Source organism: Apodemus sylvaticus, chromosome 16, assembly GCF_947179515.1.
Source record: "Apodemus sylvaticus chromosome 16, mApoSyl1.1, whole genome shotgun sequence".
In the NCBI taxonomy this organism is placed as follows: Eukaryota; Metazoa; Chordata; class Mammalia; order Rodentia; family Muridae; genus Apodemus; species Apodemus sylvaticus.
In genome coordinates this window covers 54,661,197-54,733,285 of record NC_067487.1, presented here as the reverse complement: position 1 = coordinate 54,733,285, position 72,089 = coordinate 54,661,197, and positions in this window count along the sequence as shown.

Below are 72,089 nucleotides of genomic sequence, written 5' to 3'. Positions count from 1 at the left end.
AGTAATAACCTCAACATTTCTTTGTTCACATGAAGTAAGATCCTCAACATTTTCATAGGTGATAATATGAATCTTCAGAAAGCCATTACTCTCTCTACTCTCAACCTATGAGCACCAAGTCTTCAAGTCAGTCATCCATTCCAAACTCTCCAAACCTCAGCTTCTTTCAGTACTAAATGTTAAGCCAGCTTTATTAACACAAAATATTTAAATCTAATGATCTAAATATCTTAAGTTACAGATGGGTTAGTCTCTGGCTACACTCAATCCTGGGGGAAAATTCTTTGCATCTTTGGGCCAATAAAACAGTAAAAATGTTATCTATTTCTAAAATTCAAGGGTTATATAGGCTTAAGATAACAGCTATAAAATGGTCCATTCAAAGGACATAGAAATTGAAATATGTAATTTAGAATTTAAAAGGAGGGACCATAGCTTGACAGCAAAATTGTAGTGACTTCTCAAGAAAATCAGGCAGTTTCTGACAAAACTGAACAGCCTCTTTGCATATGATCTAGCAGTCTTGCTCCTTGATATTTACCTAAGAGCTGAAACCATCACACTACAAAATTTCTTCCTGTTTGTTGAAGCTTTAGTTAATAATCATCAAGGTTTGGAAGTGAACAAAATATCCTCTAATAGGTTAGTGAAGAAGTGTGATCTGTGACACACAGGCAAGAGTATAGTGCTTAAACTGAAAGATAATAAACTGTCATGAGATTACTACTGGTAGATGTTGCATGTTAAGAAAAAGCAGCAACCAATGTAAAGGGGCTACGTATTCTATGTGACCATATCTCTGTGACTGTATGGTAAAGATAAGACCATGGGTACAGCAAAAATGCTGGGGTTCTCCAGGGTGTGGGAGAGACCAGTGGGAATATATTGGGCAGAGAGACCCATCAGAGCAGTGAAGTAACTGTAAAACTATGACACTGCACACTATTAGACATTTGTTTGATTTTGCAAAATGTACATTTGAGAGTAAATACTAATATAAACTATTGATTTCTGAGTATAGCACAAATGTCGATAATGGCAGAGGCTATGCATGAATGGGAACAACGGATATATGAAAAAAAATATCTTCTGCTCAATATTGTTACCAAATGTCTACAGAAATAGGGGGAGGGGATTGGGATGGGGGTTTGAAAGGGAAACAAGGAAAGGGGATAACTTTTGAAATATAAATAAAGAAAATATCTAATAAAAATTAACTTCCCAGTCTAAAGCAATTATTAAGTCATCTGGGGACTGCTACAAAGTCTTGGAGCAATCCACATACCACAAGCACCCTTGTGGTTCTGACCTCCATCTTCTGAGCTCAGAACTCTACTCTCTGGATTCAGGTCACACCTTTGTAATTGTCCATTTATTATCAATCTTGGCATGTTTTTGAAGTTGAGTAGTTTAACCAACTTGCATTTTCGGTATAGAATAATGGAAGTATTATAATTAATTTTTTTTAAATTAAGTTTATTTGTTTACTTAAAAATGTTATCCACAGACCCAGAGAAGTTAAGTAATAAGTAGGAATCAAGGAGAGGATTATGAATCTCACTGTGAAGAGGAAATAAAATAGACATTGAGGATGGGTTCCGAGAGGATCTAAATGGTGGTTGGAGATAGGAATGGGAGGGATCAGTTGGGGAGACAGACAGAGAGAGATACAGAGAGACAGAGACAGACAGAGACCGAGAGACAAAGAGACAGGGAGAGAGAGTCAGTCCTTGGAGAGAGAGACAACTTGAATCATGGGCATCTCTGTGATGAGCTAGAAAATTATTGCAATGGAAACTCCCAGGAATCTATGAGCATGAACCTAGCTAAGACTCCTAGAAATGGGGGATACAGAGTCTGAGCTGGCCATCTCCTATAACCAGGCAAGATTTCCAGGGTAGGTGTTTGGACACCAACCCAGACACAAAACCTTCAATCTACAATTTGTCCTGCCTACAGGATATAAGATATGCTGTGGTAAAGGTAGTATAGAAATTGTTGGAATGGCCAACCAATGACTTATCCAGCTTGAGTCACATGCAACAAGAAGGGAGCACACACATGAGAATTCCTGGAGGGTCACATCCCAGAGGCTGAATAGGTTAGAACCAACCATAACTGCCACAAAGAAAGTTAATGAAATGATTCTTAATGATATTCATTTTCACTCATAAATTGTTTCTTAGTCTAATTGTACTCAAAGAGGCTTCACTTAGCAACTGATGAAAACAAACGCAGAGAGCCAGAGCCAAACATTAGGTGGAGTTTAGGGGAATCCTGTGGAAGAGGAAGGAAAGATTGTAGGAAACAGAGATGTCAAGAATACCTCAAGAAAACCTACAAATCAACTCTCCTGGACTAATAGGGACTCATAGAGTCTAAACCACCAACCAGAGAGCCTGCATGGAACTGACATAAGCCCTATGAACAAATGTTACACTTGTGTAGCTTGGTCCTCTTGTGGGACTCCTAGTAGTGTATACAGGAGCTGCCTCTGAATCTTTTGCCTCCTTTAGGGAATCTTTCCTCCTACTGAATTGCCTCATCTAGGAGAAATAGGAAGGAAGGTACCTAGTCTTATTGGAGCTTGTTATGACATGGCTGATTGGTATCTATGGGAAGGCTTCCCTTTTCTGAAGAGAAATGAAGGAAGAGTAGATTGGGGTGGGGAAGAAGGAGGTGAGGGAGAGAGACTGGGAGAAGAGGGAGAAGAAACTGAGGTAAGGATGTAAAAATTAATTAATTTAAAACTTTGTAGTTTCCTAGGTGTGATTCCTTGGTGTGTTTTCTATATAGTTTCCTTAGTGTGATTCATGAAAGAAGACCAAAGTGTGGGTGCTTGGGTACTTCTTAGCAAGGGGAACAAAATACTCATGGGAGCAAATATGGGGACAAAGTGCAGAGACTGAAGGAAAGGACATCCAGAGACTGTCCCACCTGGGGATTCATCCCAGATTCAGCCATCAAACTCCAACACTATTGTGGATGCTCAATAGGAAAGGAGCCTGATATAGTTGTCTCCTGAGAGGGCCTACCAGAGCCTTACAAATACAGAGTCAGATGCTCACAGCCAACCATTGCACTGAGTGTAAGGTCCCCAATGGAGGAGTTAGAGCAATGAGTGAAGGAGCTGAAGGGGTTTGCAACCCCATCGGAAGAACAACATCAACCAACCAGACCACCCAGAGCTCCCAGGGACTAAGCCATCAACCAAAGAGTACACATGTACATGGGCTGCATATGTAGCAGAGGACGGCCTTATCAGACATCAGTGGGAGGGACAGGTCCTTGGTCCTATGAAGGTTTGATAGATGCCCCAGTTTAGAGGAATCGAGGACAGGGAGGCAGGAGTTTTGGGTGGGTGGGTGTTGGAACACTCTCATAGAAGCAGGGTAAGGGATTTTATAGGGGGTTCCTGGGAGAAAAGGAAACTGGGTAAGGGGATAACTGGAAATGTAAATACATTATAAATGAATGAATGAATGAATGAATGAATGAATGAAACAAAATATTCCCATAATGTTTCCTAAGAACTTCTATTTCTAGTTTCTGTTTAGATTGCTAGTAAGGGGAACCATCCATTGTGATTAGTCTCTTCAAAGAGCCCTTTGTTTAGCCACATGCCTGACTTTTTGTGCCATCAGAAGCACTAGTCAAAGGTGTTTCAGCGCTTGTACATTTCTAAGATGTGCTTCTGGTGGTATAAGCATTCCATATAATGTGGGTTCCCTTTTCATGTCCTTCCTGCCACTATTTCCTCAGCCAGTTGCCCATATCAGAACACCTGCTGTCTGTTTAAGGCAATGTAGGCTTTCCTATTATTCTTCTTAAGATGCTTCTACCCTATTACCCACACTAAAACAGTCACACTTTAAGGTATTTGTTATAAAAATACTGTACTCTGCATATTGTATCTATCTTCTTTACTGCTCTAATATAGCACACAAACTTTGGCTTAAAATGTTTAAAATAAGTATTAATGTACTATAGTCATGATATAGAGAGGTCAGTGCTCCTTCTGAATTCTCTGGAAGTCTCCATGACTTTTCCCACTACCAGATAATGCCCACATTTTCCTGGCACTTAGACTTGGAATTATGCTATGTCCTCTGACTATGATCCTTATCCTCAACTTCAACCCCATAGAAGGACCTTCTCAATTGACTGTTTTGGGACTTCCCATCTAAATAAACTCTCTGCATTAGGATCCTTAGCCTAATCATATCTGCAAAATCTCTTCTTATATAAGTTCACATAAGTCCCATGGACTAGGCCACTGATATCTTCAAAGGAAGATTAATATCTTTATTCACAGTGTAAATCAAGAAAATTTGTCTGATCCCTTTATTTTATTTTCCATCCATGCCAATATTCTTCCCAATAATCAAAGATTTCTCATAGTCTACTCTTCTCTTGTTACTTACAAGTATCACACAAATGTTTGCATATGTATTCATATGTATATGTAATAATATATGTTGTATATGAAATTTACCTCAGTGCATAGTGAATCTGTATGTTTTTCTGACATCATTAGTGTTATGTTACCATCTTCCCTCCCTATCCTTCTGTATTGAGTTCCCACTAACTACAGCAATTAAAGTCCCCTCTTGAATTTTCCCTATTTCCTCATTCCAAATCACTGTTTTGTTTTGTTCCATAAAATTCAGTAATATTTAGAAATCACAAGGCAAAATTCCCTTTCTCCTAACAAATAAGATAGCTTAAACATGCCAGGATTGCTACCAACTTTTAAAATGCATTAATTTGCTTGATTCTGTCACTAAACAAATGTATCTTCAAACAATCACAGCTTCAATATTCACCTCTTGCTGAGACAACATGGAAGTTCATCTAAAAACACAAATTTTACTCATATTTATTGTTTGAGTGTTTAGTTGTCTAATCCAGTCTAGATAAAAATTTCAAAACTTCAAATAACTTGAGGCATCTTCACTTCTTGGATAAAGTTCTGTCATTAGGCTTGAAAACCACAGTGGAAAAGGAGGAATATTCTTTACTATTAATTGATGCAACCTTTGACCTTTCCAGAATCAATGTGAGAACAGGATGATTTTTAAGAAAGTTAACATACCCATTTGCTAATTGCTGTGCGCTAAATTTCGATCAGCATACATAATCCAACAAACATTTCATGATGACAATGGATTATTATGAAGAGGTTTTGCAAGTGTTTCAGGATTCTGAGGGTTCCTGCTCACACACTTTACTTCCAAGCATGATGTCACTGTCTAGTCAACTACACAAGTAGTCACATCTCTCAGCTTTTGGGATAGGAAGACTCATGCAAAACTATGTTCTACTCAACCAAATAAACAGCTCCCTTGCATCGAACCCAGCCTAAAATCTTTACCACTGTACTTTTAAGTTGTTTATTGGGTCCATGGAAACTCTTCACCCATGCCTGTCCAAGTGGTAAGTGTACAGCCTGTCCAATTTCTTTTAGCTTTCTCCTCAAACTATAACTTCTGTCTCTTCTGACAAATCTCTTCTCTTTTCCCTCTTTTGAACAAGAAACAAGCAGGAGATTTTTAAGTAGTTGAACACACTCCAACTCAAATAACAACCTTTCGACATGTTATTTCTTCCAAATATTCTCTGGTAACAACATAGTGCTGGCCGGCAAGATTCTGCCATTCAGCTGGAACTGAATGTGCCCATCTGTATCTCTACTAGTATTCCGCTTCATAGAAATGGTATTCTCCAAGACAATTCAGAACAACATTGACTTGACAGATTTCTCTAAAGCAACATTGTACATGATATTCAGACCTTTCACCTGTCCCTTTGGCATGTTACATTTTTTTCTCCCTTGTATAGTAACATTGCTAATAGTAGCATTATTTTTGCTCCCTGAATTTCATTAACATTTTTAGGAAAGTGCATTACTTCTTTTTTATAGATTTTAGGAGAAGATACGATATGCAGAGCTTGTTGCTGAATATTTGGGACTCTTACAAATAATTTAGATCTCTTGGGTTTTCAAAGTATAAATTTTTAATAGAGGAGTATACTTCCCCTTCTTGGAGGCACACATATTGCTGGTCATCCTGTAAATTACTGAAAAGTCAGTGCTCAGACAGATGGCCCATGTTAGTTCTTACCACTGTTTAAAATGCTCTGGCTAAAGCTTGGAGTAGTAAGACATGTCTATATCCTGTGTGTTTTCTCTTCTTGTTCTTGTGTTTGTATCTATTGTGGTTGGTCTTCATGACCCAGTTATCATTTGCATAAAGGGCAAATAAAAATAAGGCCAGCAATTTTCTTTGTTTCTTATTAAAAATAGAGTTTGACATAATGATCTTGAAGATAGGCTTTACATAAGAAACATATCATTCATATTTATAAGATTCTCTTTTAAACTTTATTTGTGGATATCTCTCCCTCTTGTTTTAAAATATGTGACTCCAATTTCACCGCCCAAAGTGACATAGTGATAGAACTGCATGTACAAAGACTGACATGGTACAACAGAATAATATAAAATTGGAATTCTATTTTATGTTTTCTACTGTCCCTAGATTGTGGGAAAATAACTGTCCATCTTCAAATAGCTTAATGTGACTAGTATAGTTTTATTACTAGCTAAACTCATCTAGTATTTGCCAATCATCAACCACCTCAATAGCACTTACTATGTTCAAAAGGACCACTATTGTTTCTATACTTTAAGATTTCCTGTCACACATTGGGCAATAATATACTAGGCTAAATCCAACACTCAGGCATGATTATTTTAGCTAACACGGAATTTTCTTTTTAATTGTGAACTTTAATATCTGTAGGTGGTATTTCATTCTTATGATTCACCAACACTTTCATAACAGAGTTCCACATTCTGACATGTGTCTGTAACTTTGTGTTATTTATGGTTTTAACTTTCTCACTTTCTATGTTTCTCTTCCTCTGTAATTCACAGTGTTCTCTGTGTGAACTTATTCAGTGACATGAAATTGACAGACGACAAGTTTGAGGAATAAGGTGAAAGGTAAAAGAGTCAAGAAGAAAAAATGACAGAGGATGAGTTAGCACGAGCTTTTGATACAAAAAACCAACTAAACAAACAAACAAACAAATAAAACACACACACACACAAAAACCCAAGTAGCAATCACTCACTTAACAACATCAAGCAAGCAACTTGCATATGAAAATACTTATTCTGTATACAGTTATACAATAATAAAGACAGAAACACAAAGATACTGTTTCTACATAGCTTGCAGAATAGTAGAATATTGGAGCAAAACCATAAAAAAAGAAATATAAATTTCCCATTATTGGTGATACTATAAACATTTATTAGCTAGTGATGTTTTCAGTAACTATCATATTTAGTAACCATATAAGGTCTCTATGAGCAGGTGACCTTTGATTGGAAATTTGTGTGAAGTAAGGAAATAAAGAGTTAAAAGTTTAAGATAGGTTTTGAATTTAATTATTTATAACACCCATTGAAGTTAGAAGACACTGAAAGGGTGGGTGTCAGATGTGTTATTGTTGATCAGTACATGAAAAATGAAATGAGAGAAGAATCTATTTTCAAATTAAATAAATTATATATAATATATAAAGTATATGAGTAAATATACATATGATACAGCGTAATATATAACTCTGTACAGGAAGAGATTAATAATCATAACTAAATAACTAATAAAATAGAATAATTCTAAAAAAAGAAGAGTGCACAGTAAAAAATTTAATTCCAAACTCATATCTTTCAAGGAAAGAAGAAAAATATCAGAAGATCTACATCAAGAAAAGTTACAGAAATTGAAATGAGGCAAATGTTAAAGCAGCAAGAAAATATAGCAATATTAATTTTAGCCTAATAGAATGGCAATGACTATCCTATACTGCCTGAACTCATCTTTAATTGTTTTCTCCTAGGCTAAGCACAGCCATCATAATATTTTGTGTACCATTGAATATGAATGGATGTGTTAGTTCAAATACAGCTTGTCTCTTCATAACATGTGCTGAAACTTGACTGCCATTATCACAGTGTGGTCAATTGACTTTTTAGAGGTAGATAGGTTCAGGGTATTTCATACTTCTCTCAGAGAAGGGTAGTTTTCCTAGATGCAGTCACTTCCCATTAGAATGGATGAGATTACCACAAGAGAGCATTTATAAGCAAGACTCTCCTCCTGTTTTGGATTCTCTTCTGCATGCATTTGTGGCAATGTCCCACAGAACCCTCATTAGAAGCCAAAAAGACACCAGCTTATGCTTCCCAGCATACCAAAGTAGAAGCCATTTAACCTGGAGGTCTTACTACTCACACATCCAAAGGGATTTTGTAACAAAAACAAAGCTTTAGACAGGGAGTGATTGCAACATTAACCACTGCCCTCTGAAGGTCTCATAAATAACAGGAATGTCACAGAGGTATCAGAAGTTCCAGTTGTTCTGGCATTCCCTTTTCTCTGTTCTAAGGTTTACTTCCATTCTGATAGTCTTCTCTAAAACCTGTTACTCCAGTCCTACAAAATCTGTTTTCTGTGAATTCGGAGTAGACTCCATGAGGAGTCAACACTTTCTATATATATATACACACCAACTCTCTTGCATATTTTCTTCAACTGGACAGTGAAACATGAAAAGTTTTATATTTATTCAACTATGCCAAGGACAGTTGCTGGACACCTATCCCTACAAGCACTCAATATCATCAGGCTCAAATGCCATTACGTTGTGAGTGGTTCTGCTTTTCTTTCTTAATTTGGATGACACATAAATGTAAGGTACACAAATATTAAAAAATAAAGACTTAGAACAAATAATATTTAAACACACAGAAGAAATAAGACAGCACTAATACCATTGCCAAATGCATACCTAAAAATTTAAAAGTCAAAATAGTTAACCACCTGTTTTAATAATATTGAATTATTTATAATCTGAATTACAATTACAGGAAAGATTATAGTCAACAATTAAAACATAAGAAAATATAAAATAATCATGATGATTTGTTAGAACATTTCAGAATATCTCAACAAGAAAAAATCACTGACTTTAAAGACTTATAGGAACTTTTTTTTCAAGTGATATCAACTTCACTTTTTCCATATTCTTTGTTTCTATTCCAAATGATTTTCCATTTCCCAGTTCCCCCCTTCCCATAAGTCCCATAAGCCCTCATCCATCTGCCCATTCCCCAATCAATCCCCTCCTACTTCTCTGTCCTGGTAATATCCTACAATGCTACATCAAGTCTTTCCAGGACTAGGCCCTCTTTTTCCTTCTTCTTGGGAATCATTTGATATGTGAGTTGTGTCTTGTGTATTCAGAGCTTCGGGGCTAATATCCATGTATTAGTGACTGCATTCCATGTGTGTTCTTTTGTGAATGAGTTATCTCACCTAGGAAGATATTTTCCAGTTCCAACTATTTGCCCATAAATTTCATGAATTCATTGTTTTTAATTGCTGAGTAGTATTCCATTGTGGAAATATACCATATTATCTGTATCCATTCCTCCATTGAGGGACATCTGGGTTCTTTCCAGCTTCTGGATATTATAAATAAGGCTGTTATGAACATAGTGGAGCATGTGTTCTAATTGCATGCCAGGGAATCCTCTGTGTATATGTCTAGGAGTGGTATAGCAGGGTCCTCCAGAAGTGTCATGCCCAGTTTTCTGAGGAACCTTCAGACTGATTTCCAGAGTGGTTGTTCCCACTTGCAATCCCCCAACAGTGGAGTAGTGTTCCTCTTTCTCCACATCCTTGTCAACACCTGCTGTCTCCTGAGTTTTTAATCTTAGCCATCCTGACTGGTGTGAGGTGAAATCTCAGGGCTGTTTTGATTTACATTTCCCTAATGACTAATGATGTTGAACATTTCTTAAGGTGCTTCTCTGCCACTCGAACTTCTTCAGGTGAATATTCTTTGTTTAGCTCTGTACCCCATTTTTAATAGAGTTATTTGGTTCTCTGGAGTCTAACTTCTTGAGTTCTTTGTATATATTGGATATTATTCCTCTGTCAGATGTAGGGTTGGTGAGGATCTTTTCCCAATTTGTTGTTTGCTGTTTTGTCCTTTTGACAGTGTCCTTTGCCTTACAGAATCTTTGTAATTTTATGAGATCCCATTTGTCAATTCTTGATCTTAGAGCATAAGCTATTGGTGTTCTGTTCAGGAAATTTTCCCCTGTGCCCATGTCCTCAAGGGTGCAGAATTCTATCAGACCTTCAAAGAAGACCTAACACAAATACTCTTCAAATTATTCCACAAAAAAGAAACAGAAGGAACACTACCCAACTCTTTCTATGAAGCCATAATTATGCTGATACAAAACCACACAAAGATCCAACAAAGAATGTGTACTACAGGCCAATATGCCTTATGAATGGCGACTCAAAAATACTCAATACAATTCTTGCCAATTGAATCCAAGAACACATCAAAACGATCAATCACCATGATCAAGTAGGCTTCATCCCAGGGATTCAGGGATGGTTCACTATATGGAAATACATCAATGCAATTCACTAGATAAACAAACTCAAAGAAAAAAAGCACATGGTCGTTTCATTAGATGCTGAAAAAGCATTTGACAAAATTCAGCATCCTTTCATGCTAAGTCTTGGAAATAACAGGAATTCAAGGCCCATACCTAAATATAGTAAAAGCAATACACAGCAAACCAGTAGCCAACATAATACTAAATGGAGAGAAATTTGAAGCAATCCCACTAAAATCAGGGACTAGACAAGACTGGCCCCTCTTCATATCTTTTCTTTCTTTCTTTCCTTCTTTCTTTCTTTCCTTCTTTCTTTCTTTCTTTCTTTCTTTCTTTCTTTCTTTCTTTCTTTCTTTCCTTCCTTCTTTCTTTCTTTCTTTGTTCCTTTCTTTCTTTCTTTCTTTTTGGTTTGTTTGTTTTTTTGATTTTCTATACTCTTTGTTTACATTCCAAATCATTTCCCCTTTCCCAGTTCTCCCATCCCCATATGTCCCATAAGTCTTCTTCACTCCACCCATTCTCCAATCACCTCCCTTCTTTTTCTCTGTCCTGGTACTCCCTTACAATGCTAAATCAAGCCTTTCCAGGATCAGGACCCTCTCCTTACTTCTTCATGGGAGTCATTTGTTATGCTAATTGTGCCTTGTGTATTCAGAGCTTCTGGCTAATTAATATCCACTTATCAGAGGGTGCATTGCATGTGTATTCTTTTGTGAGTGGGTTACCTCACTTAGGATGATATTTTCCAGTTCCAAACATTTGCCTAAAAATTTCATGAATTCATTTTTAATTGCTGAGTAGTATTCCATTGTGTATACATACCACATTTTCTGTATCCATTCCTCCACTGAGGGACATCTGGGTTCTTTCCAGCTTCTGGCTATTAAAAATAAGGCTTCTATGTACATAATGGAGCATGTGTCTTTACTGCATGCTGGGGAATCCTTTGGGTATATGCCCAGGAGAGGTATAGCAGGTCCTCCAAAAGTGTCATGTCCAGTTATCTGAGGAACCGCCAGACTGATTTCCATAGTGGTTGTACCCTCATACATTCCTACCAGCAGTGGAGGAGTATTCCTCTTTCTCCACATCCTCGCCAACACCTGCTGTCTTCTGAGTTTTTAACCTTAGCCATTCTGACTGGCGTTATCTTTTCAATATAGTACTTGAAGTTCTAGCTAGAGCAATTAGACAACATAAGGAGGTCAAAGTGATACAAATTTGAAATGAAGAATCAAAGTATCACTATTTGCAGATGATATGATAGTATACTTAAGTGACCCAAAAAACTCCACCAGGAACTTTTTTTAATTAACCATTTTATTTGTTTACACTTCAAATTATATCCTCTTTCTGGTTTACCCCCCAATACTCCTCCCAATTCCATCCCTCCTCTTCCCTCCCCATTGCTTCTATGAGAGTATTCCTACACCCATTCACCTACTCCCACCTTAACCCTCTGGCATTCTCCTACACTGGGGCATCAAGCCTCCCTCGTTTTTTATTTATATCAGATAAGGCCATCTCTGCTACATATGTATCTGGCTCCCTGGGAGCTCTGGGTGGTTTCTTTAGTTGATATTTTTCTTCTTATTGGGTTCAAATACCCTTCAGTTCCTTCAGTTCCTTCAGTTCCTTCAGTCTGTCCCCTAGCTCTTCCATTGTGGTCCCTGGGCTCAATCTGATGGTTGCCTCTAAGAATCTATATCTGTATTGGTCAAGTGCTGGAAGAACCTCTCAGGGAACTAGCACAAAATCTCAGAACACCTATGACACAACCCACAAACCATATGCAGCTTAAGAAGAAGAAAAACCAAAATGTAGTTACTTCAAACCTACACAGAAGGGGAAACAAAATAACCATAGGAGCTAGAGAGAGGAATGGACCTGAGAGGAAGATAGAAGGGGGGAAATGTAAAGGAGACAGAAATAGGTATTATTTCTGTCTAGACAGGAAGGCACAGAAGTGAATTACAGTGGATCAGGAAATTGAATAGAAACATGTATCTGAATAGAAACATGTAGCAGAAAAATTAATTTAAAAAGAGAAACATGTAGCAGAAGAAGATGGAGAACTGAAGTAGCTACTAGAAAGTCCCAGACTCAGGGAAACAAGAGGCTCCCATGATCTAATGGCAATGACTTTTTTAGCAGAAATACCCAGCAAAGGGGAAATGCAACCTGTAGAGTTCACCTCAACTGCACAACCTGCAGTTGAGAGATAGGGCCACCCACTCATCTCAAAATTTAAATTCAGAAATGTTTCTGTCCAAGGGAAAGACAGGGACAAAAAAAATGGAACAGAGACTGAAGAAAGACCATCCAAAAACTGCCCCACCTAGGGCTCCATTTCGTCTGCAGACACCAAACCCCCACACTATTGCTGATGCCAAGGAGTGCTTGCTGACAGGAGCCTGGCTTTTCTCTGAGAGGTTATATGAACTTTTAAATAAAAATGTTCCTGTATTAATTTAATTTAAATTAGGGGAGTACATATACTAGGTTAAAATAAATTTATAGCCATATTCATATAAGCTAAACACTTTAGTTTCATATTTTCTGAGTTAGGGTCTCATTATTCAGTCCAGAATGTACCATGTCACCAGGCTGGCCTTGAAATCACAGAGATACCCCTCTAACTCTCCTGTGCTGAAATTAGCCAGAATGCACAATAACCCTAGGATACAGTAACGGCATGCCTACTTTGATGGTAACCATCAGCTCTCTAATTGGTCTTAAGATCTGCTAAATAAGAGAGAAACCATGGCTGCTACTAAAAATCTAGGCAATTACTTAGGACTAGTGAAGTCATAGATATTGGAGGAGGACCTACAACTAAACCTTACTAAACTAGCATAATCTGTAACTGCATTATAAATATTTGTCCTTAAATCCACACATAAGTGTGGCCTTTAACCCTAGTCAAGGAAATTTCTCTTTACGTTAAAAAAAGACCCTTACAGAAAACCACAAGCAATTAAAATACAGAGTTGTGCAGCTCATTCCCACAGGATACATCTCCTAAACAATTCCTGTATTCAAGGTTCAGAAAACATTGCCTAAAGGGGGAAGAAATAAGGAATACTGTAAGAACCAAAGGTTCTTGGAGTTTTCCCTGAGATTATGTCTCCTAGAAATGCCAAAAACTAAGTTCTTGAAGTCTCACCAGCATGGCTCCATTAACATGATCTGAAAAAGGACACCACCAATAGACATACTAATTTGGAAGGTGGAAAGCTCAAGAGGTCTCACGTCTAGACATGGAACTACAGGCAACTACGAAATAATAAGCATGGGAAATAGTTTCCCCAGGGAAGAGCACACCAATTGGATAATGTCTTGGAGTTTTACTGCTGTGAACAGATACCATGACCAATACAACTCTTATCAGAACAACATTTAATTGGGGCTGGCTTACAGGTTCAGAGGTTCAGTCCATTATCATCAAGGCAGGAGCATGGCAGTGTCCAGGTTGGTGTGGAGCTAAAAGAACTGAAAGTTCAACATCTTCATGTGAAGACGTGTAAGAGAAGACGACTGCTTCCAGGTAGCTAGGATGATGGTCTTAAAGCTCATGCCCACAGAGACACACCTATTCCAACAAGGCAACACCTCTAAATCGTGTCACTACATGGGCCAAACATATACAAACTATCACATTCTGCTCCCTGGCCCCCATAGGCTTATTCAAACATATGAGTCTATGCAGGGCCATACCTAAACATGGCATAATTCAAAATACATTTAATCCAACTTCAAAAGTCACCATAGTCTATAGCAGTCTCAACTACTATAGTTAAAAGTCTGAAGTTCAAAGCCTCTTCTGAGATTTATCCAGTCACCTAACTGAATAAGATTAGAATTTGGTAATTATGTTACTTCTGCAGGAATGGTCAGTGTCTGCCAAAAAGTTAACAAAAGTAGTGACTAAATGGTGATACAAACTGGATAGAACTGTCCTTTAACACACTAGTTGGCTCAGAGTTTTAGTAATAGAAACTGGGAAAAATAGACAGAAATATGAATATATTTTATTTAAGTGAGAGGGAGAGGACTCCCAAACAGTTGAGGACAGGAGCTTAGCTCCCCGAGGCCACCAGTGTCAGGTAGTCCAAAACTTTTAGCTCCAGATCCAGGAACTCATGTGCACATGTATGCACGTGTGTATGTGTGTGTGTGTGTGTGTGTGTGTGTGTGTCTGTATATATGTGACTGGGTGTGATATGAGTTATAAAGTAAGAGTAGAAAATTGCTTTTAAATTTAGTGACTTCACATTTTACCCCTACTTATTATGAAAGAGCTAAAGTGAGAGAATAGAAGAAAAAAAGGTGGCAAATTCATAAGCACTGGTGTAATTGGCAAACTTTTCAGTTTTAAAGTGCATTGGTGTAATACACATGCTATTTAGCTACATTCTAGAAAGAATGTCTCAAATTTATCTTCCTAATCATAAGCTAAACATTACTAATACAATTCAATTAGGAATATATTTCTGAGTGGGGAATAATACAGCTTAGCAAAATTTTGAATTTGATAGTTTTGGGACGGGATATAATTTGATTTAAAAAATTTTCATCTGACAGAGCTCAGAATATTGAATTTCATGTCCTGGTGAGTAAAAGTGCCCGAGGGATCAATATGACTGCTGACATGGAGCTTAGAAACCACACCAAAAAGCACCAACTTTTTACTGCATCTTTGAAAGCACCATCATTCTCCAGAGACATGAAGGATGCTTCTCAATTCAGACTCTCCCTCTTTTGACACTGCCCAGTTAGATGTTGTCCATTTGATAAAGTAACTATGAAAATTCCCAGACCTCTACAGTCATTTAAAAATATCTTAGGACTGGCAGCACTAGAGTAGACACTAGGGATGTCGTGATGAGAGAGATAGGAACAGATTCAAACTATCAAGGAATTTAATAAAAGAAAACATATCTAAGTAAGCAAAGAAGCAACTGTGCTGCCAAATGATGATAAATGCTGAGAATGACCCATGAAAGCAAAGGATGAAACTTCAGGACTTCATCAGGGAAATCACTCCAAGCAGGGCATTCGCTGTCTAACTCCCCGGAAATGCAAGCACGAAGAGCAATTTCAAAAGTTAATGTTGTAGAATTAATATGGGACCACAACTTTGGCATTTTAGAAAGAGCAAGGAATTTGAAATTAAGTTTAGGAATTTTATTTTAGAACCACAGCAAATAACATGTTGAGTCTGCCAATTAACACATATAAGTAATGGCAAAACACTTCATCTTCTTGATTTTTTTTAATATATCTAACTCTAAAACAAAGTAATTAGATAATTAGTTTGGGTAGTGTTTGTAAAATATCTTACACATTATGGAATTAGCACTGTTGCATAAAAATAATGAAGGTGGTATGATCATAACAAAAATAGTGCTAACTTTCCCAAATGACAATGACAATGTGAGGTGCAGTTACAGATTATATGAACCTGAAGGATGTCAGAGAGACAGCATGCACTTGATTCTCAAGAGCTAGTTAGTAAGTAGCTTCTCAATGAAGAAGTGGGCACTATCTCCTTCCTTTTCTTTAAAAATCTGTTTACCATTGTTGGGAATTTTGCCTTAGTCATTGTAATAGTGAGCTTTAATTGTCAACCTGACACAACTTAGAATGACTTGGGTAGAGAGTCACAATGAGAGATTTTCTATGTTGTGTTAGGTTGTGAGAATGTCTGGAGGCATTGTCTTAAGGAAATTGTTATGGGAATATTCAGGTCACAATGATGAGTGAGTCCATAGGCAGGGAGTCTTGGTGGCATAAGAATAGAGAAATCAAATCAAACTGTGCACAAGCAAACAACTGAGAGTGTATGCATTCCTTTATCTATTTTCAACTTTGGGGATGATGTGACTGGGTCTTGAAAATTTCTAGCCCAGCTTCCCTACAATCAATTCTGTATAATTCCTGCAATTCTAGGCTGTAACCTGGAACTGTAAAGTGAAATAAAAGTTGTCCTTTTTCAGGATCTTTTATTATTTCAACAAAAATGAAAGCAAGACAGTCACCAAAATAATCAAAATATATGCTGGTAAACTGTGGTTCAAAGAACCAAATACCTTTCTTCCTTACTGATTTATGTTACTCTCTGCATTGTGAAAGATATTTCTCTAGATTAAGAACATGTGATTAGTTTCTATTGACAGATAGTATATCACACAAAGGCTGGTAAATCTGGAGTATGTGTATAGACCAGCAAACAAGATAAGTTCAATCCTTTGACAAACAGCCAAATGCAGGTTTGTATACAGAAATATCTTTTGTAGCTCCAGCTTTCAGAATCTTGTTTTCTCTCAGAAATCATTATTGTAGGGAAGGCTCCAAAGCTCTTTCACACACATGCCTGAATGACTTGCAAATTATAATCGGTTCAAAATGTACATTTGGATACTCTTCACCTGGATTTGAGATCACTCACCAAACCAACCTTTTTGCTTTTCTAGGTATCTCTTCCTTAGAAGGCACAAACATGTAAAGCTATCTTGGTGACTCCAAAACTGAGCTATTCACAAGAAACCCCTGCAGGGTTTCTGAAAACACAAATGCTAAAACCTCAACTGTGGAGATTATTATTTATTAAAACCAAGGTTGAGCATGAGCCACTTAGATTTAATGTTAAGCTGTGAATTGCTAGACTGGATAAGTGATACTTCAGTCCTCTTTACAGCATGAGAATTACAGGAAACAATATTTAACTTGGAGGACTTCTTCCATTAGTGCAAAGTCAGATTAATTAATTACTTCCTCAAGTATGTATCAGTAAGAACAATACTTAACATTTTTTTAAGAACTCATTCTGTAACTGATACTTTACCAAGTATTTCAATGTGTTTCAATACACTTTCTATTGTAACTCTAGGAAGGAGTGCAAGCTATTAGGATCCTCATTACAGAGTTAAGAAAATTGAAGTACAAAATTATAGAATAAAAAAGACTTACTAATACTTAAAGCCTGGTATTATTCTACATAATAACACTGAATATTCATAGGAAAAATGGTTCAATATTTGAACCTTCTTTCACTAGCACCAAATATTTGAGAAGAATCTGTGACTGGGAGTTTATTAGTACTCACCATTTCAGGGCTTTCAGTCCTGCTAGTGCCACTGCAGTCCACCTGAAGCAGGTCTTCATGGTTGAAAAATACAGCAGAGAAAAACTGCTAGAGTCTTAGCATCTATGGAGCACATGTGTGTGTGTGTGTGTGCGCGCGCGCACACACACACACACACACATACATATACACCATGCCACACACTCAAACACACAGAGGCAGAAAGAAAGAGGGGGGGGGAGAGAAAGAGAAAGAGAAGAGAGGAGAAAGAGAGAGAGGAGAGAGAGGAGAACGAGACACACACACACACACACACACACACACACAGAGAGAGAGAGAGAGAGAGAGAGAGAGAGAGAGAGAGAGAGAGAGAGAGAACAGGAGCCAGAGACAAGACATTTCTTTTAAGAATACAGAGATGATAATGGTAGAATTGTTTACAATAGCTCCTCCCAAAAGAAATAACATAAATGTCCATTAACTTATAGATAAGAATATATGTAATATCTAACATATAGCATTAATTGTTCTTTTTTTTAAATTTATTTATTTATTTTATGCAGGTGAGTACACAATATCTTCTGACACACCAGAAGATAACATCAGCTCTCATTATAGATAGTTATGAGCTACCATATGGTTGCTGGGAATTGAACTCAGGACCTCTGCAAGAGCAGCTGGTGCTCTTAACCACTCGGCCATCTCTCCAGCCTATTACTTGTTCATATAACAGAATACAAACTCTAAGAATGTGAATGAAACTCAAACATTATTTTAAATGAAAGACTCTACTGACTCACCCCTTGTTTCTGTTATCTCTCAATATCATCAAATTTTAAATTAATCAACAAATCACCTTTTGATTAGGTCAAAGCTCCCTTGAGCCAATCATTTACAAAAGGCCCCACTTCTGAATATCATATCACTGACCAGATCACTTGATCTTTCATGTCCAAGTCCCTAAAAATACATACAAGTAGGTACATGTATAAAAATCACAATATGTGGATAGGAATATGCTAATAAAATCATTATGCTCAATTTTACAGATGAGGAATGAAGAAACATGGAGGTTTTATAAGAAATTATTACACATGGAGGGATCCATGGTTCCAGCTGCATATGTATCTTATCTGGCATCAGTAGAAGGGAGGCCCTTGGTCCTATGAAGGCTTGATGCCTCAGCGTAGGGGAATTCTAGGATGGGCAGGTAGTGGAGCACCCATATAGAAGCAGGGGGGAGGGGTGAGATAGGGGGTTTGCAGATGGGAAACTGAGAAGAGAAATAATATTTGAAATGTAAATAAATAAAATAACCAATAAAAATAAGAAAAGAATGTACTAATGGCAAACAATAGGTGTCAGACATGGGAATTTTACACTTCAGTCTGACTCTTGAGTCCAAGTTGTTTATCACTATCTCCATAAAGATAAAAAATGGAGTACAGAGTTAAACAAAGAATTTTCACCTGAAGAACTTCGGATGGCGGAGAAGCATCTTAAAAAATGTTCAACTTCATTAGTCATTAGGGAAATGCAAATCAAAACAACCCTGAGATTTCACCTTATACCAGTCAGAATGGTTAAGATTAAAAATTCCTGAGACAGCAGATGTTGGTGAGGATGTGGAGAAAGAGGAACACTCCTCCACTGCTGGTGGGGTTGCATATTGGTACAACCACTCTGGAAATCAGTCTGGCAGTCCCTCAGAAAACTGGACACACATCACTTCCAGAAGATCCTGCTATACCACTCCTGGGCATATACCCAGAAGATTCCCCAGCATGTAATAAGGATACATGCTCCACTATGTTCATAGCAGCACTATTTTTAATAGCCAGAAGCTGGAAAGAACCCAGGTATTCCTCAACAGAAGAGTGGATGCAAAAAATGTGGTATATATACACAATAGAGTACTATTCAGCCATTAGAAACAATGAAATTCTTAGGCAAATGGATGGAGCTGGAGAACATCATACTAAGTGAGGTAACCTAGACTCAAAAGATGAATCATGGTATGCACTCACTAATAAGTGGATATTAACCTAGAAAACTGGAATACCAAAAACATAATCCACACATCAAATGAGGTACAAGAAGAACAGAGGAGTGGCCCCTGGTTCTGGAAAGACTCAGTGAAGCAGTATAGGGCAAAACCAGAACAGGGAAGTGGGAAGGGTTGGGTGGAAAAACAGGAGGAGGGAAGGGGGCTGATGAGACTTTCGGGAAGTGGTGGTCTAGAAAAGGGGAAATCATTCGAAAAGTAAATAAAAATATATCGAATTAAAAAAAAAGAAAAAATGGCATAAAAAGAAAAAATGGCAAAAAAAAAAAAAGATATACGAGCGATCTCTCAGAAACAGTGCAACAGATGTTCATATAGCTGTCACGCAGGCATCACTAACACTCAGTAATCATATAAGTTATTTCCACAGATGAAATGCTTAGGAGAAAGAGCTTCTTCAGGGTTGGTGAGCACATATAAGAAACTCAGATGAATTATATTAGAAATATCAGCTTAGTAAAGACATTATTGTAGCCCATTATTATATTAGCAAATATAAAAATACCAACACTAGATAGAGAAGTATTGTGAACCCCATTAAGACCCCATGTGCTAATTCTGAAATACTTTACCTCTTCTGTGAATTTTTACTAACTTGGACAGGTTCCAGGAAGAGAGCACATCTGAAAGGATTACTTGGGACGATTTCTTCTGTGCTAGATGGAAGAGGCATTGTATGAAAGGGAAATGAGGCATTTCTGTGTGAGTACTCTGCTCTCCTCACATATATCACTGTTCCTAAAGTCTTTGATGTCAGAACCCTATGAAATACTTTGAAATTATTGGAGACCACATAGAACCATTTTGGGGAGGATCAGTGAAGATTGTATAACAGCAGAATTAACAACATACTACTTCATTTCACAGTAAAATACCCATTACAAAAGCATTTGACAAAATTCAGCATCCTTTCATGCTAAGTCTTGGAAATAACAGGAATTCAAGGCTCATACCTAAATATAGTAAAAGCAATACACAGCAAACCAGTAGCTAACATAAAACTAAATGGAGAGAAATTTGAAGCAATCCCACTGAAATCAGGGACTAGACAAGACTGCCCCCCTCTTCATATCTTTTCAAAAAACACTTTCCACAAATCTTTTTTGAGAAAGGAAACACTTTCTTTTATGCACTTTGGAATGTATAATACTAGGCTTAAGCTGAACTCTAAGGAGTCTCATGTCTGTGTATGCATTTAATTTGTTCTGCTATTATGCATATGTATTATAATAATGGGAAAATTCACTATACGCCTGGAATAATGAAGATAATTCCATCTATTTGATTTCCTGAAGGAAACCCAGAGACCCCAGTGGCCATTTAATCACAGTGTGAGAGTCACCATGAAAGAAGCTGAAATCAATTATTGTACTTGAAGGGATAGTAAAATCATGAAATCAAAAAATAAAGAATCCACAGAATATTTAGAAGATTCTCACAAATAATATATATGGACAATTACTCCAAAAAGTAAAAGCTATTTAAACATATTAGTCATTAAAAAAATGCAATTCAAACCCTGCACTGACATGCACCTGCACACTTATGGAGATGCCTGTCACCAACAAGACAGGGACATTGTCATGCTAGTGAAGATGGGAAGAGATTGGTGGTAGCCTTATACACTGATAAGGCTACCTTGGAAATGATCAATCTCTCAAAGCATTAAACACAGGGCTACACTATGACCCAGCATTGGATTCTTTGGTATACAATCAGTAGCAATGAAAGCATATGTATATACTAAATATTGTACCCCATGGTTATGGCAGTACCATTTATAAAACACCTCAATAGAGATAATACAAACATCTATTAATTCAAGAATGAATAACAATATGTATAACATTTACCAATACAGTATGATTCCTTCACATAAATGAATACATTGCACTCATATATATACATGCTAGATGATGAATGAAATTAGATGTATTATTCTGACTAATTTGAACAGAAAAATCATATGTTGATTTTATTTATATTAAATGTATAGAAATGACAAATTCATAGAAGTAAAAAGTAGATGATTGGTTCTTACAGATTGATAGAAATTACTTGGGGTGAACTTAAGAAGTATCACTCAGGTTTTTTTATTGGATGTTTTATTTATTTATATTTCAAATGTTATCCCCTTTCCTGTACCCCAAATCCCCATCCCATACCCCTTCCCCTGCTTCTATGAGGTTGTCCCCCCACCTACTCACTCCTGCCTCCCTAACCTGGTGTTCCCCTACAATGGGGCATCAAGTCTTCACAGGACCAAGGGCCTCTCCTCCCATTGATGCCCAACAGGCGCTACATACGCAGCTGGAGTCATGGGTTGTTCCATGTGTACTCTTTGGCTGGTGGTTTATTCCCTTGGAGCTCTGAGGTGTCTGGTTGGTCTACACTGCTGTTCTTCCTATGGGGTTGTAAACCCCTTTAGCTCTTTCAGTCACTTCTCCAATTCCTCCATTGGCGACCGCATGCTCAGTCCAACAGTTGGCTGCAAACATCCTCCTCTGTATTCTTCAGGCTCTGCCATAGCCTTTCAGGAGACAGTCATATCAGGCTCCCTTCAGCAAGCACTTCCCTGCCTCAGCAATAGTGTCCAGGTTTGGCGACTGTATATGGGATGCATACCCAGGTGAGGCAGTCTCTGGATGGCCTTTACTTCAGTCTCTGCCCCATCATCATTTCAGTTATATTATAACTGAATTATATTATAAGCAGTCCATTATAACTAGACAGCTATAATTATTTTTGTTGAGTAAAGCTGCTGGGACAGGAATCTTCCAGCCACCATTTGCACAAACTTCAGTTCAAATGGCTTCAGGAGGAGCTTCCAGCAGTGCTTTTATCTCTGAGCACAGAGGTGAGATCTCCACCTTCTCTCTGGAGGGGAACAGCTAGGAGCTCACAGGGGCATACATTAGTGGAGCTGCTGGGACAGGAGTCTTCTGGTCACCATTTGCACCAGGGAGCCAATAGACTCCATGGCCTTCTGTGCACAGACCCTGCCAGAAGAGAGTTGGTCTACCAGGAGTACAGGCTTACAGTCCCACAAGAGGGACAACTTCAGCCAGAGAAAGGAAAATCAACTAACATCAAAGATAACCATATGGCAAAAGGCAAGGAAAATAACACTACCAACAGAAACTAAGGCTACTTGGCAACATCAGAACCCAGTTCTCCCACCACAGCAAGTCCCAGGTACCCCAACACACTGGAAAGCAAGAGTTGGATTTAAAATCATATCTCATGATGCTGATAGAAGGCTTCAAGAAGGACTTAAACAACTCCCTCAAAGAAATAGAGGAGAACATCAGGCAACAATTTAAAAGCGCTTAAAGAGGAAACATAAAATCCCTTAAAGAAATATAGGAGAGGATAGGTCAACAGATAGAAGTCCTTAAAGAAGAAACACAAAAAGCCCATAAAGAATTACAGGAAAATACAAACAAGTGAAGGAACTGAACAAAACTATCTAGGATCTAAAAATGGAAGTAGAAACAATGAAGAAATCACAAGGGGAGACAACTCTGGAGATAGAAAAACTTGGAAACAAACCAGGAGTCATAGATACAAGCATCAACAAGAGAATACAAGAGATAGAAGAAAGAATCTTAGGTGCTGAAGATACCATAGAAAGCATTGACTCTATAGTCAAAGAAAATGCAGAATACAAAAGGCTTGTAACCCAAAACATTCAGGAAATCCAGGACACAAAGAGAAGACCAAATCTAAGGATTATAGGTATAGAAGAAAGTAAAGATTTACAACTTAAAGGGCCAGTAAAAATCTTCAACAAAATTATAGAAGAAAACTTCTCTAATCTAATGAAAGAGATGCCCATGAACGTATAAGAAGCCTACAGTACTCCAAACAGACTGGACCAGAATAGAAAGTCTTTGCAGGACATAATAATCCAAACACCAAATACACTAAATAAAGAAAATATCAACCTATTGATTGTAACCTATCAAAATTACACCAGACTTCTCACCAGAGATGATGAAAGCTGTAATATTCTGGGCAGATCTCATCCAGACCCTAAGAGAACACAAATGTCAGCCCAGACTACTGTACCCAACAAAACTCTCAATCACCATAGATGGAAAAACAAAGATATTCCATGATAAAACCAAATTTACACAATATCTTTCCACAAATCCAGCCCTACAAAGGATAATAGATGGATAATGCCAACACAAGGAGGGAAACTACACCCTAGAAAAAGCAAGAAAGTAATCTTATTCTAACAAACCCAAAAGAAAGTAACCACACAAGCATAAAAATAACACCAAAAATAACAGGAAGCAACAATCAATATTCCTTAATATCTCTTAACATCAATGGACTCAATTCCCCAAAAAACAGCATAGACTAACAGAAGTATTTTTCATGTAAATCTTCAGTTTTATCAAAAAAGATGTGTAATTCCTCTTCCAATTAATTTAGTAATATTTTTATGTCTACTGTTTTATCTGTAGTATTTTTCATTATAATCTTCAATTTTATCAGAGATATTTTCCATGTAAATCTTCAATTTTATCAGAAAACGTTTATAATTCTACTTTCAATCAACTTAGAAATATTTTTATGCCTACCAGTTTATTTGTGTAATTTTCATGATATTCTTCAATTTGAACATGTTATTCTATATTTTTCTCCAATTTTATCAGAAATTTTTCCATGAAAATCTTCAAGTCTATCATATAATGTTTCTACTTCCTTTTTCAATTAATTTAGCAATGTTCTTTATATCTACCATTTTACTCTTTAAATCTCGATGAAAATTGTTAATTTTAATGTGTTCTTCTTTATGTTTTTTCAATTTTGTCAGAAATATTTTCCATGTAAATCTTCAATTTTATCATAAAATGTATTTACTTCCTTTTTCAATAAGAAAGAAAAGAAAAAGAAAAGCCAGTTCTAAAATATTGTTTTATGAATAAAAATTGATTTCTAACTGTTCAAAATAAAAATTATTTTTGTTGCTCTTGAAAGTAGCCCCAACCAGCAATACTGGTGCTATTGGTCAGGCTCCTTCTCTCTTCCTCTCTCCCTCCTCCCCCCCCCCCTCTGTGTGTGTGTGTGTGTGTGTGTGTGTGTGTGTGTGTTTTATTTTGTGCGTTGCTAGTTGAGCCCTGAATATAAACACTGAAGATCCAGGATCCAGAAAGCAGAGAGAAGTTGACAAAGGAAGCATTTGTCTACCTGGATCTGGTGGATGTCAAAACCTATGTAAGTGATTTCTGGTCTTCATGCTTTCAGTACACTGAAGAGCTAAAATGTCTGATGCTTTGGAGTTATATTAGTCTGTGCTGAGAGCTTATAATTCACCTGTCTTTCTAATGTGAGTGTTCTTAAAACAGGGTAATGGGATAAAGTTACTTTAAAAATAAAACACAAATTCAGAGATCAACTGAGCAAGGAGTTCCAGTCCTCAATTAAAATATTTACAACACAACTCCTACTCTTTAAGAAACATTGCAGAAAAGGAGTTAGATTGTTAGAGCAGAGGACTACAGGAAAGCAGTCTTTTCCCAAAAACTAAACTAAATTGCACTAAACTAATCTAAACTAAACTAAACTAAACTAAACTAAACTAAACTAAACTAAACTAGAGCACAAAGTGAGAAGGTATACAATGTGGGTCTAGAAGGACTTTTAGTGAATATAATTAAGAGATATTGAAATTCTCTGAAACAATAAAGTATAATATTAAAAAGACATATGGGAATGTTGATCCCCATGCTCATTCTGTGGTCAACACATTACAGTAGTGAGGTTTAGTGGCACCAGTACACTCATGATGTTGAACTTTCATCCAATAAATCTCAGAGAAGTACACTATCTCCAAAACTGATGGAGTCCAAATCACCTTGAAGGCAGTATCATTAGAAGTAAATACTTTAATGCAATTTTACTAGACTGTAGATGGCATAATCATGCCTTGTCTTAGCAGATGGTAGTAAGAAATGCATGAACTTTGACTTTTCTTAAAATCGTAGAATTACAACTCAACAGAAAACATGATTTCAATTAAAGGAAGGGTAGATCTATTTCCAATTACTGACTTTCTTGATGCCTTTTTGGATAATAGGAAGTAGACTGTAGCATTTGAACAAATGCAATATTTGCCAGGACATATCTCCAGATGCCAAACTTTGCCCTGTTTCATTTTGTTTCCTTCTCTGAACTGTACTGACATAATGATTGACAGGAAAGGCCTCATGTCGACAGCTGGGACTCTATTAGCCATTTCTAAAAAGAATCAGCTTTGCTTGTTCATCATTTCTTACTGGCAAAGTACAGAATCTGGCGCTTTCCTTTTCATGGCTCCAGAGCTGTCATCATTGTAAAGATATCATTTTTTCCCTTTCAACAGAATCATTGCCTTCTGCTCTTTTAAAGGATTCTGATATGACAACTACTTTGTGGCATGTTGTCTTCACCAATATATTATTTAGAGCCTAGTATTTTCTTCTCTATCCAAAGCAATAAAAAATACTGCTCTTGAGGAGTGTGCTTATATTTCAGGTACCTGTATTAAATACTATGTTTCTTTCCAATTATATCCATGGTTTTGAACAGACTCTCAAAAACAGTGTTAAGCTTGATTGTCAAGTTTAACAGTAACATGTAACATATTAATGATAGAATTTCCCTTACTATTTTGTGAAGACCTATCCTATCAAAAGTATATAAACAGCTGACGTTGTCTAAGAGCTCACAGGATGCTAAATAGATATGATATTTCTTGTATTTGGTTGTCTGATCACAAAACTATTTGAAGAAAATGAAATGTAAGAGCAAGACCATTTATTCTAAATATGTATTCATCCATTGTTCACAACATTGAACACCTTTGTTTGACAAAGGACAATCAGTATATGTGCTTATGTATATATATATATATATAAAATCATGTATCAGATATCACATATTATGTATGTATATATAGATAGATATTTTATATAGTGCAAAGTTCATATTATAGCACAACATATTGAAATTTTAAAGGTTAATACGCACATGTAAAAAAAATCTACCACAAGTTATGCATCATTCTAAAGAAAAAGTTTCTTCCAGAGAAATCAGGGCTAATGCACAAATAAATCCACAGATACTGTGCTAGCACACATAAGACCCACACCGATTTAAGCCAGATCAGGTCCCAGCACTGAGAAGTGAAAGGAAAAATATGGGTCCTATCCCTTACCAAGATGCTACATGCAGTATATTCAGTTGCTTTTCTATTATTCTGAAGTAACACTATGACAAGGAAATTTATTGCAAAAAATATTTATTGAGAGCTTAAAGTTACAGAGGATGAGTCCATGAACATCTTGGAGAGGACTATAGTAGAAGGCAGGCAGGAATGGTGTTGAAGCAGTAACTGAGAGCTTACATTTGTATCCACAAAGTGACACAGAGCTACCTGAGAATGATCTGAGTGACTTTTGAAGCCTCAGAGCATACCTACAACTGAATACTTCATGAAAAATGGCCACAGCTTTTTGTCCTTCCCAAACACTTTCACTAAGTAGATACCAAGTATTAAAATATATAAGTCAATGGAGATCTATCTCATTCAAACTCCCACAACTAAAATCAATAGGCATAATGGGAAATTATGTTTTTCATTTGAGTGTCATTGGGTATATGAACCTCATGCCAGGACTATCCTTATGCCAGGAGTAATTGTCTAATGCACAATGCACAATGAGCCCTTTCTTTCCTTTTATGTTTCCTTCTCTCTCTCTCTCTCTCTCTCTCTCTCTCTCTCTCTTTCCTTTCCTTCCTTTGCCTTCCTTCTTTCCTTTCATTTGTTTTTTGTCTTTCTTTATTCATTTCTATTCATCTTTCTTCTTAGAGAGGAAAAAGAATATAAAATTGATTGTAGGAAGATGGGGAGACTCTAGGAGGAATTGGCAAAAGGGGAGCAAAATAACAATATTATATAAAAATTAAGTAAGCAAATAATAAAATTAAAAGATAAATCAAATACATGAATTTAGCATGTATATTCATCTCTAACTTCTCAGTCATATTAGGGAAGTAAGCATATCTATTATTTCTAAAGGTATTGCTTATTTCTTCTATAATACGATTCTTCTTGGACAAGGCACAGTATTACCAACCACAGTTAAGTCACAAAATTATTAATTTGTATTTTTAGAACTTTATGGAATAAAATACTTTTTCCTTGTTTTCCTTTATTCACATCTCTCAATATGAAAATATTCTTACACTATTGTTGGCTAAATGAAGAAGCGTTAAATAGATATGCTTTACAGTATCTGGAGATTTAACTTTATAAACTGTAACAAAGTGCCAAGATTTGACTATGTTCAGTCGCATCAGAAATGTGTTAGAATTAAATTTAATCCATAGTCTCTCAGTGTTTGGTGAGGAGGCTTTGTACATGTAGCTGTTATAGAAATATGGCTTAGTATCTTCACACACATTTATTTTATTTATTTATTTATTGCTGCTTATTTATGATTAGGTTTAAAGAGTTTTGAGATGATGGGGCTTGAGTAGTCTGACACTGTGTATTAGAAATGTTTTCTCTAGTCTGTACCTTGTGTTTGAGAGAGACAGAGAGACAGAGAGACAGAGAGAAAGAAAGAGACAGAGACTGAGACAGAGAGAACAACATATTGTAGAGATAATATTTCTAATTTTAATCTGTTGAAAGTATGCTGATTTTTTTTTTAGATTATGGTTCCAAATCCATAGCTACTAAGATGCTTTCCTGGTGTTCCTTCTCAATGTTTTAGTCTCTAGTACTTCAATCATTCTGAGTAAATCTGTAAAAACATCCAGAAGTGAAAGGTAAAAGTCTTGATTTGCTTTGCCTTTGTGTCCCCCCCCCAGGACAATGTGTATTTGCTTGTGTATGTGTGTATTATATATAATGCACACACACACACACACACACACACACACACACACACACACACATATATATATATATATATATATATATATATATATATATATATATATATACTTTTTATTGATTGTCCTTAGAACTCTGAAAAAGATAAATTGACCATGTATGTATGTGAATAGCTCTCTCTCTTCTATTTACCTGTCATTATGCCAATAGGATTGTGAAATATTAGTTATTGAGGCTTATAAGTAAGCCTTGAAATCAGGTTGTAAAAGCCAATTTTGTTTTAATATATGAAGGTATTCTTAAACATTATAGATTTCAATTTGTATTCTAATATTAGAATTAGCTTATCAATATCTATTACAAAAACATTCTGCCATATGCCTGACTTTATTTTGCATCTAGAAATCAAAGTGGGAAGAATATAAAACATAACAAACAGTCTTGAGTCTTCTAGTTCATGATTATTACATTTCAATTTTCTCTAACTAATGTTTTTGTGGTTTTCAGCAATTAAGTCTTGAAAGTTTTTAATCAAGTTCATTCCTATTTTACACTGGCTAAAATGGTCTATCTTTTTAGGTTATTATTTTCTTTTGTTTTTCTGGTTTTACAAACAGAGTTACTCTCTATGTCTCAAACTAGTCTTGAACTCTTGAATTTCTTAATTTAATCCTTCTACTTAGCCTACAAGAATGGATCTCCAAGAATAGCTTATTTTTAATCTTTAGTCTCTTTCTTCACACATGGAATTATATTGAATACAAACTTGATTTCATATTTGTTCAAAATTTGTTTGGTTTTACATTATGCTTTTATGAATTAACTAAGATTTTCTATGTGCATATAACATTATTTTGATATAATCGAATGTTATGAAGATCATATTTTTTTCTGAATTATATCACCAATACATCCTCTTTTTTTATTTTTTTAAATTTTTTTATTCGATATATTTTTTATTTACATTTCAAATGATTTCCCCTTTTCTAGCCCCCTCACTCCCCAAAAGTCGTGTAAGCCCCCTTCTCTCCCCCTGTCCTCCCACCCACCCCTTCCCACTTCCCCGTTCTGGTTTTGCCGAATACTGCTTCACTGAGTCTTTCCAGAACAAGGGGCCACACCTCCTTTCTTCTTGTACCTCATTTGATATGTGGATTATGTTTTGGGTATTCCAGTTTTCTAGGTTAATATCCACTTATTAGTGAGTGCATACCATGATTCACCTTTTGAGTCTGGGTTACCTCACTTAGTATGATGTTCTCCAGCTCCATCCATTTGCCTGAGAATTTCATGAACTCATTGTTTCTAAAGGCTGAATAGTACTCCATTGTGTAGATATACCACATTTTTTGCATCCACTCTTCTGTTGAGGGATACCTGGGTTCTTTCCAGCATCTGGCAATTATAAATAGGGCTGCTATGAACATAGTAGAGCATGTATCCTTATTACATGGTGGGGAATCCTCTGGGTATATGCCCAGGAGTGGTATAGCAGGATCTTCTGGAAGTGAGGTGCCCAGTTTTCAGAGGAACCGCCAGATTGATTTCCAGAGTGGTTGTACCAATTTGCAACCCCACCAGCAGTGGAGGAGTGTTCCTCTTTCTCCACACCCTCTCCAACACCTGCTGTCTCCTGAATTTTTAATCTTAGCCATTCTGACTGGTGTAAGGTGAAATCTCAGGGTTGTTTTGATTTGCATTTCCCTAATGACTAATGAGGTACTAGCTCAGGTAATTTGACAGCATAAGGAGGTCAAAGGGATACAAATTGGAAAGGAAGAAGTCAAACTATCATTATTTGCAGATGACATGATAGTCTACCTAAATGACCCAAAAAACTCCACTAGAGAACTCCTACAGCTGATAAACAACTTCAGCAAAGTGGCAGGTTATAAAATCAACTCAAGCAAATCAGTGGCCATATTTATTTTTTTAATCTAAAAGTGTGGTAAAAAAGACTTTAAAATTTTAATCAACTCAAATTTTGGTGTGATTAAATTTTCTGGGTTAAAATATGCTACTTGTTACATTACTCCTTTTACATAGTGGTTATTTTTGGTACTTAGTTCATGAACAGAAATAGTTCTAGGTTTTTTTTCTTTTTATTATTCTTTAATATTTTTTTTTACAGTCCAGTCATCATCCCCCTCCCCATCTGTGCTGTGATGTTTCCTCATCCCATACCTCCTCCCTCTGTCTCCCAGAGAATGTCCCCACTTCCTACTCCTACCCCACTTGACCTCCCCACTCCCTAGGGCCTCAAGTCTCTAGAAGGTTAGATGCATCTTCTGCCACTGAGGCCAGACCAGGTAGTCCTCTGCTGTATATGTGTCAGGGGCCTCATATCAGTTAGTGTATGCTGCCTGGCTGGTGTCTCTGTATCTGAAATATCTTGGATAGTTAAGACTACTACTGGTCTTCCTATAAGGCCAACCTCTTCCTCAGCTTCTTCCAGCTTTCACTAATTCAATCAAAGTGTTCCCTGGCTTCCATTGACTGGATGTAAATATCTGCACCTGACTCTTTTAGCTACTTGTTGGGCTTTTCAGAGGGCAGCATTACAAGACTCCTGTCTGTAAGCACACCATAGCATCAGTAATAGTATCAGGCCTTGGAGCCTCTCCTTGAGCTGGATCCCAATTTGGGCCTGTCTCTGGAAAGGAGTTTCCCTAGTTAAAATTGATTTTTCACATCTTTTTATCAAGTGAATTCAGGTTTCGCAAAATTAGTTATTTATTCTATTCTCTTCTGTTTGTCAGAGAGTTCAATGTGATGTAATATTTATTTCCCACCCTATTTCCTTGAATTATTTAGTAATGCCTTGGGTGACAAGAATTTCCATCACAGGCATATTTTGCAATGAAATGCTCTGTATATAATACTGCTCAGTATAGGCAGTTTATGTCATTCAAAGACCTTTCCCATGTGATTTGAGTGTTTAGAGTTTTGTCTGCAAGTTTTAGTAGTAAAATCCCCTCATTACCAACACAATGTCTGTAAGATCTGCAGGAATCCTTTCTCATCTCTATACTGATATCTTTCTTTTTCCCTCATAGTCCTGTATTAGGGATAATCATATTTATAGATCTTTCAAGAGAATCTTTTGGTTTCATCGATCTTCTCTGTTCTTTATCTGTCCTCTTAGCTGCTCCTCATTCCTTTAGAGTAATTTGCTTCTCTTCCTGGTTGCTTTAGATTTAATCTATGCTTCTTTTTCTTGGTAGTTAAATCAAAGTTTTAGGTAATTTCTTCTGAGCATTTCTACTTTTTCAATAGAAAAATTTAACAATTGCCTCAGGCCATCTTCTCTTGTTCTCGCCTTCCTCCCATCTGACCCTTTCCATCCCATTTACTCAATCCCCTTTAAAAAATGTTCCCAACACAATACTTGTATTAACTTTTGGGACTTTTACACAATGCACCATGATCACACTAGCTTCCCATCCCTCCCAGATCCACTCTCCTACCCTTGCACTCATGATCAAATATGACATGTCCAATTTTTGTTGCCTGAATACTCATTGGAGCATAGTTAGATTCCCAGTGGCCATTATCTTAAAGAAAAATGAGTCTTTCGGGAGACCATTTTGATGTCCATGGTTTGTGCTGTCTGCTTTAACTCTAAAGTACACATTTTTCTTTTCATTTCAGCTGTTTCCATTTCTTATCATTTAATTATAGTGGAACATGTTGACTTAGACTTTGAGTGTTTTTAATACAGGCAATCCAGAATTATGTATGATCTTAACATGACCTTGAATTCTGCTTGCCAGATTATTACTGAGATGATATTTTGTATGAGGTAGATTGGGAAAATTGTTTTCTTCTTTTGTGTTGCTTTATCTAGTTTTTGTACTAGATTAATATTGATTTTATATGATAATATTGGTAATGTTCTTTACCTTTCTCTTTCTTATAATGTTTCAAGGGCCATCACAGAGATCACCACAGTAGATTTCCTTCTCCTGTCACTGTCTCAGTCTGATTACTCTCTAATGTCTGACAAATCATCATCTTTATATAGTTCTTTGATAATTCATTTTTCCCAGTTAAAATGGCAAAAGTAGGTTGTTTTTACATCATAGTTGAAAGCAGAGAATCTGCTGTGTTATTATTTTAAATGAATATGTAATTACAGTGCTGGTTGATATCAAATTGTTTAATAACTAAACATTGGAAAAATTATATAGGCTATCATAATGTTTTCCAAATTAAAGTATCATTTAAAATCTCTTCTTTAATCTATGTTACAGAGATATTTAAAGAACATGAATGATGAATTCAACAATGTTTTTTACTTATACAATTCAAAAGTAAACAGTATCAAGTCTCTGATATCAAGTCTATATTCAATATCAAGTCTATAGTCTACCAGTGAGATAGAGGTATCCCATAAATTCAACAATACCTTTTAGTGATATATGCAGTAAAAGAGTAGAAGAGTGCATGATCCGAAAGTGGCATAGATGAAGGAAGGGTACCACTTTATTTAGTATGATGAGTAAAAGTTTCTATAATGAGGGCTTGAGGACTAAAAGATCATCTGAGATTCTATTTAATAGCCAAGGAGAGAAGAATCAAGAAAACATTTTCAAGATGACAATAATACTGGTGCTTTTGTAAAACAGGAAATATGAAGCAGAGTAGAATTAAGTGTAAACAAACATTTAAAATAGTACCATAGAGACAAGCATGTGGTAAACTGTATAAAGCATTTTGTGGTTTATGTCTTTAGAATTGCTGTCTCGATAATATTATATAGAATGAATCCTAAGAGACAAAAATGGGAACTAGTTCACTAGTCATTTAGGAAGCTGATGGAGCTTTCAAGCTGTGACATCCTGGTGGTTTGGCTTTGATGTTAAGTAGCTTAAAGTTATAGTTTGAGGGCATAGCCAACTGAGTAGGTGAATTTGATGGAGCAGGATAATGGTGGTTTGAGGTTCAGAGATGAATTAAGGCTTCTTTATGGAACATGTTACTGAGATAGAGACTCTAAGAGAACTGGTCCAGAAAGAAACTCCAGATAAGTTCAATCTCCAGGTGGAAGCATCAAGTAGCTAAGAGAAAAACTTATGATTGGAAATAAGGCCTCATTCTTTCAGCACCCCATAATTTCATTCTCTATCTTCTGATGACACGGTTCTACTTTGCAAATGTTGATTTGTATGTGTCTGGATTCCAGTTGCCCACCATTTTGAGGTCTAATGGGGCCCTCAGGCATCCAGGCTTAAATCGAGCAGAGGCAGGGATGGAGTGCCCTCTGGTGGGTGAGTGACAGGACATACTACACTGGGGTACAAATATGCTAAATGAGGTATCTGTGATTTCCCGGAAGAGTTAAGACAGAAAGCAGCTAGAAAATAAAACAGCAGAGAGAATGTGTGGAGTGTTTACATTCAGTTCCAGTCTAACATGAAAAAAACAGAGGCCCGGGGTTTGTTGTTGTTGTTTGTTAGTTTATTTTTGAGTTGTTTTTTTTTTTTAAGTTTCAGTCAGAATTCTACACTATTATGCCAAATGTATTCATCTCTAGCTACTATCACTAAGATTTAATTTACTATGTGAGTTAAAATTACATGGTAAAAATAGCTAAAAGTTTCTTCCAACTTTGGCAGTGATATTTTTCTGTCAAGGGTAATTTAGGTTGGCAGAGTTGGCAAAACAAGAACGACAGGAAGGGTCTTGATGGGGAAGTGGGGGGCAGGCGGCAGGACATGGGGAGAAAGGACTGTTGAGGGAAGCTAGAGGATGATTAGAGGAGATCTTTCTGTCTAATTTCATGAAATTCTAAGTAGATTTAAATTAGTACAAATAAGATTTATTTTAAAGAATGATTTTACTGTGACTTAGGTCCATTGTAGAAACTGTTATTTTCCTTTAATTTGAGGGGAAAAAGGCATAAAGGTCGCTGTAGGTTGAAACAGAGACTCTAAAAATTCTATTATAGAAAGTTACAGGGTGTTGCTGTTGGTTTAATTAGGTATTTTGTTTTGTTTTGTTTTGTTTTGTTTTGTTTTGCTTTGTTTTTTTCTTGATGTTCTTAGAACCTGATTCAGAGTTCAACTTTAGTGAGAAGGGATCTCCTGGCTCTTACCTCCTAGCCCTTAGAGAAAAACCCAAGCGCTAAAATATTACATATTGATGTACAGCTATAAACTGACCAGTATTAAAAAGATACTGCAACCTAGTAACCTAGAATGAGTGAATGCACTCCACAATGCTTTATGTATTTGACTAATTAATAAAATGGGATAACGTGCCTTAAATTAGTGTCATTTTATAGATCAACCAATGACAAATAGACCTTCCACAACCTATGTTCATTGCATTCCAATTAACTCATAAAAAAGATTTCCTCCATACTGAGAGAATATATGATAATGTTTTTAAGATGAAGTAATTGTTACCTATATCGAAAGTTTTATAATCCATTGATAAAGTACCAAATATCTCAGAGGAACGCAATCCTATAATTATCATATAATTAACTAAATGCAATCTTACAATATTATAGTCATAATATTGCCCTTTCTACTCATCACCGCTGTGAGGAGTCCCATTCTTCCTCACTCTCTAACTCAACAATCAGGCCATCTCTATGACTGGTGAAAAGAGGGAAAGACAGGCGGTTTGGAAAGAAAAAGAGTGAAGGAGTAAGACAACAGGTCTGGGCAGTGGAGGCTCGAGTACTAGAACACATTCTTGGGGCTGTCTTCCTTAGCACTATTCCTCTGAACTCAGGGCTATTGAATACTAACACTGAAATTTTGGAATAATGGTTCCATGTCTCCATCCCATAGTTAGATATGGACCCAGTGAACAAGGCACTTCAAAATGACATGGATATCAAAACGTCATTATTACTACTTATAAAGCTAATTTAGAAATTTGTGAGGTGGTGCCTTTTCTTCCAATTTTGGCAATGTTATTTCCTGGTCAAGGGAAAAATTAGGTTGCCAGTATCCAAATTCCTTGCCCATTTCTGGCAGAACTACTAACATCTTAATAAATATTTATTAACTTAGCAAGTCATTTGCTTCTACCTACCCAAAAGTTCAGATAGCATCTTAGACATACAGAAAACCTGTCCTATCTTGATGCACCTGAATTTCTTTGCTGTAGCCACCAATGTATTTAAGTTACTAAATAATGTTTTAATTTTTAATCGATTAATTATATCTCAAATGCTGCACTACCTCCCGGCCCCCTCTCATAGAGTTTCTCCACCATCCTCCTTCCCCTTCACTTCTGAGAGGGCATCCCCATCTCCCCCAAAGCTGGGGCATCCTCTCCCACGTAGGCCAGTAGTAGGCAGACCTCTGCTACATATGTGCAGGAGCCTCGGACTAGCCTGTGTGTGCTTTGATTAGTGGGTGACCTGTGTGTGCTTTGATTAGTGGGTCAGTCTCTGAGAAATCCCATGCATCCTGGTTAGTTGACACTGTCAGTCTTCCTGTGGGGTTGCCATCTCCTTGTGGGCCTTCAATCCTTTCACTAATTCATCTGTATGGCTTCCCAATCTCCATCCAATGTTTGTCTGTAAGTATCTGCATCTGTCTCAGTCAGCTGCTGAAAGAGCCTCTCAGAGAACTGCTATGCTAGATTCCTGTCTGCAAGTAAAACAGCATCATTAATAATGTGATGGATTGGTTTCTGCCCAATGGGATGGTTCTCAAAATGGGTTGGTCACTAGTTGGTCAATTAAGTCCCTGCATTGACTCCTGGGATCCCCCCCCCCCTTATCCTGGGTCTCTGGGACTTCCTAGAGGATTCTCCCACCCATGACCACCAGCAACTACAAATTTCCATTCATTAACCTGGCCATCTGGACTCTCTTCTATTTTCCTAATGCCTGATCATGCCCTCCTATTCTCCTAACTCTCCTCACATCCACTCAGATCCCTCCCTCTCTTTGGCCATGATGACTATTCTGTTTCCCCTTCTCAGTGGGATTCAAGCATCCTCACTTGGGCCTTACTTTTGTGAGTGCATCACAGTATACAGAACTTTTTTGCTAATATCCTCTTATCAGTGAGTACATACCATGTATGTCATTGTGGGTCTCAGTTACTGCACTCATGATGATATTTTCTTGTGCCATCCATATGCCTAGGAAATTCATCATGTTCCTGTTTTTAATAGCTAAGTAGTATTTTGTTGTGTAAATGTACTACATTTTCTGTGTCCATTCTTCAGTTGAGGCACATCTGGGTTGTTTCCTGTTTCTAACTATTATGAATAAAGCTGTTATGAACGTAGTGGAGCATGAGTCCTTGGGGTATGATGGAGCATAGTTTTCCCAGGAGCAGTATAGCTGGGTCTTAAGGTAGAACTCTTTCCATTTTTTTAGAAACTTCCAGATTGATTTCCTTAGTGGTTGTACAAGTTTGCACTCTCACCAGGAATGGAGGAGTGTTTGTCTTGCTCCACATGCTTGCCAGAACATGCAGTCACTTGAGTTTTTGATCTTAGCAGTTTTGATTGGTGTAAGGTGGAATCTCAGTGTCACTATGGTTTGCATTTCCCTGATAACTAAGGATATTGAACATTTCTTTAAGGGCTTCTTGGCCATTCAAGATTTCTCTTTTGAGAAGTCTCTGTTTAGTTCTGTACTTCATTTTTGATTGGGTTACTTGTCCACAATGTATTTTAAACTTGCCTTGATTTATTACTTTACTCTTTGAAATTATGTAACTGTTTCTTTGTTGGAACATGAAATTTGGAATCATCTAAATCTTTGTTCCCAGGCCATAGTCACTAAAATGACTTCAGAATAAACTATCCCTTATTTTCTTTAAGATGAGAGCTATGGTTTTTGTGTCAATACTGGAAAGCAATGATGAACACAAACTGTGCCCAGCAGAACCTTAGCAGCTTTAGTCAGACTCTTACCAGTTGTGGTTCATGTGACTCTTCTTTATCTTGATAGATGCTTTAATAACTAAGGGGCCAAGGATCAACCAGGTTTAGCACACATAGAAAATTTAATTGTACTAGATAGTGTTATTATACTTCTGCTCGCTCTATGTTTTATTTACTGCTGCTACTAACTACTACCTAGGACCAAGTCTGGAAAAGGGATTAGATCCTGCCTATTGACATATGGATGAGGCAAAATAGTAAAAGCTTGTGAAATGGCAGAAATATTGTGTAACATACAAATAAAACACATAATAGTGGGTTTAAAGGTCAATGGGAAGGTCACAGATATAATACATTTAATCAGGAATGCTGTTGTTTCATTGAGATCCAGACTTCCATGGGTGACACTTCGATCATTTCGGTGACTGACACATAATTGCTTAGTCTGAATAGCATGCATTCAGGTAGATCACGTTTCTAAAGCCTGATAGGAGATGAACACCAGAAGTGTCACCAAACACCAGCACACACACAGAGGAAAGAAAAGCATCTGGGGAACTGTAATCTTGATCTAAGAACTTAAACTTAGACTCAGAAAGGAAGATGATGAAGCTTCAAACTAACAGTTTCTGACATGTTTATGTCCTAGAGAGGAGGAAAGTAAATATCTTCCTGTGAGGTCATAGAATCTTTTATTGTGAATGAGGAAACTCTGTTAATCCCATTTGACCAGAGAGAGAGAGAGAGAGAGAGAGAAAGAGAGAGAGAGAGAGAGAGAGAAACCATAGAAGGTGCATAAACTGATTCAAAACACTAAAACACCGACAGTGTTCACAAGTGTTAGAATCATTCTTTAGTAGCATATTATTCAGATGTCCTGGCCACTAACAGTCGAGAGCATATAATTGCTGCATCAATCACTTCATTTACTTGACTTTAATTATACTACTGTTGTGTCTACATTACTGTTAATATCATATTAAGAAATCTACAAGCAGGTGACAGAATGTAACCCTTTCTCTTACACAATTTGTGCTCAATATGATAATTAAAAATGTGCACATGCCCCTTTCTCCCTCAAAAATCTAGATTCCTATCCTGAGTACATTAATCACTTTGTTACTTTTTCTGCAATGAAAACATGACTTTGAATCACTAAACTAAAGCCAATAATCACAAAGTCAAATCATGAGTCTGAAAGTTATTGATAGCCACCTCTTCTTTATGTGATTTTTCTCCTGGGAAATATTTATCTAAAGCAAAACAAGCATCACTTCTTGCCACTTAAAGGTTAGGTCATTTACCAAGTGGTTTGGAACTCTAAAATGTAAAGCTGTAAAGAATTAATTCTCTAACAAGGAGACTGCCATCTCTAAATTGTTTTACCTGCATGATGAATGACCTCAGGTTATCTTCTGAAACAGCAAGGACTTCAATGATAGGTAAAAATGAATCAAGGAATATCCCAGCACAAGGAATGAAATTCTAAACCCAGAGCAGACAATGTGCATGAATCTTTCCTATGGTCAACGTAATAATACTTCTAACAATATCTGTTTCAAAGAAATATGCATTCCTCCCACTCTACTGGCTGGTTTGTGTTTCAACTTGACACAGGCTGGAGTTATCACAGGATAACTCAAAGGAGCTTCAGTTGGGGAAGTTCCTCCATGAAATCCAGTTGTGGGGCACTTTTTAGGTTGGTGATCAATGGGGAGGGCCTATTGTGGGTGGTGCCATCCCTTGGCTGGTAGTTTTGGATTCTATAAGAAAGCAGGCTGAGCAAGCCAGGGGAAGCAAGCCAGTTAGAAACATCCCTCCATGGCTTCTGCATCAGCTCCTGCTTCCTAACCTGCTTGAATTCCAGTCCTGACTTCTTTTGGTGATGAACAGCAGCATGGAAGTGTAAGCTAAATAAACCCTTTCCTCTCCAACTTGCTTTTTGGTCATGATTTTTGTTCAGGAATAGAAACCCTGACTAAGATATCCCACCAAACTGCAAACTATAAACTCTATTCTCTACCAATATATTTTTTTTCCATAAGTAAGAACATCATTTATTTTTTTCGTTGTAACAAAATACCCCAAGGAAAGTAAATTAAGGGAGGAATGGGCTTCTTTTGGCTTACCGCTTCTGGGTAATGTACATCAGGATGGGAGAGAAATAGCAGCAGATGAATTAAGAAGCTAGTTACTCTGTATCCCTGTCAGGAAGCAGAGGGAGATGATGTTGGGGCTTAGCTTGCTTTCTCTTGAACCCATGGGATGAGGTTGCCCACATGCAGCATGGCTCGTCCACATCACTTAACCTAACCTAGTCAACCCCTTACAGGCATGCCCATAGGTTTGTTTCTTAGGTGATTCGAGATCAGGCCAAATTGGAAAACTGTCCATATAACTGTTACAGTAAGTAAATCAAGGCCCTTATGTTACATGGGCAGTAAAGTTCTTCCCATTTCGAAATTAAGTCTTTTTTTTTTAAAGATTTATTTATTTATTTTTTAATTTTTTTATTCGATATAATTTATTTACATTTCAAATGATTTCCCCTTTTCTAGCCCCCCACTCCCCGAAAGTCCCGTAAGCCCCCTTCTCTTCCCCTGTCCTCCCACCCACCCCTTCCCACTTCCCCGTTCTGGTTTTGTCGAATACTGCTTCACTGAGTCTTTCCAGAACCAGGGGCCACTCCTCCTTTCTTCTTGTATCTCATTTGATGTGTGGATTATGTTTTGGGTATTCCAGTTTTCTAGGTTAATATCCACTTATTAGTGAGTGCATACCATGATTCACCTTTTGAGTCTGGGTTACCTCACTTAGTATGATGTTCTCTAGCTCCATCCATTTGCCTAAGAATTTCATGAATTCATTGTTTCTAATGGCTGAATAGTACTCCATTGTGTAGATATACCACATTTTTTGCATCCACTCTTCTGTTGAGGGATACCTGGGTTCTTTCCAGCATCTGGCAATTATAAATAGGGCTGCTATGAACATAGTAGAGCATGTATCCTTATTACATGGTGGGGAATCCTCTGGGTATATGCCCAGGAGTGGTATAGCAGGATCTTCTGGAAGTGAGGTGCCCAGTTTTCGGAGGAACCACCAGATTGCTTTCCAGAGTGGTTGTACCAATTTGCAACCCCACCAGCAGTGGAGGAGTGTTCCTCTTTCTCCACACCCTCTCCAACACCTGCTGTCTCCTGAATTTTTAATCTTAGCCATTCTGACTGGTGTAAGATGAAATCTCAGGGTTGTTTTGATTTGCATTTCCATAATGACTAATGAAGTTGAGCATTTTTAAAGATGCTTCTCCGCCATCCGAAGTTCTTCAGGTGAGAATTCTTTGTTTAACTCTGTACCCCATTTTTTAATAGGGTTGTTTGGTTTTCTGGAGTCTAACTTCTTGAGTTCTTTATATATATTGGATATTAGCCCTCTATCTGATGTAGGATTGGTGAAGATCTTTTCCCAATGTGTTGGTTGCCGATTTGTCCTCTTGATGGTGTCCTTTGCCTTACAGAAACTTTGTAATTTTATGAGGTCCCATTTGTCAATTCTTGCTCTTAGAGCATACGCTATTGGTGTTCTGTTCAGAAACTTTCTCCCTGTACCGATGTCCTCAAGGGTCCAATCCCACTGAAATCAGGGACTAGACAAGGCTGCCCCCTTTCTCCTTATCTTTTCAATATTGTACTTGAGGTACTAGCTCGGGCAATTCGACAACATAAGGAGGTCAAAGGGATACAAATTGGAAAGGAAGAAGTCAAACTATCATTATTTGCAGACGACATGATAGTCTACCTAAGTGACCCAAAAAACTCCACTAGAGAGCTCCTACAGCTGATAAACAACTTCAGCAAAGTGGCAGGTTATAAAATCAACACAAGCAAATCAGTGGCCTTCCTATACTCAAAGGATAAGCAGGCTGAGAAAGAAATTAGGGAAATGACCCCCTTCACAATAGCCACAAACAGTATAAAGTATCTTGGGGGGACTCTTACCAAACATGTGAAAGATCTGTATGACAAGAACTTCAAGACTCTGAAGAAGGAAATGGAAGAAGACCTCAAAAAATGGGAAAACCTCCCATGTTCATGGATTGGTAGAATCAATATAGTTAAAATGGCCATTTTGCCAAAAGCAATATACAGATTCAATGCAATACCCATCAAAATCCCAACTCAATTCTTCACAGAGTTAGAAAGAGCAATTATCAAATTCATCTGGAACAACAAAAAACCCAGGATAGCTAAAACTATTCTCAGCAACAAAAGAAAATCTGGGGGAATCAGTATCCCTGACCTCAAGTAATACTACAGAGCAATAGTGTTAAAAACTGCATGGTATTGGTACAGTGACAGGCAGGAGGATCAATGGAACAGGATTGAAGATCCAGAAATGAACCCACACACCTATGGCCACTTGATCCTCGACAAAGAGGCTAAAAACATCCAATGGAAAAAAAGATAGCCTTTTCAACAAATGGTGCTGGTTCAACTGGAGGGCAGCATGCAGAAGAATGCGAATTGATCCATTCTTGTCTCCTTGTACTAAGCTCAAATCCAAATGGATCAAGGACCTCCACATAAAGCCAGACACTCTGAAGCTAATAGAAAAGAAACTGGGGGAAGACCCTCTACCAATATTTTAGCTATGGAATTTGAGTGGAATTTGAGTAGCAACAAAGCTACTTAAAATAAGGTCAAACAAATAAATACAATATAACTGAAACATGTGTAATCTAAATGTAATTTTTTTCACTTACCATTTGAATTTGAAAATAGTTCTATGGTTTATTATTAAGTGATAGCAATATTTTGATATGTCGGGCATTTTATCCGGTATTCCTTCTTTAAATGAGTTGTTGGTTTTTTTTCAGTACTTTTTCCACATAAGCACTAACTATGAGGCAAGCATAATAGGGCACAAAATAGACAGTAGTTCTGTCATTGTGGGACTGATATTTCAGATGAGAAAATAAAACATAACCAATATAATACAAGAGTTCCATGACTTATTAAAGGTAGTTTAGTAGTCTGAAAAAAATTCCAAATAAAGGCTGGTAGGTTGTAGTTTTAAATGGATTATCAATGGAAGGCTTCATCAAAAATACATGCTACAATTTTCAAAAGCTTGGGAAGCCCAAGAATTTAGTTGGGCAGATGTGTGGGCTTTATTCACAAAAGTAGAATCTTCTACAAAGACAGCAGCAGCTCATAGTGAGGACGTATGAAACATGTCTCTGGAATAATGAGACCCAGTCTTAGCATCCATGTTTTGGAGTCTGTCATTGAATCTTAGCAAGAATCCACAGAATAAGAAAATGAAACTAGCAGAACAGAGATGAGATTTCATGTCCAGTTCCTTCTAACTTTCTGTGAACTCTGTTTGGAAAATGTCCTGATGCATTTCTTTGGTTCGTCTTTATTATATATTTCTGAATGAAAAGAAGATGAGGCCAACAAAATCCACTCAAATTATATAAAATACCTGTTCAAAAATCAAAACACTTACAGAAACTTTATTTTAGATATATTTTATAAAGTTAGAAGGATAAGGTAATATTCCAAGCTCAATTGAAAGCCACAACTGCAAGTGTGAAAAAATGAACACGGGTCTTTGCACATACATGTAAGAGACATGATCAATCCCTGAACTATACACCTGGTGCTCTTCTACTGAGTTCTAACACTAGGGTTCAGTAAGGTATTAGCTGTAACGCACATGATATCATTTAAAGGCCAGTTTTTCATGAACTAAAAGTTCATCAATATTCTAGTAATAAAGGTTTCCTCAAGACTTAAAAATAATAATTCAATATTGAGTATTTATTTCTTCATAATCATGTTACTTATGCTATATTCAAGAATGGGTGAAGGTATCATAGCAACAATTAAAATACTGAGACTTGCATGTTGGTGCAAACTTTAGTACCAAAGTTCCACTGGCCCCTTAGGCTAACATCATTATTCCGTGAGGATACAGTGTAGAAGGGAGCTTCCAGAATGTATCTGTATTTATTATAAATCTAGATTTATGTTGACTTACATTCTATGTAACAGAGCACCTTTTAATGTGAAAGAACTACATGGGTTTTTAAACTCTATATTTAACAAAGACTCTCTCATTTAAATCTTACAAACAAAATCACTTAACTCCAATGTCAAATTATTTTTAGTGTCATTAAAATGAAAACTGTCTTTCTCTCTCAAAATTCAACATCCATAGCCTACCCTACCTTAGTTCAGCTGGGACAGAACAGGTATATATCTATAACAACTAATCTTATCTGGATCCCAGTTATGCTACTAAAGAGCCCTGTTCCCAACCCAGTTCTGAAAGTCAAATTTAGCTCTAGAATTAAATCATATTTTCTCCTTGGGGGGAAGCATATATACCTGTTGGCATTTAAATGATCTTACCCTAATTTAAAATTTGCACATTGAAATCATAGCTAATTATAACCTCATTTTGGGTGTAATTTGACTTTGTCTTCCTTCCCTTTTAATGCTAGAGAGAAACAGAGTGAAAAACCTACATTTTAAAAACCATATCTTTGCCTTAATTGTCTTCTCTATTTACTTCTCTGTAAATTTCTTTCCCTCTGGCTTGAGAAATTCTACATTTTTTGGAGACAGGGTATATTGTGAACTGGTTCCATAGAATTCACTGACATAATTAGAATTCGTGAAGAAAACAGTATACAAAGAGAATATTATTTCAAAAAATCCCTGTGTGAATTTTTTTAAAAAGAAGTTTATTTATCTATGATGCTAAAATAATAACATTTTCAAACCCCATATTTTGTTTTTCTTTTCCTTTCTAGGTTAAGTTCAAGGCCACACACATTTGAGTCATGTATTTTATGCCTAATCTACATCTCCTAAGAGACTTTTACTTTAAATATTCAATATTATCATTTTTCCCTCAATGTGCCATATATTATGTAAGTGAATCTTAACTCTACCCCACCTAGTATTATTTACATTGTTTTCAGAGGGGTTTTAGACTGCTTTTTAACAATACCGCCGTAATGTTTATAGCCACCTTTTGAAAATGCATTCAGAAACAGAGTTCAGAAACACCCACATATGCCGCTGGGAGTTTTATCTTGGCGAAACACCAATATGCAGTTTTGAATGACTATCCTCAGCAACAAGAGTTGAATTATAAAGCTGTATTATCCTAAAATTCTGTTTTGTTCTTCTTGTGCTCTCAGATAGTTTTGACTACAATAGCTTCAATAAATCCAGAAAATAAAGAGACGTTTGACCCTCAGAGTTCTCAGAGAATAACTATGTATCATCTACTGCCATAATGTATGTGTTTTAACCAAAATATGAATGCCTCTGTTATACCCTTAAGGTTAATGTGGACTGCTGCTCATCATTGTGGTTCATAGGTATTGCAGTTAGGTAGGACTGTTGGTTGCACACTTCACTTAGAAGATTGCAGAGCATCTTCCAGTTCAATGGAAGATACCTCTCAGCAGGAAAACTTCCTGGTCAAATTCTCTGGGTCTTGGTGTCCAAACTTCACAAAGGATTAAGCAATAGGGACTTCCTTCATATGCTAAGAGACATCCAAGGTCAACAGCAATAGCTTATATTATTTGGATAGTCACTTGGACCTCAATAACCAACAACTCAAATGGCTATTTTTCATGCCTGGTAATGATTATTTTTTATTCTTGGGAGTGGTATTGTCAGCCTAAGAGGGAAAACTTCATGTGAATTATATATGTATATGGGTAGGAGTAGGGTTATGTGTATGTGTTTGTGTATATTTGTATGTATATGTAATAATATATGTTGTATATGAAATTTTCCTCAGTGAATAGTGATTCTGTATGTTTTTCTGACATCATTACTGTTATATTGCCATCTTCCTCCCTATCCTTCTGTATTGACTTCCTGCTAACTACAGCAATTAAAGTCCCCTCTTGAATTTTCCCTATTTCCCCATAACAAATCACTGTTTTGTTTTGTTCCATAAAATTCAGTAATATTTAGAAATCACAAAGCAAAATTCCCTTTCTCCTAACAAATAAGATAGCTTAAACATGCCAGGATTGCTACCAACTTTTAAAATGCATTAATTTGCTTGATTCTGTCACTAAACAAATGTATCTTCAAACAATCACAGCTTCAATATTCACCTCTTGCTGAGACAACATGGAAGTTCATCTAAAAACATAACTATATTGAAATCTGTTGTCCCAGAAGAATGTAAAATGACATTGTTCCTATGACATTTTACTTTGGTAGTATAGTATTTTGTACTGCTCACAGAACACTTTAATTATGAGGAAATATAATTTTTACCAGCATATTCATGTTTCTATTATTGATAGCCATTCAAATTTGGGTAGATATTCAGCTTTGTAAGAGTAATATACATAGGTAATGAGTCCCATGCTTTAGAGTCACTCCCAGGAACAGAAACCAGTTATTTCCTAAGGTGCCTGTAGAACTAAAACAAGCTTAGTTATCATTCCCTATGTCAGAATTCAAACAAGCCTAAATCAAAAGTGTTTGAAAATGTGTACTGAACAGTATGACCTTTCTTCCTTGCATTATTTCCTAACTATAGAAAAGTTCACACATATATATTGTGTTATGTATTGTAAGTAATTTAAAGATGGTTTAAAATCTACAAGTGGATAGACATAGGTTATAGGTAAATGCAATGCATTTTGTATAAGGTACTTATGTATCTGCAGATTATGCAGCCCACATGGGTTTCTAGAAGCACTCTCCTCACAGACACCAATGGAAAACTGCATATCCAAAAGCCATAATTTCATTTTTCCTACATCTCGTGTGTCTTTCATGCTTCATACTGCCGTTTGACATTTCAAGACCATTTATTTTGTGGGTAGATGTTAGAGGATATAAATGGATAAAGTACAAATCTCTGTCCTATCAGAAATGAAAGCTGAATCCTCAGTTCCTGCCTGAGAATAATTGGCAAGAAAATGCCTAGCATTATCCCTGGTGCTGGGAATAATGGGTAATAATGCGGCATGATGCTTTATTATTGCTGCTATTCTTTTAGCTTTGCAAAACGCAAGCATCCCCACTGCTGCAGTTACAGAGAACGTTCCCCGCTTCGTTGCCCAGTACTGAGCTGAGCTGTCCTTACCATTTGAATTGGATAGGGATATGAAAATTTTCTCTTAACAACAACACAAGAAAATCACCAGACTGGTTTCTATAACAGGGCATAGGTGGTTAATTCATAAACTATAATTAAAATTCCGGACAGTGAGGTCAGAAAATAAGACAAAATTCCCATCAACTCACTGTCCATCTGCCCCAGATTAGGACTTATGGCAATTACTGTGAGTAGTTTTTACATTGATAAATTTTAATTTTTGACACATTTGCAATTCCAAAGTGAACTCTTAAAAATATGCCTAGAGCCATTCTGATACCCATTCCATGAGAAGGAACCAATCCCTCATACATAATACTATGTTGTGCTTACACACAAGAACCTAGCATAGCAGCATCTGAGAGGTATAACCTAGCCGCTGACTGAGACAGACAAACATTGATCAGAAGTTAAGGACCCCTATGGAAGAATTAGAGGAAGGATTGAAAGCCCTCAAGGAAATGCAAGCCCACAGGAAGACCAACAGTGTCAACTAAACTGGAGCCCTTGGAGTTCTGAGAAAATACATGGTCTGCTTTGAAGTCCCTGGCACATACATAGCTGAGGACTTCCATGTCTGGACTCAGTAGGAGAGGCTGCACTTAATTTTAGAGAGACTTGATGCATCAGTATGGGGGATATGAGAGGAGAGGCTGTCTTAGAGGCAAAGGGGAGGGGGAATGGGGGAGAAATTCTCTTAGGGTAGGAGGGAGCAATATTTGGTATGTAAACAAGTAAATAAATAGATAAATAGTTTTTAAAAAAATAAAAAAATAAAAATAAAAAATATTTCTGGATATTGTATAACTGTATCACTACCTATGTCCTAACAAAGAGACTCCCATGCATTTGGTTTAATAACAATACAAAGTGCCTATGAAATGGCCTAGTAGTTAAAGGAGTCATCACCCAAATCTGATGTTTAATCTCTAGAAACCCCACTGTGGAAGGAAAGAACTGACTCACTCCCATTATCCTGACTGTTATATGCATGATGTGTGTGGCACATTTTCACACAGGTGCACACATACACACAAACACACACACACACACACACACACAAATAAAATACATATAAAAATGGTTTTCAATAACAATTCTAAAAGAAATGGACAGGCAAGGAAAATAAACTGTCTTTAAAACTCATTGACCATAAAAATTATTAATTTTAAGTAAGCACTTTCTTTCTAATTTTGTCTTAAAATGATTTTTTCTAATATAGGAAGTATTCTATTTTGACATTATTATTATTATTATTAATTACTATTACTATTATTATTATTCATATTTAATCTCTTTTTATACTCCAGTCATTATCGCCCCCCTGGTCCACCCTCTGACAGTTCCTCATCCCATTCCTCCTCCTTCCCCACCCCTCCTCCCCATCTTCAAGACAATGTCCTCACACCCCCACAATCCCCACTCTCCCCACACCCTGCCAGGCCTCCACATTTCCTGGGTCCTGAAGTCTCTCAAGGGTTAGATGCATCTTCTAAGAGACCAGACCAGGCAGTCCTCTGTTGTATATGTGTAGGTTGCCTCGGACCAGCTAGTGTATGCTGCCTGGTTGGTGAAACTTCTTTAGATAGAGCTGGCTAAACAGTGGCAAATTTCCTAGATTGGTGATCACATAAGAAAGGTATACATACACTATAGCTACAATGAAGATTTTCATGTGTAAAAGTGGATAAAATACTCAAATTGCTTCCACAATCTCAAAATAAATTATATGGTTTTATATGAAAATTTCTTCAATTTTTGTTGAAATCCAGAAATTTAGGAGACGGGGATATGGTAGAAATAAATTGTATTAACAAGACTCTTAAGTGATAACATTTGTACCTACTCATTGTTGCTGAGACATGATTAATCTTTCTTTTTTAACCAGTCATTAACAATTTTGAAAATATTACTCATGCAAATTTCCAGTGGACTTAGGAGAGTATAGAAGATAGAGAGAGAAAAACAGGACATTTTTTTCCACATAATAATAGCTCAATTTGAAAGCAGGGTCATTTTATGAATTAAAGCAGTGTTTTTTGGTTGTGTATGTGCACATGCACTTGGCATGTTGGTATTTTTAACTAAAAGATTATTACTGTTGTTTCTCTTTTCCTTCTTTGATACTTTCTGTTATTGAAAATAAATTCTTTTCTCATACAGTATATCCTAATTGCAGTCTCGCTCCCCCCACCTTCCCCAGTTCCTCCCCACCTCTCCTTGCCTCCAGAGTCATCCCTTTTCTGTTTATTCTTGGAAAAGAACAGGCTTCACAGAGTTAACAGCCAAACATGACAAAAACAAAATATAATCAGATGAAGCAAAAACTATCATATTGAAGTGGGACATGTCAATCCAACCAGAAATAATAATGCCAACAAACAGGCATAAGTGTCAGAGACCCACAAGTTCGCACAGTCAGGAGACACAGAAAAACTCTATGCTAATTGTTAGCATTCTGTTGACCTGGTGCACACCCATGTACACTTTCATTCAGACTCTGTGAGCTCATATGTAGAGTGCTTAGCTTATTCAGAAGTCCTTGCTCACCTAATGTACTCCATAACCCCTGGCTCTATAATATTTCTGCTGTCTCCTCCTCCTCCTCCCCATCCTCCTCCTCCTTGTCCTCCTCCTCCTCATCCTCGATGAGATTCCCTGAGCTCTGAGGAGAAATATTTCATGGAGAGTTCCACCTTATGTTGTTTCTTTCCATAATGATTGTTTCTAGGTTTCTGCATCTGTTCCTCTCAAATGCCTAAGGAAGCCTTTCTGATGATTAGTGAATGAGCTATTGATCAATGAGTATAGCAGAGTGGCATTACGAATCATTTTATTGTTTTTTGTTTCTTTGTTCATTCATTTGTTTGTTTTACCTAGGCTTTATCCCATGTCTCTGGGCTATCTAGGCTCTGATTCATGGTTACCCAAGTAGTGAAGGGCACAGGCTTCTTCTCATGGAGGGACCATAAGTCATCTCAGACATTGATAGGCTATCTCTACAAAGTCTGTGCCACCATCGCCCTAGCATATTTTATAGACAAGACAAATCATAGGTAAGAGCTTTTGTCAAGACAGATTGTAGTTTGGAAGTTTTGTGGCTGAATTGGTGTCCACATTTATCTTTCAGTTGCCTCGAGAGAACCTTCCTACATCAAAGAGACTTTAACATGCAGGTGAAGGCTCCATGTAGGCACCAGCTCGATTACTCCATGTTTAATGACTTGTGTGAGCACTGTTGTTGGGAGTTGGGCCCCATTGTCAGTTTGCAGAGACCAACCTTTTGTCTTAGCAACAGCCTGAGTGGGAACCCCTTGGGCAACAATCAGTTGTACCCACCCTAGTCTTATACTGGAAGACTGTACAAGAGATGTCCAGTTTAAACTTGGTATATCCTATTACTAGGAGGTTTCATTAGCCCCACCTTTATAGATTCTATAGGAAGTTTACACCATACTATGTTTCCATACTAACAGAATCCCTCCCCTTACAATTCCAGCTATCACTCCCTGCAATCTATCCCTGCACCCCATATCACCCACACTTGATAACCAAGCTAAAATCTATAGACGCAGAGACATTCTGGAAGGCATTTAGGGGAATGAATGAATTTCCTTGGGTGGGGGAAACAGAACAGATTTTGTGGTGGATTTGAGGCAGGTAAGAACATGAGCAGGGGAGGGTTTCAAATGGGGTAGAGGGAGACAGTGCAGGGAGAGATGGCTTAAAATTGGTTGCAGGGGTATTTAGAAGTGGTGTGGAAACCTACTAGAGTGTAAACTTCCTAGAATCTATGAAGGCAATCCTAATGAGGAACTGAGAAAATTCCCAATGATTTTCAGCTTTGGAAAGAAATGAAAACAGTAATCAATATAAGTGACAAAATTGAAAAGTAAAAATGTTTCATTGGATGCTGAAAAAGCATTTGACAAATTCAGCATCCTTTCATGCTTAAAGTCTTGGAAAGAACAGGAACTCAAGGCCAATACCTAAACATAGTAAAAGCAATATACAGCAAACCGGTAGCCAACATCAAACTAAATGGAGAGAAACTTGAAACAATCCCAATAAAATCAGGGACTAGACAGGGCTGCCTCCTTTCTCCTTATCTTTTCAATATTGTACTTGAGGTACTAGCTTGGGCAATTAGACAACATAAGGAGGTCAAAGGGATACAAATTGGAAAGAAAGAAGTCAAACTATCATGATTTGCAGATGATACGATAGTCTACCTAAGTGACCCAAAAAAACTCCACTAGAGAATTCCTACAGCTGATAAACAACTTCAGCAAAGTGGCAGGTTATAAAATCAACTCAAGCAAATCAGTAGCCTTCCTATATTCAAAGAATAAGCAGGCTGAGAAAGAAATTAGGGAAATGACACCCTTCACAATAGCCACAAACAGTATAAAGTACCTTGGGGTGACTCATACCAAACATGTGAAAGATTTGTATGACAAGAACTTCAAGACTCTGAAGAAGGAAATGGAAGAAGACCTCAAAAAATGGAAAAACCTCCCATGCTCATGGATCAGCAGGATTAATATAGTTAAAATGGCCATTTTGCCAAAAGTAATATACAGATTCAACGCAATACCCATCAAAATCCCAACTCAATTTTTCACGGAGTTAGAAAGAGCAATTCTCAAATTCATCTGGAATAACAAAAAACCCAGGATAGCTAAAACTATCCTCAACAACAAAAGAAATTCTGGGGGAATCAGTATCCCTGACTTCAAGCAATGCTACAGAGCAATAGTGTTAAAAACTGCATGGTATTGGTACAGTGACAGGCAGGCAGATCAATGGAACAGGATTGAAGATTCAGAAATAAACCCACACACCTATGGCCACTTGATCCTGGAAAAAGGATAGACTTTTCAACAAATGGTGCTGGTTCAACTGGAGGTCAGCATGCAGAAGAATGCAAATTGATCCATCCTTGTCTCCTTGTACTAAGCTCAACTCCAAATGGATCAAGGACCTCCACATAAAGCCAGACACTCTGAAGCTAATAGAAAAGAAACTGAGGAAGACCCTTGTGGACATCGGTACAGGGGTGAAGTTTCTGAACAGATTACCAATAGTGTATGCTCTAAGATCAAGAATTGACAAATGAGACCTCATAAAATTACAAAGTTTCTGTAAGGCAAAGACACCATCTAAAGGACAAATCGGCAACCAACAAATTGGGAAAAGATCTTCACCAACCCTACATCAGATAGAGGGCTAATAACCAATATATATATATAAAACTCAAGAAGTTAGACTCCAGAAAAACAAATAACCCTATTAAAAATGGGGTACAAAGTTAAACAAAGAATTTTCACCTGACGAACTTCGGATGGAGGAGAAGCATCTTAAAAAATGCTCAACGTCATTAGTCATTAGGGAAATGCAAATCAAAACAACCCTGAGATTTCACCTTACACCAGTCAGAATGGCTAAGAGTAAAAACTCAGGAGACAGCAGGTGTTGGCGAGGATGTGGAGAAAGAGGAACACTCCTCCACTGCTGGTGGGGTTGCAAATTGGTACAACCACTCTGGAAATCAGTCTGGCGGTTCCTCAGAAAACTGGGTACCTCACTTCCAGAAGATCCTGCTATACCATTCCTGGGCATATACTCAAAGGATTCCCCAGCATGTAATAAGGATACATGCTCCACTATGTTCATAGCAGCCCTATTTATAATAGCCAGAAGCTGGAAAGAACCCAGGTACCTCAACAGAAGAGTGGATGCAAAATAATGTGGTATATATACTCAATGGAGTACTATTCAGCCATTAGAAACAATGAATTCATGAAATTCTTAGGCAAATGGATGGAGCTGGAGAACATCATACTAAGTGAGGTAACCCAGTCTCAAAAGATCAATCATGGTAAGCACTCACTAATAAGTGGATATTAACCTAGAAAACTGGAATACCCAAAACATAATCCATACATCAAATGAGGTACAAGAAGAATGGAGGAGTGGCCCCTTGTTCTGGAAAGACTCAGTGAAGCAGTATTTGGCAAAACCAGAACAGGGAAGTGGGAAGGGGTGGGTGGGAGAACAGGGGGAGGAAAGGGGGCTTATGGGACTTTCGTGGAGTGGGGGGCTAGAAAAGGGGAAATCATTTGAAATGTAAATAGAAAATATATCGAATAAAAAAAAAGAAGAAAAAAGTAAAAATGATCATCAGAAAAAAATCAGAATGTTAGGCATAGAAGAAGAATTAGAACAGGACGATACATTATCTAGTGTCACTCTGTGTGATGGAGTTGACTTTTTTCTGGTCCTTGTGCTGATTTTAGTGCCCCTTCTGCTCTGATTCCTTTCATTAGTAACCTCCATTCATCAAGTGTGTGGAGACTGACACCAGGGAGGTATTTCCCAACTGCTTTGTGCCTTCTCATAGTGAGGTTACTAAGGAAGCTTCTCACCTAAGAAGTGGCCTATTATAGTGCTATATTTAAAGAACTGTTTCTATAGTATACCTTTGCATCCTAAAAGTTGTAAAAGATTTTATTTCAGTGTACCTTTCCTTAACTTAGCTGTACATATCAAGGAAAGATATCATTTGAAAGTTTTGCCTCAAGAAGTGGCAAATAGCACAAATTTGGGTCAAAAATTTGTTGCTACTGCTTTAAATGGAACTAGAGAACTATTTACTCTCACTTTTATAGTACATTATTTGAATGATATTTTCCTTCCTGGGGAAAATAATAGAATGCTGGAAGATTTGTTTGCTGGGGGAAAAATTAGAATAACCCATTGTGGAATGGTTATAGCTCCTGAGAAAATTTAATGTACTATTCTAATAGTATATTTAGAAAAGTTGATAAAGCCTTCAGCAATCATTCCTTCAAAGGTGGATATTAAGGACTACATCTTAGAGAATAAATGATCTTCAGAAACTACTAGGGGACATAAATTAGATCAGACTTATGTTAAAAATTCCCACAACTAAAAATTCCTGCAACCGTTAGTTGGGGTCTCGACGTCTCTACAAGGAATCCTGCTCCTCCTCCTCCTCCTCCTCCTCCTCCTCCTCCTCCTCCTCCTCCTCCTCCTCCTCTCCTTCTTTTTCTTGAGAATGGACTGATCCTGCACACATAGCATTACAGTAGGTGGAAAATGTGCTTAGAAACAGCTAGTTACAGAGTATTTCAAATCCATGCTGTTCCTGGATTGTTAGTTATCCCTTCTTCCAACATCCCCAACAAATTTCTTTGATATGAGGGATCATTAGAATAGACAAATCTACAGTTAAAAAGACTTAATTTTTTATATTGACTTATGCTTGATGAATTGATAATTCAAGGCATGTCTTACACAAAGTAGTCATTCAGACAACAGACAACAAAAATTTGTATCGCATATAATAAAAGAGTTGTAATTTTTGTTACTTTGATGAATTAGCTACGGTTTTTGCTGTACATACCTTTTAAATTGATAGACACATTCCTTTCAATAACCTTAATGATTTTTAAATCAAAACATGCTATTCTATTTCCTAAAAAGCACTAGATTTAAGCAAATATCCTCTGTAAAAACTAGTTTTTGTAGATGGCACATTTTTTAAGGTTTCTAGAGATGCTTCACTGATTTTTACTCACCCAAAAAAACTGTATGTACAACAGATGATATGACATTATGCATGATTTACATCACTTGCACCATCGTGTAACCTTCAATTTCTAAGCTTACATTCTGGTTCATAATGCATAATGCTATCAGAGCAGTGTCTAGAACCAACATAAATCTATTCGTGATTGGTTACAATGAATTCAAGAGGAATTGTATGCATGGCAAAAATGCAGTTTATGTTGCCCCTATTAGATCACATTCTAGTCTTTCGGGACCTTTGTCTGGGAAATGCAAAGGCTTTTAACATTGCTCTTTTCCTATGAACTAACAGCCTAAAGGAAGCATGAGAATGTCATTCACACTTTCATCAACGTGCTTCTGCATTGACAAGCTAGCTTTCATTAGGATCAGGCTACATGAAAGTGAAGGTGTGCCATTCATGTGTAAAACTTAATATAATGTCCTGTCCTTCTTATGTTATAACTCCTGGAGGATTATTGCCAAATCACATTGACACATGAATGCTACTCATGTCCCAAGCTGTTGGAAGTTAATATATGTTCATGTCATTGTGGACAACTATTCATTTCACTGCTCCCCTAACCAGGAGAAACAGACAACAATGTTACCACCATTTTTATTCTCAGAGTCTTTGTTATTTGTGGCCACTATAAAATATTAAAACTGATAATGGTCCAGCACACACTACCAAACCTTTTCAGTACTTTTTCTAAAAGTATGCTGTAATCAACATTATAAGCATTCTATATAACCCCAAGGTCAATCTTTTGTTGAAAGACCTAATGCATCACTTAAATGTTATTTAAAAATGACGAGGGTGGGGAAAGTCAATATGAATACTACTCATTATATCTTCTATTTTATATTCTTGAAATCTATAAAATTTGGCAAGAGTGGCCTTACTCCTGCAGAACATCTTTGAGTCCCTCTAAAAAATTCTGGGTCAGGGTCCTTTGAGAGGTGTTATATCAGGTCATTTGAACAGTGTGGTGGTTTGAATATGCTTGGCCCAGGGAATGGCACTACTAGGAAGGTGGCGTAGTTGGAGTAGGTGTGGCTTTATTGGAGGAAGTGTGTCACTGTGATGTGCTTTGAGACTCTCTTCCTAGTCAAATGAAAGCCAGTTTTCTCCTGTTTGTCTTTGGAACAAGATGTAAAATTCTTCACTCTTCCAGCACCACGCCTGCTTAGATGCTGCTTTGCTGCCAACTTGATGATAACGGACTGAACCTCTGAACCTGTGAGTCAGCCCCAAATTAAATGTTGTCCTTATAAGATTTGCCTTGGTCATGGTGTCTGTTCACAGTGTAAAGCTATAGCTCAGACAGCCTGGATTCATTATTTCATTGGAGCCTAGGCTATGTTTGTGTTTCTTCTCCAGATGCTGAAAAGCCAGTGAGTATACCTGAAAGACTGACTCAACCCATGGAAGATGGACTCAAAAGCATCTACAGATGATACACCTGAAGCAATGGAAAAGAACAGCTTGAAGGAGACGTTGGACCAAGAAGAACAGAGTCCTTATACCAACAATGACTCAGATGAAGAAATCAGTGATTGAGGGGAAAGAATTAGTGAGCTCTCAAGGGGAAGGTTGTGACTGCAGAATTCTTCTTCCTGGATATGTAGTCTCTGTTGAATGCATCTGTTGCTGCTGAGATATTTCAAGCTCATGTACCTGATCCTCCTGTGTTTTGCTTTGTTAACTGTAAAGAGAATAACATTCATATCTATGTTAATGATTCTCAACTTAATTAAAGTCAGATTAATAATTACCTTATAGGAATATGGCCACATGGCAATTTGGGTATTGATGTTTAGGCCTTGCATGATGAAATATTAACTATTGAGCACTCAAAGTTAGATGAATTACCCTCTTCCAATGCTGTGCAAAACCTAGCACAGATTTTTGGTCATTATTTTTCTGTCTGTAATTGGACTCTCAAACTGTGGTCCAAAGGAAGGTCTCATTTGAAAGATTCATAAGAATCATTTGCTACTACATGTATGTTTTGAAGAATGGCTTACATACCCTGAAATTTGAAAACATAAATAAATAAGGAGGAACTGCAGAGAGTCATGGAGTTGGCCTGGTCTACTTGCCTTCACCAGCATGTTTTAGGTGTTTTCTGTTAGAGTTTGTGGCTAATGGGGCACTGTATACCTTTCAGTTCCTGAGAAACCAAGGAACTCTTCAGATAGAATAACATTCAGCCTACTTGTGTATTTGCATTCTGTAGAGTCAGAAAAACTTAGAGAAGGTAGGCTGGACAATTAGTCTTAGACATTAACCTTGTGTGCCCAGTTTAGATTGCAACTTTTATTCTATCCTGACAACTACAACTGTAGTTTTCCTGGCAGCTGCCATTGTGTTCTGTTTCTGACAAGGGTGTAAAAAATATCTGATTGCTTTCAGTAAACTTGTCTCAGCCTCAGTCTTGCTGAGACTCCTTCAACCCAGGTCTGGTTGTCATTTCCACTGACCATATCAGGAGATCTTAGTTCCATAAATAAGTGCTGGTACTAACAGAACTTAAAGTTTGTGTTTTAATGTGGGTTATATAAACTGTTAATACATCTTTTTAAAGTTGGAATTAAAAACAGAGCATTTAAAGGGACTTTTTGGGTACAATAATATTTCATGAAGTAAAGAAAGTTGATATTCTAGATTGTACTTTGCCAATGAATAGTTTTTCCTGTTTGACTGTTTCTCTATCCATCTATTTTATTTATTTGTCCTCTCTCTCTTTCTCTCTCATCTATCTATATCATCTATCTATCCATCTATCTATATTCTACCTATCTACCTACCTATCAATCATTTATCTATCATCATCTATCATTTATCATTTGTTAATCTATCCCATTATCTATCACTTATTTATCATCTGTCTATCATCTATTAATCTATCAATCATCTATCTTCTATCTCTCTGTCATCTATCTATCTATTATTAATCTATTATCTATCTATGTATCTATCACCTATCTATACATTTACTCACTTTCCCATCTCTGCACAAACATTAAATAATGAGATTCTTTGGGCATATAATAATGCTGTTTCTAATTTAAAGAAGTGGAACTGAATGACCCAACTACAATGTGAATATACTATAAAGTTTCCTTTCACAAAATTTAGAACCAAAATAGAAACTTATCCCTATGTCTATGAGAGTTCTTCTAAAAAGGTCTAGGTGAGGGCAGAAGTATTCCAAATATGGGCACTGCAATCCCATGGGCTGGAGCCAAGGCAACACAAAAGGGGCAAGTGAGCTTGGCACTAGAAGGGAAGTTTCTGGTTGTGTCATGTGATGCAGACTCATGTGTTGTTTTGCTGAGGCGAGACCTAGGGGAGGACAGGTGATGTTAAGAGAGAGCATAAATAGGACTCAACAAAGAGTGCTTATGTCTCCAGTCTTGCTAATATTTATTTCATTGAGAGAGGCATGGCAAAGAGCTTTTCCTGGTGTCCTGACTGGTTCTGGTTGCTCCTTCAGACACTTGCCAATTTGTCAGAAGCCAACTGTTTCTGCTGGATTGTGCCATCTCAGTTGACTTACACTTGCCATCCTGACACTACTGAACTGGACTGCTGGTATCCTGACAAAGGGAGATTGGAATCTCCCAAAAGAACTACTTCTAAACAGGACCACATCTGCTTGTCCTATTTACCATCTTTTCTCCCATTCCTTTGGATGGTAGGATAGAAAGTGGGGTCAAGGTATTTGAGAACATGTACTAAAGGTAGGTTTTAAAAAATAGAAGCCTACATCCCACAGCAGTACTTTTTTTTCTCCTTTGGCTCTTACCTGTTTTTTTACAGCTTGTACTGGCTGGTTTTGTATGTCAACTTGACACAGGTTGGAATTATCACAGAGAAAGGAGCTTCAGTTGGGGAAGTGCCTCCATGAGATCCAGCTGTGGGGCATTTTCTCAATTAGTGATCAAGGGGGGAGGACCCCTTGTGGGTGGTACCATCCCTGGGCTGGTTTTCTTGGGTTCTATAAGAGAGCAGGCTGAGCAATCCAGGGGAAGCAAGCCAGTAAGAAACATCCCTCCATGGCCTCTGCATCAGCTCCTGCTTCCTGACCTGTTTGAGTTCCAGTCCTGACTTCCTTTAGTGATGAACTACAACGTGGAAGTGTAAGCTCAATAAACCCTTTCCTCCCCAAACTTGCTTCTTGGTCATGATGTTTGTGCAGGAATAGAAACCCTGACTAAGACACAGCTTTTCTACAATGGTCCCTGAACCTTGGCAGGAAAGGTATAGATATCACATTTAGGGATGAGTACTCCATAGTCAGTTATGCACATCACCTATACATACTTTGAGTGCCTGTATTTACCTCCACTGAAAATAGATTCCAATAGCAACTTCGACTAGCAAGCTAAGAGCAGTGCATATAATATATATATATATATATATAAACACATATATACACATATATACACACATATATGTGTATATATATATGTATATACATATATATATAGCAGTTGGACAACATGCTCATTTACAAAATAACAATAGTAGATTCCCCCTGGGGCTTATGATATGCATATGTGAACACACACACACACCGTGCCATAAGTTTTTGACCAGATTTACAATACTAGGCATGTATTCCATCCCGTAAAATCAAATCCTATAATGAAATTGTTGGTAATCCCTGTAACAGTTGTATTGCTACTATACTGGTGGGCTCATCATGCCTAGCAGGTTTCAATTGCAGCATTCCACATAGCACTTGCTATCACTATGAAAGCTACTTAGTAAAGACGAAACTTTTAGCTCAATCAAAGCTTAATTTCCAAATCTCTAAAGTAATGCTAAGTTGGTCATAGTGAATGATCTTTTTAGTGTCTTTGTGTATTTGGTTTGCAAGTGTACCTTTATTCATCAGCACATATGGCCTATTTTTTGTTATTGTGTTCACCTGGTTTGAGAATCTGGGTACCACTGACTTTGTAAAAATAGTTTGACCATGGTCCTTCTTTTCTTATTGATGTGCTAATTTGAGAATCTTGAATGGTAGTCCAGTTTCTTCTACATTTGACTATCACAGTATACTTCTTCTTTTTGGAAATTTGGAGTTTTATAGCATCTTAGAGAAGAAGAGGGAAGAATCAGTCCCCTTTTCTAAGTCCAATAATTCCTAAGGAATTGCTGTCTTTTTTGATGACCAATTCCTTCAACTAGAGTATTTTTTAAATTCATAGGCTCAGACATTTGTAACTATCTATAGAGGTCACATGCATAAATATCCATACATGCACAGGGGAGTAAGGGATGTCTTAATGCTCTCTAGAATCTCTAAATCTCTTCAGTAGAAATTCCTCTTTTAATTTTTTTGTCCATTCAACTTGAAAAAGAAAAATTAATTGAAGTTTATACTATGATTTTGTAAACTTTTATTATATATGTCACTTCTTATTGAATCTATCAGAAAATTTTAAATATTTACTTTCTTTTTATCCTTTTTTAGATATCATCATCAGTAATTATTTTCCTTTTCCTGGTATCTGCTAAAGAAGATGTTCATTGTTGGAAAAAGTTTAATTTTGCAACATTCCATACAAGCCTACCATATTCTAGCCTCTACTGCCATGTAGAGAAGATATTATTACAGGTAAACTGATTTTTGTACTCAATTAGGACTTTGGAAGTTGAATATTTTATCAGCTCTTATACATAAAAAGCTTCACTGTAGCTACAGGGAATATCTATTGTATATAGTAACTACTGTAGACTTAAATTTTGTTATTGTTTAGCCAATGCTGTATCTAAAGTCTTTGTTTATCCAATAAAAATGGAATATTTTATATATGAGAAGATAAGTTGTGTACCATAATGTGCAATGCAACGATTTCAGAAATATATAAAACTAGGAAATCAATAAATACAATGGCTCAATGAATACAAATATCATACTTGGGAAAAGGCAGGAAAGGTGGGCATACACAGAGTATGGAATAAAGTGGACATTTTAAGATACAAATATTGAGATTGTTAAAAAAAAAAAAAAGATAATACAGCTTTCATGGTTTCTTCAGTTCAAATCACTTCCAAGCTAGTAAAAACAAGGAAATATATATACATGTCAAAGGGTCTGGAAGGATCACAAATTGCTTCTACTAATATTTCTGATTGGAACTCAGTCTTATGCACACAATTATCTGGAAATTACTAATGAGAAAAATGCGATGGTTAGGAAGGAATAAGGAGAGAGGAAGTAAGGGAAAACAGAAGAAGAAAAAGGGAAAGAAGGAAGGAACAAACAAAAAAACAAATGAATGAAGAGGAAGAGAAATATAATAGAACACTAAATAAATAGTTCTCCAGTGAATTAGCCAAGGAACCAGTAATAACAACAAAAATACATTATTTAAAAGACAGAGAGAATGCATATAACAAAACTGAGCACTGCATTAAATCTGTAGAAATTTTGATTTTCATGTGGCCTAAAACGTAGCTCCTCTTATGGTGTTTTTCAAGTCATTCTGCTACCTCTGTATCACAAGACAGATTCTAATGTCCTATCTTGTACATCAGCTATTAGTTCAGTAGAACATGACAGAAGTGGCACCCAGTGGCTCCAGTGGTGAGGTCCTGAGAAGCTGTACAACTTTCAATTTCCTGGAAAATTCATTCTTATAATCTATCATCAGAAACTAAGGCTCCGGCTAAGGAAATTGACAAATGGAAAGGACACATGCAGGGTCTTCATTCAGTGTGCAGCCAGCATCCGTGAGCAGCATTCTTTTTTTTAAATATTTTTATTAATTATTTTTATACACTCCATATTTTATTTCCTACCCTGCCAACATCTGTTCACCCTCCAACATTTCCACCTCCCATACCTTCTCCCCCTGTCTCCACATGAATATCCCAATCCCCCTACCCCACCTGACCTCTAAATTCCCTAGGGCCTCCAGTCTCTTGAAGGTTAGGTGCATTGTCTCTGTATGAACACAGACCTGGAAGTCCTCTATTGTTTGTGTGCCAGGGGCCTTATATCAGCTGGTGTATGCTGCCTGTTTGGTGGTCCAGTGTTTGTGAGATCCTGGGGGTCCAGATTAATTGAGACTGCTGGTCCTCCTACAGGGTCACCCTCAGCTTCATTCAGCTTCCCCTAATTCAACAGCAGGGGTCAGCTGCTTCTGTCCATTGGTTGGGTACAAATATCTGCATCTGACTCTTTCAGCTGCTTATTGGGTTTTCCAGAATGCTGTCATGCTAGGTCCACTTTTGTGAGTGCTCCCTAGCCTCAGTAATAGTGTCAGGCCTCAGGGCCTCCCCTTGAGCTGGATCCCACTTTGAGCCTGTTGCTGAACCTTCAATTCCTCTTCATGAGCCTTTTTTCATTCGATATATTCTTTATTTACATTTCAAGTGAGTTTCCCTTTTCTGGATCCTCCTCCCTGAAAGTCCCATAAGCCATCTTTCCTCCCCCTGCTCCCCAATACACCCCTTCCCACTTCCCTGTCCTGGTATTCCCTGATACTGCTGCACTGAGCCTTTCCAGGACCGGGGCCACTCCTTCCTTCTTCTTGCGCATCATTTGATATGTGCATTGTGTCTTGGGTATTCCAAGCTTCTAAGCTAATATCCATTTATCAATGAGTGCATACCATGAGAGCAGCTTCTTAATGACCCCCTTTTGACAAGCAACCCAGCCTCCATCTAACAACCATGTGGCAGTGACAATTTATAAAACACATATACAAGAGCACAACATAGAATCTGAAGAACTTCTTTCAGTTAAAATATTCTCATCAGAAGGCAGTTTGCTATGCAATTGTGAATACTTGGGACTGGTGATAAGTATTCACTTGGATATCAAGTAAACTCTATCTTTATTTGGCTCAGAGTTATTATTGCATAATTTTCCTGGCAAAAGATACAGTTGTCCTTTATTATTGTTTTTATTTTTAACCTGGTTATTTAAATCTGTAATTGAGTGGAGCTATTTGGGGTCCTTTGCTAGAATACATAATTCTAAATAACTGTTCATTTTGTCATCCTTAAATCAAAGTATCCCTAATACTATCAATGATTTTTAACTTAGTTGGAAAACAGGAAGTGAAAGTAGGTATTAGAAATGAGTTTTAGACTCATTAGACCACAGGCTCTGAATGTGTGTGTAGGCAGGAAATGATTCTATAGCATCAAATGGAGGAGGAAGTAACAATGACAATGCAAATTTTCCTACCTTGTAATTTTCTCCACAGTGTGCCCTATGTTCAATAGCCACAATAAAACAAAACTTTTAGATAGACAAAAAGAATCAATAGATTATTTTACTGTAGATCATAGAGCTCTATGTTCCCTCAAAAAATACTTTATTCATTTTGGGTTGTTTTTACTTGTATCTATTTGGGTGCCTGTAGCTGTCAATAATAATAGAGACTTTAAGTGCCTAGGGTTTGTATGTGATCATTTCTTCCTGAAAGTATCAGTCCTAAGAGACAGTCATACAACCATTGATTGATTCTGCTCCATTGATCAACATTTCTGGCTTTGCGCCAATACCATGTAGTTTTTAATCACACAATAGAGGAATATCGAATGGCTGAGAAGCACCTAAAGAGATGTTCAAAGTCCTTAGTGATCAAAGAAATCCAAATCAAAACAACCCTGAGATTTCACCTTATGGATCAGAATATAATCATAATATCTAAGATCAAACCCTCTGGTGACAACACATGTTGGCAAGGATGTGGAGAAAGAGGAACACTCCTCCATTCCTGGTAGGACTGCAGACTGGTATGACCACTCTAGAAATAAATCTGGAGGTCCCTCAGAAATCGGAAAATAGATCTACTTGAAGGCCTAGCAATACCACTATTGTGAACATACTGAAAAGATTCCACACCATGCCACAGGGGCATGTGTTCCATTATCTCAAAGCAGCCTTATTTATGATAGCCAGGAGCTGGAAACAACCCAGATGACCCACGACAGAAGAATGGATACAGAAAATGTGGTTCATTTATTTCATCAGCTATTAAAAACGAGGACATCCTGAGTTTTGCAGACAAATGGGTGGAACTAGAAAATATCATCCTGAGTGAAATAACTTAGACCCAAAAGGATACACATAGTATGTACTCACTAATAAGTGGATATTAGCCAAAAAACAAAAACCCCAAAACAAAAACAAACCCAAAAGTAGAGAACACACAGAACTCAAAAAGGTCAACAGGATAAAGGGCCCAAGTGAGGATGCCTCAGTCCCACTTGGGAGGGAGAAGAAAACAATCACAAGTGGGGAGGAAGGGAGGGACCTGGGTGGGAAAGTAAACAGGAGGAGAGGAGGAAAGGGGAACCTGATCTGGTATTGGGTGAGGACAAAGGACTGAAGCCCTGAGGGCCAGCAGAAAGAATGGAATCAGGCAAGCTTGGGAGGCAGAAGGTTGGGAGAAACCCTCCAGAAAGCACCAGAGACCTTGGAAGTAAGAGATTCTCAGGACTCAAAGAGAGGGACCTTAGACCAAATGTCCAACAGTAGGGAGAGGGAAATTATAGAGCCCACATCTAGCAGGAAGACAGGACATCAAGTGAGGGAGGGGGCTGCCATCCCACAGTCAAAACTCTGACCTACAATTGTTCCAGTCTGAACTGCAGGGATGGAAATGGAGAGGAACCTGAGAAAAAGACAGTCCAACAACAAGTCCAAAGTGGGATCAGCTCAAAGGGAGGTCCCAAGGCCTGACACTATTACTGAGGCTGTGGAGGGCTCACAAAAAGGGACCTAGTGTGACTACCTTCTGAAAGACCCAACAAATAGCTGAAAGAGTCAGATGAAGATATTTGCACACAACCAATGGACAGAAGCTACTGACCCCTGTGAGTGAATTAGGGAAAAGCTGTAAGAACCTAAGGAGGAGGACAACCCCGTAGAAGGACCAACAGTCTCAATTAACCTGGATCTCCAAGATCTCTCAGACACTGGACCACCATCCAGGCAGCATAAACCAGCTGATACGAGGCCTCGACACATATACGGCAGAGGACTTCCGGGTCTGGATTCAGTCAGAGAAGATAAACATAACCATCAAGAGACTGGAGACCCCAAGGAGTTTAGAGGCTTGGTTGGGAGGGTGGTGGGTGGTGGGGACATCCTCACAAAGCCAAGTGGTGGGAGGAGCTATGGGATGTGGAACAGTTAGAGGGTGGACAAGGAGGGGAATAATATCTGGAGTGTAAAATAAATAAATGAATAAATAAATAAATGTAAATGATTAAATTAAAAAAAATTCTTGAACATGATCATTTGTGAATTATAATGAGACATGTAATGATCCACAGACTCAAATCATCCTCACTACAACTACATTTACCTTCAATGATGTAATTTAATAATAAATAAGTGTGTTTCTGAGAGTAATTCACTTCATCCCTTGAAACTGGCAAAGCCATTGGTCTACTATCTCGTTCTTCTCTCTTATGTTTCCTACAATTTCTTCCCTTCACTATCTGGAATTCATTAAGATGGACCTCACTGATGATTCAGTTTTTTGCAAGAGAAAATTGAGCTCTACAGGGAAAGCGACCCAAACAAACTCACTGAATTAGTATAATATTGAAAGAGTGATGCTCTAAAAATATGTGTCATAAAGATTTAAGATGCCATATTTCTGTGATGTGCTAAACCACAAAAGGAATGAAAGAATAAACCTTATTGCTTTACCTATCCATATACTTTTCAATAATACAAACGTAGTAAAATGTGTCTAAAAATACATTAATATTAAAATTGACTAATACGAAAACTCATTACCCATCCTGATAAGGATACCATTGTAAACCTGTTCTGGCATGGTTGAATCTACAATCTGCATTCATCAAGCATTTCAGTATTGTGTTGATCTTTTTTTTAAACAACAAGCCTAAATGCTGGGGACAATTTTATTTTAAAAGTCATATTTGGCTCTTGATAATAATTGTAATGTTTGGTAATTTGGCTTCTAAAAGTGCCACAAGGATGCAGGTATCAGGAAGATCTGGGGTCCCTTCTTCTTCCTGTTTACATAATTATGACAATTCCATTTTCATATGTCATGGTCACATGCCAGGATATAAGCAAACCTCATGGCAGGCAATGATGAATGATTTGTCCCATTGCTGAAAACAGACAAACAGTTCTCCATATCAGTCTACAGAGCACTGCTGATATTGTCTTTGTCAGTTAATCTGCAACATTACAAAATCTAAAGGTAGATATATTGCAACCCTCTGCACTATAGGGGCTTCCTTTGGTAATAAAGGAAAAAAATCAATGTTCTATAGCAAAAATAACAACTGCCAGAGTGTAGGGCCTTCCTTGTTCCTGAAAAATTAAGGATTTCCAAGGCAAAATATAAGGAGGACCTTTAATTATCTAAAGCCTTATGGAGAACTTTGCTAGGCTAGAGCAGCAAGGAAATCCTCTGGGTGGCAAAGTTATCAGTCATGAAAAGGGAGTTGGACAGGTCAATATAAATAACATTGGCAAGCAGACTTTGATCTATGAGGGAATAACCCACTCTAACATCCTGAAGTGCTGTGCCGGCTGCCTTGATGGGAAGCAAATGCATCTTCCAATGGACTCCTTAGGTTGAAATTACTATACACAACCAGCACAGTTACCTTTCATTATTGGTGACAGGCAGAGAGTATTGAGATGAGTCTCTAATCAGTGCAGTGAATGCTCTCATAGAAAAAAAGATGATACTTGTGACTCTGTTTATTACTATTCTTAAAAAATAAATTTGAATGAATCAGCAATTATCAGCTGCTATAACTGGCTCTCTGCTTCTACTAGAAGTAATCACCTTTAAAAATAATAATGGTGTGTTGGATACACACATGTACTTAGATGCACCTATACACAGACATGTGCGCGTGCGCGTGCACACACACACACACACACGTATATACACACACAGTACTTTTTCTGATGGCATAGGTATACATTCCCAGATACTCTGGCAGCTGAAGCAGGAGGATTACAGGATTGAAAGCAATCCTACATCACAAGGTAAATTTAAAACCAGTCTTGAAAATTTAAGGTAGACTTGTCTCGTAATAGAAAGTAAAGAGAAGGTGAAGGCAAGAACTCGATTCTCTACTGCTCATCACTCATCAGTGATGGCCCAGAATGCACAAGACCTGATGTTCAGTTTCTGATAGCACAGAAGTAATTAAGTGCATAGATCAATAAAGGAGGACAGATATAGAAACAACTAAAGTATGGAAAACATTGTATATTAGCTAGGAATATAAATTAATGCTAACCATAAGACATTTCTCATAATATCAAGTATATATTTTTCTATAAACTATACCAATGTATATAAAACTTAAAATTATTCATATTTGTGAATTTGTTTTTTATGATGATGATGATGATGATGATGATGATGCATTATGTCCAATACTTTTTTTCACTTTGAACACTGGTATTACATACCTTAAGCAGAAGTTTACACTAAATTTCTTTCAATGTTGTGTCATATTTACAATACTTTATTTAGTCAAAATTAATCATCATGTCCTCTTATTCATGCACCATATGGAAATTAAAATGATAAGAAAATGAAATTAACTTTTAAAACTTTCTCAAAAGATTCATCATTTCAAGGAGATAGCAGAAGATTGGGAGAATTGTAGTTTTGACTCCTTCATAATCATTCGGCTCCTCAATTTCCTGAACTTAATTCTGAGGATCCTTCCTTAAGCTTTTCTCTTATAAGGTATATAAATATCTTTAATCCTACACTTGAATGTTCTTGGGTAACTTATCGTCTTCTAATTAGCTTTGAGACTATACCCATAAGACAGAATCTCATGCCTAATTCTGAATTCCTGGTCAAAAGTCCTTGACTTGGGACGTTATAGCTTTAAGGGTCGAACATGCTATTGTTAAGTTACTGAATTATAATGCTGTCAATATACCTTAGATATTTATATTTATATAGACTGTGCTGCTGACAACCTTGATTACAAGGGTGACTTATAAGGTGAAGCAGTTAATAGTGAGATATATAACTGGTCAAAGTGCTGAGCATAAGAGCTCAAGCACAACCCTACAAGAATCTCCAAATAATATATATTTATATATCACTGTCTACCACCATGAAGACTTGGGAAGCATTGCTGAAGAGGAGGCAGGAAGAGAGTAAGAGCTACAGGGTAGGGAGGGAGGAGTGCTTCGCGATGGGTGTCATCTGGATATGTCTATCACTCTCATAAAGTCAAAGCAGCCATGGTTATCTAAACAAGAGATCAAGCCGTTCATTGGCCCCACTCATTAATGAGGATTCATAATGTGGAGTTGGAGTGAAGGTGGAAAATCTCTCTATTTTTTTAATCAGGTTGCCACTGGTAGCTTTCCCATGCTTTAGTGGATGGGCCACATCCTTACTTCTGTTGCATTTAGTGGGTTATTTTTAAAAAATGAACATGAGTTTGAAGGGGAGTATATTGAGAGGTATATAGAGGGAACTGGTAAATATGATCATATTTTGTGTATATGTGTGTAAAATTCACTAGAATAAAAATGTTTAAACTCCCATTTTATTTTTTCTGCCTTTATTAAACAGATAATTCTATCATACACTACAATCTATATGCAGTTTCCGCTCCCTCTACTCCTCATAGTTCTTCTCCCAACTCCTCTCTCACCCAGACCCACTCACTTACAATCACTCACTACAAAAACTATGGGTATCTATGAAATAACAAAAAAATTAACAAAATACAATATAAGGTAAAACAAAAACTAGCATATGCACATGGAAGTTGGAGAAGACGAGGCAAAAGAAAAATAAAAGAGCCCTAAGAGAAGGCACAAACCTAGAGTCCCAGTCATTTACACATCAAGAAGTCTCATAAAAGTGCAAAACTGGAAGCTATAGTGCACATGCAGAAGACCTGGTTAAGATCTGTGTAGGCTCTGTGCATGTTGCTATGACCTCTATGAGTTCGTATTGGCTTTGCTCAGTTGTTCTAGAAGACCTCAAGCTTCTGGTGTTCTCCACCCCTTCTGTCTCCTCATACTTTCTGCATATGCTCTTCTACAGTGTTCCCTGTCCTCTGAAGGATATGAATTTGGTGGAATCATATCATTTAGATCTGTGTTCCAAGGTGTCTCTCTATATGTAATATTTGGCAGGTCTCTGTATGTAGTTTCCAACTTCGTAAGTAATGTGATGTATCAGGACACATTGGATATAAACACACACACACACACACACACACACACACAAAATACTGGTTCTTCAACCTCTCTAGTCCCTCGGTTACTTTCTTAGCCTCTAGTTAGGCTTGGTCTCTCATTACAAAGAACTACATATGGAATGGTTTGCACAAGACATTTATTATCTCTCGGTTTTGGAAGGTAAAACCTAAAACATCGGTACAATTGGTTCCTTCTGCACACTGTGAGTATGGCATATTCTAGGACTCATTCTTTGGTTTGCAAAGGAGTGGAAGATGCTCACATTCTACAGTGTCTCCTTGTATTGTTTAGCCTCTGTGTAAGTCTATCTCTGTGTCTAAATGTCTTCTATTGAAATCAATTGTCATATTGTAGTAAGACCCACAACACTCCTACACAACTCCATCATAATTAGTTAGATGTAAAATTACCTTATTTGAAAATCAGGTTCTATTTCAAAGTGTTGGCTTTAGGATTTTGGTAATAAAAGGTCCTAAAGCAGTGTGGGTCTTCATAATTACAATCTCAGCACTCAGGAGGCTTATTAAGAAAGGTTGCACTTTTAAGGATGCCTGAGCTATGTAGTGAGATGCTGCCTAAAGCCAAAACAGGAAGAAAGGAAAAAGTTCTGTGATGTCTTAATTTTCATTATAGGTCAAAGAAAAGAGAAATTTTAGCTAATTACTTTGGGCCAAGCCACCAAAACAACATAAAGACAGTTCTATATTTGTAAGTCTGTATTGAGCCCTTAATCTCAAACCTCTGTTCAGGTGTCATGGCTAGCTGCTTACAGACCTCAGTCAGTCAAGCAGCAGAAGGCAGTTGTTTTAAGAACAGAGCTATTATTCTAAAGCTCTGTGTTGTTATACTTTCCCCATGCTTTAATGTCAACAAGTTCTAATAAGTACTATATGATTTTAGCCTCTACATTCTTATTATAAAATGCTAAAGATGTTCAGAAGTGACAGAAATGTTTCTAACTGCTACTTAGTCATACTGCTGCTGGCTCAGGATATTTGCCCTGAGAACTGATCTTTTACTTTTGACAGGATTTCAGAAGTAAAGGTTGTCTCAGTCAGCCTTTGTATTTTGAAGAACTCTTGGTCTCTAATTTCAAATTAGCGACTGTAATATATGAATTTTGGAAGGTCAAAATAATACTACTCTTTGAACTGATGTGTCTGCTTTTACTCTCTAATTAATTCAAAGCTTCTTGAAAGTAGATATAATTATTAGTTCTGCAGAGTTGCCCAGAACATGATAATATCCAATTTCTTCCTTTGATCTTACAGTAATATCATGAGATAGTGCACAGTGAACGATGTTACACCATCGTGAATAAATGAAGCAACAAAGGCTTAGAGATTTCAAACCAAAAGATTAGGAGGTGAATAAGTGGTGAAATCAGGATACAAGTTCATGCTTTATTGGCCCTCAAGCTCCAAATCGATTTCAGTATATCCTTATGCACTCAACTCTTTATGCAAATTTCAGATCTTACAAGCTTGCATCAAGGAGTGTGTGTGTGAAGAAGAGCTGTATTTGGTATTTTTGGTTCATGTTTTAAAATATTTGATTATCAATGCTGTTATTAAAGCATAAACAAGGTCAAAGAAACTTTTTAAAAAGTCTCAGGAAAATCCACACCAGACCAGGAAGGACCATGCAGAGTTCTTTACCATATAGCTTATTGGACTTGCCATTTTACAAACTCCCCCTTGCCATCTCTAATAGCTTCTCATTGTGTAACCTATAAAGAAATGTTTTAGAGATGGTATCTCTGTGTATGTGTCAAATTCTTTATACTAATCCATTATGACCCTATTGTTTCCTTAGCAAAATATGTCTTATAAACACCCAGTATATTGTGTTCTAATCTACAACTCATCAGAGATCATTTATCCAGAACAGGAGATAGCACAACACCATAGTTTATCCACTATAACCACATTTTATTTTGATTTCAGTAGTGTTTGTACAGTGGAAAAGGTAAAACATTTCATTTTTATTCTTGGTAACAAATTATTTCATTTTTATTTTTGGTAGTTAGTATAAAACCTTCCCAGGATCATGAATTAATGTAATGACAAGTTGACTAGCAAAATTTCATTAGAGGTTCCTTAAACATATGATGTCATAAAGGGGTGTATGTTCAAAGAAGACTGGTTAAAACAGTAGCTCAAATTAAGGTTAGCTCTTTGTGTGATTCTGGAAAACTGATGCTTAAATATAACATAACTCTAGAATGTGTCTGACAATACCTAAAGGATGAACATTATTTATATTTCTGCTACTTCATTATCAATATTTAACAAAGGACCTTCCTTGTTTAGAGAAGATACTCAAAAAATTATGAAATTGATAAATGAGTTTGAATGCTATTTTGTACTTTTATAAATATAGGTTTAAAGAAAGTAGACTTTGATAAATGAATATACATAGCATAGCATAATATAAATAAATACATAGAGAATATATGTATATATGTATATATATGATACCATGAAAGTATCAAATTCAGTCTTGTTTTTCAACTAGCTAGAATATTATCTAGACATCTCCCCTTATCTAGACATCTATAAAATTATTAATTTTTTATTGCTTGAAAAATTATTATTCACTATAAGAAAGATCTATATGCTAATGAATATATTGCATAAACTTTGGAGGTACATGTGCATATGTGTGTGTGTGTGTGTGTGTGTGTGTGTGTGTTTTATATGACATACACAGACATTACAATGGCAGGGGAAAGCTTAAAAAGAGAGATATTGATATAAATAGAGTTCTATAGCATATGAAAAATATGATTAAAAAAGCAAACAAACAGATGAAAGACAAACTTCCCACCACTGAAAATATCAATAAGGGGAGAAGCTTCATATTATTTTCATTCTTTTCTGATTCTTACTTAAGTAATATTAATGGCTCCATATATGAGCATGTGGATGTATAAAAGAAAAGCCTGTGCAAAAGAAGACTTTGCTTTCCTTTTGAACATACTATTGACAGAATGGTCACTGAATGCCTGGGGGTAGATTGGTGATGTTTCTAGAGCAGGGAGCAATTTCTTTTTTTTTTTTTTAATTTTTTTTATTCGATATAATTTATTTACATTTCAAATGATTTCCCCTTTTCTAGCCCCCCCATTCCCCGAAAGTCCCGTAAGCCCCCTTCTCTTCCCCTGTCCTCCCATCCACCCCTTCCCACTTCCCCGTTCTGGTTTTGCCGAATACTGTTTCACTGAGTCTTTCCAGAACCAGGGGCCACTCCTCCTTTCTTCTTGTACCTCATTTGATGTGTGGATTATGTTTTGGGTATTCCAGTTTTCTAGGTTAATATCCACTTATTAGTGAGTGCATACCATGATTCACCTTTTGAGACTGGGTTACCTCACTGAGTATGATATTCTCTAGCTCCATCCATTTGCCTAAGAATTTCATGAATTCATTGTTTCTAATGGCTGAATAGTACTCCATTGTGTAGATATACCAAATTTTTTGCATCCACTCTTCTGTTGAGGGATACCTGGGTTCTTTCCAGCATCTGGCAATTATAAATAGGGCTGCTATGAACATAGTAGAACATGTATCCTTATTACATGGTGGGGAGTCTTCTGGGTATATGCCCAGGAGTGGTATAGCAGGATCTTCTGGAAGTGAGGTGCCCAGTTTTCGGAGGAACCGCCAGACTGATTTCCAGAGTGGTTGTACCAGTTTGCA